General features: G+C 44.1%; 1 protein-coding gene across 1 annotated transcript; it reads left to right on the top strand.

Moving 5' to 3' along the window:
* The first annotated feature begins 42,630 nt into the window (after nt 1–42,630).
* SLC30A8 (solute carrier family 30 member 8) lies at nt 42,631–58,232 on the top strand. Its single transcript, XM_063131325.1, has 8 exons — nt 42,631–42,710; nt 44,817–45,013; nt 49,504–49,650; nt 51,876–52,029; nt 54,268–54,460; nt 55,690–55,795; nt 56,594–56,728; nt 58,087–58,232. The coding sequence occupies exons 1-8, from the start codon at nt 42,631–42,633 to the stop codon at nt 58,230–58,232; spliced, it is 1,158 nt and encodes a 385-aa protein (XP_062987395.1).
* Nucleotides 58,233–72,089: the final 13,857 nt, after the last annotated feature.

Here is a 72,089-nt window from a genome sequence, read left to right as displayed (position 1 = left end):
ACCCCAGGTGGTCCAGATTTGGTCCATGCTTCATTGCGCCCAGTACTAAATGCTGTGTTGCCACACTTTCTCTACATGAAGCAACTCTGCTGTAAGTCCCACCAGACTTTCCAACAGGAACAGCAACATCGATAAATATGGCTGCGAGTTCCCCGGGGCTTTCAGACAATAAAATAAAAAGGAGGGGGGGAAGAGCCCCGTTCCTCTCCTCCTCCTCCGTTTTATTTTTTTTTACTTTTCCAGAGCTGGAATATTCACACTTGTGTTCCTTCCCATGCAGATGCAGGGAAGGAACGCAAGTGTGGGAGCAAGGCACTTTGCGGCGCCAAAGCGCCACCATAAAGACAGGGCCACGTTTCAGTCAGAACTCTAAAGGAGCTACCCAAGCGCACCTTGCGTAGCTCCTGACTGAAAACTGGAGCGTATTCACCGCCTCACTGACCTTGGAGCCACCAGCCTGCACTGTGAGTGAAGCCTTGAATCCAGCCTCACGAAAATTAATAAGGTGACCAGAGACCTGTCCTCTTTTGCTTTGCGGGGATCCAGAAGCATTTAGAGCAGCCTTCCTCAACCTGGGGCGCTCCAGATGTGTTGGACTACAACTCCCAGAATGCCCCAGCCAGCTGGCTGGGGCATTCTGGGAGATGCAGTCCAACACATCTGGAGCGCCCCAGGTTGAGGAAGGCTGATTTAGAGCAAGAGCATCTCGCAGGCAAACCGCGCACTTGTTTTGAAACCTGTCCCGTCCCTTCCCTCTGTATATCACCCCGGCAGGCCTGTTTCTCCCACGGCATTTGCTGCCACGAATCCAGACACTCTCGACTTATCTATTTCATTTCTTTGCCCTATGAGCAAACTTGTTAATTTATGAGCAGTCAGGAGACATAAGGGCAGTGTAATTGAAATTAAGGATGTGAAAACTGCCGTTAAGTTTAATTAGGACGGAGCACGTTAATCGATTAATTGGTGCGATGAACTGATTAATAGCTCAGTGGTATATTAGAAAATACAGCCGTGATTAATTGGAACCAGCCATCTGGCCTCTTCTACTTATCACCTCGGCGACCTGAACAGACTCTGTCATTGCCTGCTGCCAACTCCAACAACCTCTCCCGTTCCTTTTTCTTTCTTCTTCTTCCTTTATTTTTCTCTTTAATTTTTGTATTTCAATTAATACATATAACATTGAAATCATTTAACCATATATATGTGTGTGTGTGTTATACCTTTCTATAACATTAAAGAATATAATAAATAATAAATATAATGAACACCAACGCTTATTTATTTATTGCATTTCTATACTGTCCAATAGCCGAAGCTCTCTGGGCGGTTCACAAAAATCAAAACCAACAAAAACAATTCACAGTATAAAACAAAGTACAATATAAAAGCTCAACCAGGATAAAACTGAGCAGCGATGCAGAGATTTATACAGATTTAAAATACAGATTTAAAACAGCAAAGTTAAAAGACTAAGGCCACAGCTAGACCTAAGGGTTATCCTGGGATCATCCAGGGTTCGCCCCTGCCTGAGCACTGGATCCCCTGTGTGTCACCTAGATGAATAGGTTTGACCCCCTGGATGATCCAGGGATAAACCTTAGGTCTAGCTATGGCCTAAGATGATAAACTGTTTAAATACTGGGAAAATAAAATAGTCTTCACCTGGCGTCTAATAGAGGATAATGTAGGTGCCAGGTGAACCTCTCTAGGGAGTTTATTTTACAGCCAGGGTGCCACAGCAGAGAAGGCTCTCCTCCTGGTAACCACCTGCCTCATTTCCTTTGTAAGGGGCTCACAGAGAAGGACCTCTAAAGATGATCTTAGGGACCAGGCAGGTACATATGGGAGGAGGTGTTCCATCAGATAATCCGGCCCCAAACTGTTTAGGGCTTTGAATGTTATACCAGCACTTTTTTTATTTATTTTTTATTTATTTAAGGATTTTTATGCCACCATTCAGCCAAAAAAGGCTCTCACGGCGGCTTACAAAAGTATTTCTTGACAGTCCCTGCCCACAGGCTTACAATCTAAAAGACATGACACAAAAGGAAAGGGGATTGGGAGGGAGGAGGAGGAGGGGGAAAAGGAAAGCAAATTCAGGCACTACAATCTTAGTTGCAAAGTTCAGCAGTTACAGTTGACAGCAGGAGGGAGGGGGCTCTCAGCTGGAGCTGGACCCAGGCACGGTGGAGAGGTGCCTGGCTGCTGCTTCCTCCCTCACTGGTGGCTTCTCCAGAGACAGTTGGTAGCAGGAGGGAGGGGGCTCTCAGCTGGAGCTGGACCCAGGCACGGTGGAGAGGTGCCTGGCTGCTGCTTCCTCTCTCACTGGTGGCCTCTGCAGTGACAGTTGACAGCAGGAGGGAGGGGGCTCTCAGCTGGAGCTGGACCCAGGCACGGTGGAGAAATGCCTGGCTGCTGCTTCCTTCCTCACTGGTGGCCTCTGCAGAGACAGTTGACAGCAGGAGGGAGGGGGCTCTCAGCTGGAGCTGGACCCAGGCACGGTGGAGAGGTGCCTGGCTGCTGCTTCCTCCCTCACTGGTGGCTTCTCCAGAGACAGTTGGTAGCAGGAGGGAGGGGGCTCTGAGCTGGAGCTGGACCCAGGCACAGTGGAGAGGTGCCTCGCTGCTGCTTCCTCCCTCACTGGTGGCCTCTGCACTTTGAATCAGGCCCAGACCTGGACAGGCAGCCAGTGAAGCTGGAAAAGGACTAGCGTGATGTGGTTGCATTGGCCAGTCCTTGTTAACAAACGGGCTGCCCTGTTTTGTACCAGCTGAAGTTTCCAGACTGTTTTCGAAGACAGCCCCATGTATAACACATTGCAGTAATCCAGATGAGAGGTTATCAAAGCATGGATAATGTAGCTAGGCTATCTCTGTCCAAATGAGGACGCAGTTGGTATATCAGCCTAAGCTGATAAAAGGTGTTCCTTGCCACTAAGTCCATTAAGTGACAGTTCTGGATCCGAGAGCACCGCCAAACTACAAACGTGATCCTTTAGCGGGAATGCAAAACCCTCCAGAACAGGTTGAACATCACCTAGCCGGACAGACGAACCACCCGCTAACAGGACCTCCTATCAACCTAACATTGCTAGGTGTCATCTGATCCCTGCAACACCAAGTAGCCTGCCAATGACTAATGCATTCACATCACCATTTTGAGAATGGGTCTAACACTACAGACCTCATGGCTGCAATATCTGGCCAGAGTTTAGGACTTCTCTGTTTCTTCCCACATCCTCCTGCTTTGTGGTACCACCTAGCCTGATGAAAAGCTCTAGAACTTCGCTTGGTGGTGGCTGCAATCCAACAGAATGACAATAGCAGCAGCAGCAATTTACATAACATGTTAGGTCACTGTGCATGCAGCAAGAACTCCCTTTGATGTTTCAACTGCAGCAGCATCTATTTCCAAACAAGCAAGCCACTGGCTACTTAAAACACCGTAAGTCATCATATCTTATCCAATATCATCACCGTCTACTAAACACTTCTGTTGAAGTAGGGTCTTGTCTCAAATCTGGCCACAATCCAAAAGAACAGCCACGCTGGATCCATCTAGTCCAAGAGCATGTCTACATGAAAGGTTTGCCCCAGGGTGGCTTCACAGTAGTGGCAGGTCATCTACATGATGCAGCCGCCATTGTGAAGCCATCTGGGGGCAAACCCCAGAAACTCCGCTGAAAAAAAGTCGGGTACTTACCCCGTTTTTTTGGGCAGCGGAGGCTGATTGGTCGCCATGGGCTAGACAGGGAAGGGGACAGAGCTCAGGAGAGCCCTGTGCCCTGTGGGGGAAAAAAAATAAAATGGGCGGAGAGGAATGGCCCTGTGCCTCTTTAAAAATTTAAAAATGGGGGGGACGAGAGGAACGGGGCCCATTCCCCCCTTTTTAATTGTTATTATTAGGGGTGTGCACGGACCCCATGCTCCGCCCCACGGACCGATCCAAAAATTTCGGATCGGCCCGCTCCGCTCCGCCCATACTCCGCTCCTCTTCGCCGCGGAGCTCCGGCTCCGAATCGGAGCTCCGCAGTGGAGGGGACTGGCGCCAGGTAAGGCTGGGAGAGGAAGGCGGGGGGGGTTACCGGGCCCTGCCACTGTCACTGCCCGTGCGGCGACGGCGGCAGAGCCCGATAAGGGACCAAGGGGGAGGGGGGCCTTACCTGCCTCTATCCACGGTCCGTCGGCTTCTTCAATTGAGCCCGCGGTTCAACCAGGAAATCTGGGCCGTAGCCCAGATTTCCTGGTTGAACCGCGGGCTCAATTGAAGAAGCTGACGGACCGTGGACGGAGGCAGGTAAGGGAGAGGAGGGGGCGTTTACCGGGCCCTGCCACTGTCGCCGCATGGGCGACAGCAACAGCGGCAGGGCCCGGTAAACCCCACTTACCTTTCCGGCGGAGCTCCGGATCGAGGCGAAGGATCCGCCTTCACCTCGATCCTCTTCGCCACACTCCGCCGGCCCCCCAATCCTCTTCACCTCCGCCTTCGCCGGTCCGATTAGAAGCGGAGCACATCCCTAGTTATTATCTGTAGCTGTGCAGCTACTTTTATGCACCTCTATCATGTTCCCCCCCACATCCCTCTGCACGTTACTCACTTTTTCCCTAAACTAAAAAGGCCCCAACGTTGTCACTTTTCCTTGCTGCAGAACAAAACGGGCCACACACAAAAAGATTTGCTCCCCCACAGCTTTGTAGAGTGAGCATTTCCAGTTAGGGTAAGCACCAGGGAGCAAATGGAAAAGAAATGGAGGTCTTCCTCATTTCCATAATTTAGATGACTTTTTATCTAGATGAAGGAGAACCTCCTACATTAAAAACCACAACATCCAACTTAATTACAATTTGGTACTAATTACAAAGGGGAGGAAGATAAAGGACAAACAATTTCAAATGTATAAAGAAACCACTAGATGTAGGTTGGTTAATGAGAAAAATAATCTAGAAAAGATTGAAGTGATGATGTATGATATTTAAGGGTAGAGCCAATAAAACGCCACTTGACTCCTATTTTGTAGAAGCCTTGTAAAATCAATTTATTACAGAGAACTAGATGTATCTAGATTATCGATTCTGGTCCTTCCTTATTAAATAAAAGTAACTGTCAGCAGACAAAAAGGAAGCACTAGTTACCACTGGCGTGGGAATTGGTTGTTACGCTTATATTTCTTACTGCTAAGAATATATATATATATCAATAGTTTTTCAGGCAGTCAAATCCTGCAATTAGTCCTTGGTTGTGATTTGCACAGGAACAGGAGGTTTCTATAACACAAGACAGCCTCTTTGTTGCTGCAATCATTAAATCTCGGTCACAGTTGTTCTTGCTTCCTTTGAAAGGAATATGATGGAACTACAGAGTTAAGATCATCTCTTCACATGATAAGAGCAGCATGCAAGGATTGCCCTCCTAATTAGCTATGTTAATAACTGCAATCATTTTAAATTCTAAGTTTCTGAGGTGTGTCAGGGAAATGAAGGGGCTGAAAAAGTGGCATCCCTGTGATCACCCCTGACGCATCCTCAACACACACACCCAGTACAATTGCCCCCAGTTTCCCCTTGTTCTACCAGCGGAACATCACTATTGGAACACATATGCCAGGGGTGAAGAGCCTCAGGCCTGGGTGCAAGGTGTGTGTGTGGGGGGGCAAACCTGGCCCTCATGCAGTCCCAGCCCAGCTCTCTGGGGTTCCCCTGGTGGCCACACACCTGTTTCCCCTAACCACTGATTGTCTAGTGGTTTCCTGGCTTTTGTTTTTCCTCATTCTGAAAAGTTGAAAGTTTTGCAAAGTTGGTGTGACTTACAGCAGAGTTGCTTTATACAGAGTCATTGTGGCAACATAGCATTTAGTATTGGAGGCAATAAACACAGGCTAGAGCCAATTTAAAATAAGATCAAATCAACTTATTTTATTAGTGCTTTCTACACATCTTCAGAGAAGGCTATCTAATACTGGTTAACTTCAAGCACCCCCTAAAGCTGGATGTGTGAGTGAGAGAAGGCATGAGATATGGTTAGTTGCTTCCTTCAGGGAGAGAACGCATGGGACTTGTTGCAGAGGCAAGAGGAGGAGGAAGAGGAAGGGGAGGGAGCTAAAATAGGGACTGCTCAAGCTACAGGACATTCTTTATCGCCCCCTAGTGTCTGGAAGCACACAGAGTTGTTCCATTTAACCAACAGTAAATTTCACCTGCTGATTTCTGAACATTATGCTTCTGTAAAAGCAGGGGTGATGAGCCACAGGACCATGGGCCAAATCTGGACCACCTGGGGTCTGAATTGGGCCCTCAATGGGATTCCTCAGTTGGCTATGCCCCATTCCCCTGGCCTCATCCTCTTCTAACCATCAATCATTTTATGGTTTCCTGACTCCTGTGTGTTTTTCCCCCCGTTGTAAAAGGTTGAAATGCCAATCCTAAGGCTTAGTTACTGGCAGTAAGAACTGGACGCTAATATATTCTGGTATTTTGGACCAGTACTTTTTGCCTTTAGTTCCACCCACCACTGAAATTTGGCCCCTGAGGGCTTCTTCAACATTGAATTCAGTTGTGGGTGGGAACAAAGGTAAAAGGGTCAGTGACAAAGTAGCCAAAAAACCCAGCCCCTTTTAGTTTAGGGACATAAGAGCCATGTTAGATCAGAGCAAGCCTCCATCTAGTCTAGCATTTTGTTCACCCAGTGGCCAACCAGTGTTGACCAGAGAACCACAAGCAACAGCATCCTGCCATCCCTGTTCCCTAGCAACTGGTGCATAGGCTCACTGACTCTGATACTGGAGGCAGCACCTAGCCATCAGGACAAGCAGCCATTGATCAGCTTCTCCTCCAGGAATTTATCCAACCCCTTTTAAAGCCATCCAAATTGGTGGCCGTCACCACATCTTGTGGTAGCAGCAAATTCCATAGTTTAACTATGTGTTGTGTGAAGAAGTTCTTCCTTTTATCTGTTCTGAATCTCCCACCAGTCAGCTTCATGGGATGACCCCACCGAATTCTGGAATTATGGGAGAGGGAGAAAAACTTCTCCGTATCCACATTCTCCACACCCTGCATACTTTTGTACACCTCTGTCATGTTTCCCCTCAGCCTCCTTTTCTTCCAAGCTAAACAATCCCAGCTGTTTTACTAGGGTGACCATATTTGGGAAACCAAAAAAGAGGACACCTAGTGTGTGTGTGGGGAAGCAGCTTTCTGAGTCCTGCAGAAAGTACGTTATTCCCCCACCACCTTAAAGAACCCGATTGGAGTGGAGGAGGGGAAAGGATTTCGTTCTGCACCACCACCATCCACTCCAATTGGGGCCTTTTCTATAATGTCCACGAATGACCCACTTTCCCCTTTAAGACCTCAATTGGAGCTCGGGGTGGGAGAATGCTGTGCCTCAAGAAAGCATGTCATTCCTCCTGCCATGCTAATGGCAGCCTTAAAGGGGAAGTTGTGTCATTCCAGGACATTATTGAAAATTATAGAAAATCCCCCCTGACACCATGGAAAGAACAAAAACCAGGACAAATCCGGGGAAATCCTGACAGTTGGTCACCCTAGTTTTACCCTTCCCACATAGGGGGGATGATCCAGCCCAATGATCATTTCAGTTGCACTTTTCTGCACTTTTTCCAGCTCTACTAGTTTGAAGCTTTTACTGCCAGTAGCTAAGCCTTTAGAAGAGGCATTTTTGTTGGATAACAGGAACAACTCTGCATACTTCTAAACGCTGTGTGTGTGTGTGTGTGTGTGTGTGTTTTCAAAATCCCAGAGGAACAAAACCTAACACTAGATTTATTCATCCCACTGAGTTCCTTTCAAGGTATGTATCGATACTAGTTTGGATGTGGAAGGCCTACTCACCTTCCTATGAGCCTACAAGTTCTGTGGCCTCTTGAGAACTGGAATGCAGCTCCTGAAAACTTCTCCAAAACAAATGATTCGCTCCAAAAGTAGTAGCAAAAGAGGTTGGGTCTTTGGGCTTTATAGCACAATTAAAGCAGGATGCATGGGAGTACTTCACAGTCAAAGCAGATTATAAACTGGAAAACTTCAGACTCCTTTGCACACAATTCGCAGTGACTGCACAGTATAACGCTGGTGTGATAAAGCTCTTTAACTCAAGTGCTGAACTCCTTGAGCTTTTCTACACTAGGCTAAATTTCCACAACTTTACTGGGGTTTCTGCTTGCAGGATTAGATCAGCTCTTTTCCACTTGGTTTCTCGGTCTCCCCCCACTTTTCTATACATTTTATTATAAAGCCACTAGATGGTGGTGTACTATTTGCGATAAACCAGAATTCTGCCTGTGTACCACAAATTTCTGGCGGGAGAAGGGAAAATGCTGGACTTTAATCATGATGAAAAACAGCAAATAAAGGTTTCAAAGAGTGGGAGGTGCCCTGGCAGGTGACGACGCCGTTTATTGGACCTGCAAACTTCTGTGAGTGTCCAATCAGAATGCATGGTAAATGCCTCGTGAAGAAATGGAGCTTATCTGGTCAAGAGAGCAAGGCTCCTGCAGTTTTAACTGTTGTATTGAAGAAGGAATTTCACCAGGTGCTGCATGCATACAAATGACACCTGCTAAGATTCCCCTTTCTACACAACTATTAAAGATACAGGAGCCCTGTCCTCCTTTCCATATGGTCACCCTAATCCCTACCCCACATACACACAAAAACACTTGCCCCTGGTCACAGCCTTCTGAATTCCTCCACCAGATAACAACAGCACCTGGCCAACACCATCCATGTAGATGGACAGTAATACCAGCCAATGACATTCACCATTGTGGTGCGCTTACTGGTGCCATCTTTCCCAACCCATTTTGACTTCAATTCCCATCATTCCCAGGCAGCATGACTGAGGTTCTGAAATGCTGGGAGTTGTGCGGAGAGGAGAAAACTACATACACTTCCTTGAGCTCTTTATAGAAATCATAGGGTATAAACGAGTACAATTATTTTCTCAGCTTTTATTTTCGTTTAGTTTTCATTTGCACATCAGAGAAACTCTGTCATCTCACCATTGCTGTTGTTTCATGCATAAGGTGAATTCTGGCTTGTGATTGATTAACATTAAGGCTAATGGAATATTTATGCAAATCTTTGTGCATCTTAATCCTCTGGAAAAAAATTAATTACACGATCTCTGTTGAATAATTAGATGCTTAAACATGACAATGACCTTGGCTATAAGATAGTCTAGGGTGCATAAACTTAAAGATAGATCTTGATCACCTCCTCCCCCTCTGTCATCGCACATAAAACAGCATTAAAACTGTTTTTGCTACCAAGTGTATATTTAACTGGGGAGCTGCAGCCAGTCCCAGCTACTGTACCATTTCAGACCACGGAGCCTGCTGAGTACAGGGGTTAGCTCATTTTAGAGTACTCCTGCACCCAGGTTCCCACAAAGACAATTAACAACCAAGGGCTCAGATCCAATAGGCAAGGTCCAGCATAACAAGGCTCAAGTTCTGGGATGGTCAGCATGGGGGAGATCCCTGAAGCAAGGCCAGACAATGCCAAGTTCTTCCTGTGGGAAAGAAGGAGGAGCTGTTGGTCTGCCCTTCCATTGGGAGATGAGAGGGGGGTGAGCAGGGCCTTCCCACCAGCCTGAACAGCCTCCTTAATTTCTTTAATGTAAGCCTGAGGGCAGGGACTGTCTTCTTTACTGATCAATTGTAAGCCGCTCCAGGAGCCTTTTTGGCTGAGGTGCAGGATAAAAATACTCTAAATAAATAAATAAATAAGTTCAGTTAATGGTTATGGAAAGCAAGGACTAGATAGCACACCAGAGGGCTCCAAGTGGGATCTGGTCAAAAGCTCAGCTTGTATGTTGCTCCAACAACAGGCAGACTCAGACTGAGCGTTAAATAGGATTTCAGCTTCCTACAGGCTGCTAACTCCTCCGACACATTGCATGTTGCCTTTTCTCTTAAAGGGGCAATGCTTGCTTTTGAAGCCTTTGGCTGCCACAGCAAGGAGACAACTGGGGGGGCAGCTTCAGACCTGGAACCTCCCAAATCTGAGTATGCTAATATAACCTCCTCCAGAAGCAGAAGGTCTAGTCCCAGGATCTCTTCTTGAGGTGTTTTTCCAGGGTCACAAACTCTTCTGAATCTGAGAGACCAATACAGGAGGCTTCTCCTGAGGACGGGGAATTGGAAACGTGGGTCATGATGCCAAGGTCAGTAGCACAAAGGTTCATTCACAGTGCAAGGTCAAATGTACAATGCTCTGGAGCTCATTGAAGATGTTTCTAACTATGGCTAGACAGATATTGCAGGGTTATATAAGCTGGACATATGGAAAGGAGGACAGGGCTCCTATATCTTTAATAGTAGTATAGAAAAGGGGATTTCAGCAGGTGTCATTGTTATGCATGCAGCACCTGGTGAAATTCCCTCTTCAGCACTACAGTTAAAGGTGCACGAGTCCTTTTCGCTTTTGTATCTGACACTCTAGTATAGCTTTTGCAGCTTTAACTGTTGTGATGAAGAGGGAATTCCACCAAGTGCTGCATGCATACAAATGACATCTGCTGAAATTCCCTTTTCTTCACAGCTGCTAAAGATACAGGAGCCCTGTCCTCCTTTCCATTTGGTCAGCCTAGGGTTATATTGCTATAGCTTCCTGAGCCTCACTCGGGGCTCAGTTGCAGTTTGTTATAGTCCTCGTTCCCAAGGAGTCCCTTTCTGTTGAGGAGTCTTTCTTTCTATCCCAGTGCTTCTCTTTAAAGAATCCCTACTGACCTGCCTCAGAGGTGCTACTGACCTTGGACTCCTGCTTCCCTCTGCTTCTTGGACTTCATATTATATCTGACTTATCTGCATTTTGATCTTGGCTGGCCTTCAGACCTCTCTTTTGCACTTCTCCCTCTTGACTGGTAAATCATAGAATAGAATCATAGAATAGCAGAGTTGGAAGGGGCCTACAAGGCCATCGAGTCCAACCCCTGCTCAATGCAGGAATCCACCCTAAAGCATCCCTGACAAATGCTTATCCAGCTGCCTCTTGAAGGCCTCTAGTGTGGGAGAGCCCACAACCTCCCTTGGTAACTGATTCCATTGTCGCACTGCTCTAACAGTCAGGAAGTTTTTCCTGATGTCCAGCTGGAATCTGGCTTCCTTTAACTTGAGCCCATTATTCCGTGTCCTGCACTCTGGGAGGATCGAGAAGAGATCCTGGCCCTCCTCTGTGTGACAACCTTTTAAGTATTTGAAGAGTGCTATCATGTCTCCCCTCAATCTTTTCTTCTCCAGGCTAAACATGCCCAGTTTTTTCAGTCTCTCTTCATAGGGCTTTGTTTCCAGACCCCTGGTCATCCTGGTTGCCCTCCTCTGAACACGCTCCAGCTTGCCTGCGTCCTTCTTGAATTATGGAGCCCAGAACTGGATGCAATACTCTAGATGAGGCCTAACCAGGGCCGAATAGAGAGGAACCAGTACCTCACGTGATTTGGAAGCTATACTTCTATTAATGCAGTCCAAAATAGCATTTGCCTTTCTTGCAGCCATATCGCACTGTTGGCTCATATTCAGCTTGCAATCTACAACAATTCCAATATCCTTCTCGTTTGTAGTATTGCTGAGCCAAGTATCCTCCATCCTGTAACTGTGCCTTTGGTTTCTATTTCCTAAATGTAGAACTTGGCATTTATCTAGGGTGACCATATGAAAAGGAGGACAGGGCTTCCGTATCTTTAACAGTTGCATAGAAAAGGGAATTTCAACAGGTGTCATTTGTATATATGGAGAAGCTGGTGAAATTCCCTCTTCATCACAATAGTTAAAGGCGCAGGCTGTACTAGAATGACCAGATTTAAAAGAGGGCAGGGCACTTGCAGCTTTAACTAATGTGATGAAGAGGGAATTTCACCAGCTTCTCCATGTATACAAATGACACCTGCTGAAATTTCCTTTTCAATACAACTGTTAAAGATACAGGACCCCTGTCCTCCTTTTCATATGGTCACCCTAATTTATCCCTATTAAATTTCATCCTGCTGTTTTCAGCCCAGCACTCCAGCCTATCAAGATCACTTTGAAGTTTGTTTCTTTCTTCCAGGGTATTAGCTGACTGGCAGTGGTTCCCCAGGTTTTCATACAGGGATCTTTCCCAGCTCTACCTATAAACAGCAGGGATTGAAACTGGGACCTCTTCCATTCAAACCATGTGCTCTAACACTGAGCTATGGTCCTTAAGTGAGAGTGCCATTAAATTCAGTGGGACTTATGTTTGAGGAAATGTGGTCAATATTTGCTGTAAATCCCAATGAACAAAGTTTAGCCTCTATTTTATGTAGATTGCTGGCTGTGAACTTGTATGTTGCAGGTTTTCTTTCAGCCCCCCCTCCCAAATCGCTACATTTTTTTCAAAGAATGAGTCAGTATTTCATTTATTGACAAATGGGCTTTAAATAGTCATAGATCCAGAGATTCCATGTGTGAACAGAAGGTGGAGGAAGAATGGGGTGGAGTAGCCTCAAAGAAAGCCTGGCTGACGGACTGGAACCCTTAACAGGAGCATTCTGTCCTGCAACTTTTGGTTGCAGCTCAGTCTTCTCCCCTAATGGTGTAAATAGAAATAATAAGTTCCTACTTAGGCAAAAACTTCACAAATTTGGATTTTCTTAGATCCTCTAGATGGCAGGCATGCTCCATATTAAAGAGGGCGGGGGGGGGGGGGGAGAATCCAAAGCTTAATTAGGCCATGTGCTTTCGAATTTTTCTGTATGCTATTAGTGGAGAAAAGGGACACTGAGTATTGACTGGTCCGATGACCTCTTCCTCCTCCAGATTTAATTGTCACTGCTGTCTCTGGATGCTTTACACCCACACAGATATTATGCGAAAACTGGTATTAAAAATAAATGAATAATGTCGCCTCTCCTGGCCATTTTGTTGCCTTTCTTTCCTGCAAAAGGATGCTGCGGATTTCCTGAAACTGCATTCGTAAAGACAGGGTTTTTCCCCCCCTTGGCACACACTGGAGCGCATGACTTTATGCAATTCTACTGAAAGCAAAGAAGGGCATTTAACTCTGGTGCTTTCTGCAGATACTTGGTTCCCGCTTGAAGCCTTTTTCAGAAGTGTGGAAGAAAACTTCCCATCTGCTGATCCAATCAGTCCTTTCATCACATCATGGAGGAGGTGGGAAAGATTGCAAGGGCCAGAATGTCTAGAAATACAATTGGGGTTGATACTCGTGTTGCTTAAGTGTTTGCGATCACAAAGTTTTACACTTCAAATGACCTGAGAAGGCAATTTCCAGGTTGTCCATGAATCTAAAGTCTGGGCAAGACACCTTCAATGGGCCTCTGTGAGTCTTGCTACACCAGCCCTGGTCTGAAGCCACTTTTTGCAGGCAATTGATTAGCAAGGTGATGCACAGAGTTCTCAGATAGGGCACTGGGAAAAGCACCCCTCGGAGAACGCTCAGGGGTGGATTAAATATCATGTGCTTTCCAGTTCCCTGACCAGTGAGAACTACCCAGATTTAGGGCTCATCTACACCAAGCAGGATATTCCACTATGAACGCAGTATGAAAGTGGTATATAAAAGGCAGGAGCCACACTACTGCTTTATACTGGTATTGAAGTGCATTGACAACTGTTGGGGCCCATTGACACATACCATATACTGCTTTCATAGTATTATATCCTGCTTGGTGTAGATGGATCATGGGCCCCAACAGTTGTCAGTGCACTTCAGCACCACCATAAAACAGTTGTGTAGATCCTGCATTAGTTATCCTTTGGAGGAGGGAGCACTGGAGATTTGCGGCGTTTTGTAATGTTTTATTCATTTACACATGTACAGGTAAGCCACGTATATGCTCCTAACAGATTTAGCATGCTCCCAGTTTCAAGGCACAGCTTTAGATAAATTCCTGGAGAAGAAGGCTATCAGTGTCTACTAGTCTTGGGCCAGATCTACACCAATATAACACTTTGAAAACGTTTTGAATACTGTATATGTAGTGTGTCCTGGGCCTAAACAGTTGTCACAAACCATTATAAAGCAGTAGTGTAGATCCTGCCTTGATGGCTTTGTGCTACCTCCAGTATCAAAGGTAGTGAGCCTACACCAATTGCTAGGGAATATAGACAGGAGGGTGCCTTTGCACTCAGAATCACAGAGTCACACAACAGTAGAGTTGGAAGGGGCCTACAAGGCCATCAAGTCTAACACCCTGCTCATTGCAGGAATCCACCTTAAGGCAGACCTGACAGATGATTGTCCAGCTGCCCCTTGAATGCCTCTAGTGTGGGAGATTCCACAACCTCCCTAGGTCATTGGTTCTGCTTGTGGGTTTCCTGTGGGCATCTGGTTGGCCGCTGTGTGAACAGAGTGCTGGACTCTTGGTCTGATACATCATGGTTCTTCTTCTGTTCTTAGTGGGCTTTGTAGTTTATAGCTAGAATTTGATCAGAAGTAGCCCAGATCAGCTCTCGGGGGATCCACTGGCAGCTCTTATGGTGATACCCCACTCAAGCCTAGCACTGGCCCTGATCATTTATTTCTCGCAAAGGAAATACAGAGCTTCATCCCATGTACCCGTTTCCCTCGAATTATCCCCATAGCGTAAAGCTGTCATTGTTGTTGTTCCATACCATACTTCTTTATTGCGATCCATAGATCCATGAAAAAACAATTGTTGTTGTTGTTGTTGTTGTTAGCTAAATCACACCCCGGGTGGTGGTGCTCCTAAGATCCTTTGCATACCAGGAAAAGGGTTTGCGGGGGCGAATGTAAAAAATCATTTAAAAAAATCAACGGATGACCCAATCTGATTCAAATTTGGTATGCTGAAAGCCCTCCTTAATATCTATTACTGTGCCAACTTTGATGTCTTTATCTTTAAAATTTACGCAGATGTAAGCATTTGTTTAATTTGCAGTTTAAAAATCATCAAATCATCCTTCTGTGCCCCCAGTGGCCGCTCAGAGAAGGACAAAAAAGTATGTTGAAATTAGCCTTGGGATTGTGGGGGAGTAAGAAGAGTCGCTCTTTCTGCTATTCTATTTTCGGCGCTTCATTTAAGGAAGCAGCGCAATCACAGCAGGACAGATTGTAGTGCTACGCCATAAGGTACACATTATAAGGTAGAAAACATCAGAGTCCTTCGTATACAATTCGCAGTGATTGCACAGCATAACGCTTGTGTGATACAGCCTACCATCAACCGCCAGTGTGACACACTGCCCACTTCCCTGAGTGTGGGGTGTTCTAGAGCTGCAGCACGTTTCTAAGTTTCGTGTCCTTTAGAAGGAGGGATCATTGGAGATTGCTGGCATTTTATAACAGTGGAGATTATGTTTACCAATAAACAAAGTGAGCAAAGGGAGAGGAGGCACAATTTAGCACTCTGACCAAGCATGTTCACTGCACTGACCTCTCGTGTGCGAGAATCAGAAAGCATCACATGATCCTGTGAGTGATCAATCAAGCGACTGGTTTTAACCGGTAGACTTTTCAGAGAGAGAGAGAGAGAGAAGAATTACATTTTTTTTCTCCTGCCTCTTTTTGTGTCTCCACAGCTTTGATTACCTTTCTTCCCCAACTGAACCCTCTTTCCTGATTTGCCAGTGACAGTTTTTCCAAAGCTTGCCGACAGCTGCTGTATTGCTCCACTCGCTGCCTTTTCCCTGTGCGTTGCGCAGCAGCAATTTATAGCGGAGAGGAAAAGATTGTCTCTTCCACCGCCGCAGAGGGCAGGGGGATGCGCTCCGGGAGCTTTCGAACAACAACAAGGACACTCAGTCCATTTCTAATTGAACATCTTGCAGGGAACAAGCGTCGCCACTTTGTGAAGAAAAAATATATAAAATTGAACCTGCCAAATGGTAAAGGCTAAATGCTGTATCTTAAAAGCGACCTTCGCTTTAAATAACTGTCTGGTTGCTGACAAGGTATTCTTCTTGGAACAAGGACACAATCCATGTCTTAATAATATTTTATTTCCTCCTATCATAAACTGATGCCCTGTGGAACAATATTTTTCCCCCTCTGCCCTTCATTTGTGATTTATGAGATAAGAGATAGGAACAGCGATTGTATTCATATGTCCCTCCACAACATACAAACTTTTATTCTCCTTCGACCTTGGTACTCCTTTGTCTTTAAGCCATTGTGTATTTCTTTCCTCCTCCTCCTCCTCCTCCTCCTCCTCCTTCTTCATTGCTAACTTGGTTGGTGAGTGTTGCCAGGATTGCAAATAAAATAAAATACGAAGAGGGAACTATCAAAATGCTTGGGAGAACTCTGTGGTTTTTATAGTGCGATATGGCTGCAAGAAAGGCAAATGCTATTTTGAGCTGCATTAATAGAAGTATAGCTTCCAAATCACACAAGGTACTGGTTCCTCTCTATTCGGCCCTGGTTAGGCCTCATCTAGAGTATTGCGTCCAGTTCTGGGCTCCACAATTCAAGAAGGATGCAGACAAGCTGGACTGTGTTCAGAGGAGGGCAACCAGGATGATCAGGGGTCAGGAAACAAAGCCCTATGAAGAGAGACTGAAAGAACTGGGCATGTTTAGCCTGGAGAAGAGAAGATTGAGGGGAGACATGAGAGCACTCTTCAAATACTTAAAAGGTTGTCACACAGAGGAGGGCCAGGATCTCTTCTCGATCCTCCCAGAGTGCAGGACACGGAATAATGGGCTCAAGTTAAAGGAAGCCAGATTCTAGCTGGACATCAGGAAAAACTTCCTGACTGTTAGAGCAGTACGACAATGGAATCAGTTACCTAGGGAGGTTGTGGGCTCTCTCACACTAGAGACATTCAAGAGGCAGCTGGACAACCATCTGTCAGGGATGCTTTAGGGTGGATTCCTGCATTGAGCAGGGGGTTGGACTCGATGGCCTTATAGGTCCCTTCCAACTCTGCTGTTCTATGATTCTATGATTCTCTATATATGGGCAATTCCACCCTGCCCCCATGAAACAGCCCAATGCAAACAAAGCATGCTCAGTAGCCACAGAACGTAGAGTGACAGTAGAAAAAGAAAAACAGAACACAGGGAAGTGGAGAAGGAATTTATTCATTAAATTTATTCACTGCCCCATAGCTGAAGCTCTCTGGGCGGTTTACAGAAGTTTAAAACCGTGAACATTAAAAAGTTTGTAAAATTTAAAACCATCAAAAATATAAAAAACAACAGTATAAAACAACAGTATCCATTTAAACAACAACAGTTCTGGGGGCCATTAAAAAACAAACTTAACATATGTTGTAAAATGCTGTTAAATGCCTGGGAGAAGAGAAAGGTCTTAACCTGGCGCCGAAAAGATAACAACGTTGGCCCTAGGCGAGCCTCATCGGGGAGATCATTCCATAATTGGGGGGGCACCACTGAAAAAGGAAAGGTTCTGATTGGAGGGGAAGGCTGACTAGGGCCATAGCTAGACCTAAAGTTTATCCCTGGATCGTCCAGGGGTCAAACCTGTTCATCTAGGTGACACACAGGGGATCCAGTGCTCAGGCAGGGGCGAACCCTGGATGATCCCAGGATAAACCTTAGGTCTAGCTGTGGCCTAGAAGACTGGACAGGAGTTCTTCTTTTAGGAGGTAAGATTTTGTTGCAGATCCCACATTTTTGTTATATTCTGCCAGGACCCAAGTATTTTGGATCAATGCTGACTTGTAACAAGGGCCTTCCTTCACACACATGCCACAATTCCATTCCATACAGACAATCTCATGAGTCAGAAACGAAAAGTTGCTACTTCAATTCTGATTTTACATTTTCTACATTTCCCAGGGAAATGGGGAGCTAGCAGAGGGATTGCATTTCCTTGGAGAGAAGGGAGAGCCAGCACTGTTGCCAACCAAAAAGAAATGTAACTAAAAAGATCTAAAACAGACATCAAGTTTCGTAGGGCTCTTCTTATAGCTGGATGTTATAGAAACAAAAATAGCAAAAAATTGGAAGGGTGTTTGAGAGCATGGTAAAAAAGTTCCAGGCCATGGTGTACATAAGGAAATAAGAAGAGCCATGGTGCATCAGACCTGGGGATGTCCATCTCTGGGAAACCCAGTTCTGTTTTGACTCGATGGAGTTCCACAACATGTATGGCTCAATTTGTCCTTGTAAGACAAACTGCACGATTTCCCTCAAACTCCAGGAACTTTGCTTTGCACATTTTATTCAGAGATTCCACAATTTGCACAAATTTCTGAGCAGTTGGAGCAAAGTTCTGAGTATTTGTGGTGAGCTATGGCCAAATTTTCACAAATTACATCTGAATTGGTGCAAATTGCTCAGAAAATTGCATGTGTTGCTGAACCTGTAGGGGAATATGAAAAATGCATGGAAAATCCACACTCACTACACATTGAGTTGGGCATTGCGGCAGGAACTGAAATGAAGTCCAGGAGGCCGAACTTAAGAAAACCCATTGAACTCCACCCAGAATGGATTTCTCAGACATCCCCAATCAGACCAAAGGCCTATGAAGTCCAGCATTCTGTTCACAAAGTGGCCAACCAACTGTCGACCAGAAACCCACAAGCAGGATGTGAGGGAAACAGCACTCTCCCAGCCATGTTCCCCAGCAACTGGTGGACATAGGCTTACTGACTCTAATACTGGAGGTAATTTATAGCCTTCACAACTAGTAGCCATTGATATACACATTTTAAAGCCAGCCAAGTTAGTGGCCATCACTACATGTGCCGGTAGAACAATCCCATGGTTTAACTATGTGCTGTGTAAAGAAGTACTTTTAAAAAAACTATCCTGAATCTCCCATCATTCAGCTTTATACTAAGTCTGGGGTGGTGGAGGAGGGTTACAACTTAGGTTGGTTGGCTTTGAAATGCAGACCAAACAAATTTCTCAAGCATCTCTACTTGGAAATAAATCCCATTGAGTACCTTTGGGCTTGGATTCAATGGGGTAAGTATGTATAAGGTTGCAGCCTTGGATAATCATTTTGACTGACTGAAGAGCAAACAGAATGGACCAAATAAGACAGTAAATCCTGGGACCAGCCCCTGAAACGGCTATTAAGCAGGGGAAGAATCTGTCTGGCAGCTGAAATTTGCTTGAATCATCTTTAAGCTGTTACAAAGGAAATATTTGACATTTCAGAACTGCACATTTCTCAAAAGTCGTCTGGCTAAATTTAACCTGCTCAGAAAAAGGAAAGGACTGGTGCCTTCTGAAAAAATAATTATATAAGCTTGTCGGGTCTAGGTGTAAGATTCATCTATGGTTTCTGTGTCATTGTTCTGTTTTATTTTTTAAAATCCTATTTAAAGTAGATGTCACCTCTATTCTCATTTGCTGTTTGAGAGGGCTAATCTCACTGACAATTTGCAGAGATGTTATCTTGTCCTCCTCATGTTGCATAGAATCCATGCATCTATTCATTTTTAGAAAATAACTCTTCTAAAAACTGATCTATGAATTAGAGGGGTGGGAAACCTTTCTTTTCCTTTTTTTTGGGGGGGTGGCTGTGGTGGCAAGGGGCACATCATCGTAGGCACTCTCTGTCAAGGTGTTGGTAGTGGGTGTGGCCAAAGCCAGCAGTGGGTGGGGCCAGACTAAAAAGTGGGCAGAGCCAGAATCAAAACTGAGGCCACAGCTAGACCTAAGGTTTATACTGGGATCATCCAGGGTTCACCCCTGCCTGAGCACTGGATCCCTTGTGTGTCACCTAGATGAACAGGTTTGACCCCTGGACGATCCAGGGATAAACCTTAGGTCTAGCTATGGCCTGAGTCTGGCTGCCTCTTTTCTCTCTCTCTCCTTCCCCACCCAGTGGATGGCCAGGAGAGGGACAGGTTGGTCTTCAGAGAGGTCTGATTGCTTGCAGAGAACTTCTGAAATTAAGCTGCAGAGCTCATGTATAGCATCTCCACCCAGCCTTCCAACACTGCTCAGATCACTACCATTGCCATCTACCAGAAAACCCACCAATAGAGGTGGTGGTGGTACCAGAGGACAATTTGCCCAGAGCCCAGGGCTGGTCCTGCCATTAGGCAGAGTAAGGCCATTGCCTCAGGCAGCAGATGGTGTGAGATGGCAGCAAGGGGTGGGAGGAGAGAGCTGTGTACAACATGGTCTGCTCTGTGCCTCCTAAGTTAGCCTGTTGCCTTCAGTTGCAGTGGAAGATACCATCCCATCCCCAATATTGAAGTCAAAATCATTTGCCAGCCCAGTCAGCTTTTCTACATGATCTTTACCTCAGCCAGCAAAATGTCTTAGGCTGGCCCTTCCAGAACCCCTTCAAACCTAGGGTGGCCATGTGTCCTACTTTATAGAAGACAATCCTCTATTTGCAGAGCTGTTTAAAGAGGAAGAATCATAAGATTAGGGGTACTAAAATTGTCCATCAACAGTTCTAAACACATATGAAGTGTGTTGACCATCACCTGACTAGCAGACTGAGCAAACAGGCACACAGGACAACTGGTCACAATCTTCCCCTCTATCATGAAACATAATATCATATTTCCATTTAAGTTACAGCAATTCTTTCTAAATTTGCATCTATATGTATCAATTAGCTCATGCAAATTTTATCTTCATCAATATTCTTGTTTGCCCTCTTTTTTTATGATGATGCATGTCGTCTTTTTTGGAGTTGTGTAAGTAGCCACCCTAAACCTAACGTTAGCCCTTTCTAAGATCATCAGTTTAAGGCTCACTGCAGGTGGAGACAGATGGTAACTCAATGGTAGAACTTATAATTTGCAAGCTGAAGATTCCATATTCAATCCCTGGCAGTGAAAAAGGACCAGGGCAGGATCTACACTACTGTTTAAAAGCACTTTAAAGCACTTTATAACAGTTTTGAGAACTGTTGGGGCCCAGGACACACTCCATATACAGTTGTCAAAACTGTTATAAAGCACTTTAAAGTGCTTTAAAGCAGTCATGTAGATCTGTCCCAGGTAGCAAATGCTGTGAAAGATTCCTGCCTGAGACCCTCCTAGCCTATTAGTCACAGTCGACAATACATAACCAATAGCCTTACCTAGTATGAGGCAGCTTCCTATGTTCCGGACAACAATATACAACCATCTCTGTGTGCAGTTGCCATGCATTGGGCAGCTAGCAAGATGGGCCGGCCCTACCAGAAGGCAGAGGGAAGCAGCTGCCTCAGGCAACGGATTCTAGGAGGCAAGATGTTGAACAGAGCTGTTTATGCCATACAGCCTTCCCAACGACCCTCTAAGCTAGCCTGTTGTCCTCAGATGGAGTACACTTCTCTGTTGCCAACACTGAAGTAAGATTCAGTTGCCAGCCTGATTAGCTTCTGTGCATTAAACTGGAAGGGCAGGGTGACATTTGGTCTTTTGCCTCAGGCAGAAAAATGTCTTTGGCTGACCCTGGCAAGATATAATAATATAAAGACGGCTTTCCAAACACTGCCACATCAAAGTGTTTGTTTGTGAGCAAATTCAAGACAATGAAACACTCAGAAACCCGTTTAGATTTACAATGTTTGATCACTAATGGGGACCAGCAGTCGAACATTTGTGTGTCTTTTTTGAAGCACTGCATTTATATCTGAAGCTATTTTATATATTAAAAAAAATCTAGAGACTTTTAGTCCCTTCTGTCTAGCTTCTTATTCCAGAACAACATAAACTAGGCCATTTCTACATCTCTCGGGGAAACATGTGCTCAGTTATTAAAAGAAATGGCAAATCTTTTCCCCAGGCAAGCAGGACTAAAAGGGTTCTTTGGATTAGTGATATAAATAGGATAAACGGGGTGGGGGGAAGAGAATGGAATTAGCATAATATTATTTCCAGTGCAAGTCTTTAATTAATTAATTAATTAATTAATTTAACATTTATTTTTATATCCTGCTTTGAAGCCCCAAGTCCGTCAAAGCAGCCTACAATAAAAATATAATACGCATCATAGAAAGACATCACAAACACATCTTCAAAAGGGTAAACTACAAAGAAAAATCCATATATCTAAGCCATAGTCTATTAATAGTAATAAAATTATTGTTTAGCTATAATTTTTTATGCTTCTTATGTTTTTAAATTCTGTATATTTGGTTTTAATGTTTACTGTTTTTAACTTTTGTAAACCGCCCAGAGAGCTTCGGCTATGGGGCAGTATATAAATGCAATAAATAAATAAATAAATAAATAAAATAAGTCATAACAGAAACAGGAGGCACATTCAGGCCTGAGCGACAAATTCAGATTTCAATTTCCTGACTGCTAGCGCAAATAAAGAAAAACATCATAGAATCATAGAATCATAGAATAGCAGAGTTGGAAGGGGCCTACAAGGCCATCGAGTCCAACCCCCTGCTCAATGCAGGAATCCACCCCAAAGCATCCCTGACAGATGGTTGTCCAGCTGCCTCTTGAATGACTCTAGTGTGGGAGAGCCCACGACCTCCCTAGGTAACTGATTCCATTGTCGTACTGCTCTAACAGTCAGGAAGTTTTTCCTGATGTCCAGCTGGAATCTGGCTTCCTTTAAATTGAGCCCATTATTCTGTGTCCTGCACTCTGGGAAGATCCTGGCCCTCCTCTGTGTGACAACCTTTTAAGTATTTGAAGAGTGCTATCATGTCTCCCCTCAATCTTCTCTTCTCCAGGCTAAACATGCCCAGTTCTTTCAGTCTCTCTTCATAGGGCTTTGTTTCTAGACCCCTGATCATCCTGGTTGCCTTCCTCTGAACACGCTCCAGCTTGTCTGCGTCCTTCTTAAAGTGCGGTGCCCAGAACTGGATGCAATACCCTAGATGAGGCCTAACCAGGGCCGAATAGAGAGGAACCAATACCTCACGTGATTTGGAAGCTATACTTCTATTAATGCAGCCCAAAGTAGCATGTAAGGTAACATTACTTTTTGTTATTAAACACAAAACATACACATTCTTTCGCTGTAGCAAAATTCTTCTTGAGCCTAAATTCATACAAATATTTTTCATGTGGGTGGATCCTTATAAAGAAGTGGCTGGGTTCACACAACATGCTAATCTAGGCTAGATCTTATTTATTTATTTATTTATTTATTACATTTTTATACCGCCCAATAGCCGAAGCTCTCTGGGCGGTTCACAAAAATTAAAACCACAGTAAAACACCCAACAGGTTAAAACACAATTACAAAATACAGTATAAAAAGCGCAACCAGGATAAAACCACACAGCAAAGTTGATATAAGATTAAAATACAGAGTTAAAACAGTAAAATTTAAATTAAAATTAAAATTAAGTGTCAAAATACTGAGTGAATAAAAAGGTCTTCAGCTGGCGACAAAAGCAGTACAGTGTAGGCGCCAGGCGGACCTCTCTGGGGAGCTCGTTCCACAACCGGGGTGCCACAGCGGAGAAAGCCCTCCTCCTAGTAGCCACCTGCCTCACTTCCTTTGGCAGGGGCTCACGGAGAAGGGCCCCTGTAGATGATCTTAAGGTCCGGGTAGGTACATATGGGAGGAGGCGTTCCTTCAGATAACCTGGCCCCAAACCGTTTAGGGCTTTAAATGTCAATACCAGCACTTTGAATTGGGCCCGGACCTGGACTGGCAGCCAATGAAGCTGGAAAAGGACTGGCGTGATGTGATCTCACCGGCCAGTCCCTGTTAATAACCTTGCTGCCCTGTTTTGCACCAGTTGAAGCTTCCGGACCGTTTTCAAAGGCAGCCCCACGTATAACGCATTGCAGTAATCCAAGCGAGAGGTTATCAGAGCATGGATAACTGTAGCTAGGCTATCTCTGTCCAGATAAGGGCGTAGTTGGTATATCAACCTAAGCTGATAAAAGGTGCTCTTTGCCACTGAGTTCACCTGTGCCTCAAGTGACAGTTCTGGATCCAAGAGCACCCCCAAACTACGGACCCGATCCTTTAGGGAGAGTGCAACCCCGTCCAGGACAGGGCAAACATCACCTCGCCGGACAGATGAACCACCCGCTAACAGTACCTCCGTCTTGTCTGGATTGAGTCTCAGTTTGTTAGCCCTCATCCAGTCCATTACCGTGCCCAGGCACTGGTTCAGAACAGTCACTGCCTCACCTGGGTTTGATGAAAAGGAAAGGTAGAGCTGGGTATCATCCGCATATTGATGACACCTCAGTCCACATCTCCGGATAACCTCCCCCAGCGGCTTCATGTAAATGTTAAACAGCATAGGGGATAAGATAGAGCCCTGCGGCACCCCATGACTTAGGAGCCACAGCACAGAGCAATAATCCCCCAGCACCACCTTCTGGAATCGGCCATCCAAGTAGGAGCGGAACCACTGCAATGCAGTACCTCCAACTCCCAGCTCAGACAACCTATCCAGAAGGATACCATGGTCGATGGTATCGAAGGCCGCTGAGAGGTCCAGGAGAACCAACAGGGTCGCACTCCCCCTGTCTCTCTCCCGACAGAGGTCATCCCACAGGGCGACCAAGGCAGTTTCCGTTCCAAAACCAGGCCTGAAACCCGATTGAAATGGATCTAGATAATCCGTTTCATTCAAGAGTGCCTGGAGTTGTCCTGCAACCACCCGCTCAAGCACCTTGCCCAGGAAAGGGATATTAGCCACCGGCCTGTAGTTGTTAACATCTTCCGGGTCCAGATTAGGCTTCTTCAGGAGTGGTCTAATTGCCGCCTCTTTTAAAGAGGCCGGCACCACTCCCTCTCTCAAGGAGGCATTTACAACCTCCTGGACCCAGCCGGCGATCCCCTCCTTATTTGATGTAATGAGCCACGAGGGGCAAGGGTCAAGCACACAGGTGGTCGACCGGACTTGGCCAAGCACCTTGTCCACATCCTCGGGCCTCAATAACTGAAACTCATCCAATAAAACTGAGCTGGACGGCGCTCTGAACGCCTCTACTAGTGGAGCTGCATTAAGTGTGGTGTCCAATTCATGACGAATCTGAGCGACTTTATCTTCAAAGTGCCATGCAAACTCGTCACAGCGTGCTACCGAGGGTTCCACCATCTCTCGCCCTGGCCCAGAGTGTAACAGGCCGCGAACCACCCGGAAAAGCTCCGCCGGACGACACTGAGAAGACGCAATGCTGGTGGAAAAGAACTGCCTCTTTGCCACCCTCACCGCCACAGAGTAGGCTCGATAGTGAGCTCTAACCCGTGTTCGATCAGACCCAGCACGAGTTTTCCTCCACCTGCGTTCTAGCCGTCTCCCCTCTTGCTTCATCGCCCTCAGCTCAGGTGTATACCAAGGAGCTGACCGGGCTCTGCTCAGAGGGAGAGGGCGCTTGGGCGCGATCGTGTCAACCGCCCGAGTCATCTCTGCATTCCATAGAGCGACCTGGGCTTCGACACTAGTGCTTTATAGCGGTATTGAAGTGCACTGATAACTGTTGGGCACAAACCACATTCCATATACTGCTTTCCTTTTTTATATATTCTTTTTTAAAATTCCATATTCGTAATGATTTGACACAAGGTGTAGATCTGGCCCTAGCTGGGTTCACATAACATATTCAACCCACACTCAGTGGTTGAGTGTGGGTTGTTGTTGAATTGAGGGTCATAGTGTTGTCTGAATGCAGTGCATTTTCTGCAGTGTGGCTTGATAACTGCACTGAACAACCCAACAGCATAAGCCACACTGCATGGTCCTCTCTCTCTCTTTCTCGTTCTCTCATTGGCCCTGTTCAGAAGACACCTTAAACCACGGCTTTAACCCGGTGGTTAAGCCAGAATGGCCTGGTTCAGACAACACGCTAAACCATGCTGCTTAGCAGCATGGCTTACCGTGTTGTCTGAACCAAGCCAATGTCAGGCCGTGTTCAGAAGACACCTTAAACCATGGCTTTAACCATGGTGAATAAGGCATTTTGCTTTAGCCACCATGGTTAAACTGTGGTTTAAGGTGTCTTCTGAACACAGCCCAGCTTTCTGGCTTAACCACCATGGTTAAAGCTGTGGTTTAAGGTGTCTTCCGAATGCAGCCTCTCTCTGCTTTGTCTGGCACTGAGTGGAGGAAGGTTTCTGAGCAGCAACAGTGCAATCAAAAGAATTGTTCCCTTAGTTGTGAAAGAACTGAGCAAGAGCAATGCTTTACATTAGGTCTGCAAAATTTGTGATTGATGGGTCCTGTGTGTCAGTCCATTAGCTATGACTGATGGGCCATGGATTTTTAAACATCCTGCTTTTTTTGCCTGCCTGGAAATGTAAAAACAGGGGAGTTTTCAAAGACTAGGCAGGCCACAATACACAACGGATAGCTTCTGTTACCTGGTTAATTAGCAGCTACACCTTACATCTGTGGAGGCTGGTGACTCTGATTCCGATGGGGCTGGAAATCCATTCTAGTTTTCAGTCAGAACCAGCCAGAACTCTAAAGGAGCTATCCAAAGTGTTGAACCCTATGCCAAAATATGTTTGGCAACTTGGCTAGCTCCCTTAGAGTTCTGGCTGGTTCTTCCTAAAACCCAGAATGTATTCACAGCCCCACCTAAATTGGAACCGCCAGCCATCGCTACTGACATGACACAAAAATAGATATAGCTCCCAAATCAAAGGAGAATATCCACAACGGGGATTTGAAACAGGGAAGATGTCCGAAGGGGCTAATCCTGAAAACTGCCTTAACTTTATTGAGAGCTGCAAACAGTGTGAAACAGATGCTGTGTCAATGTTATCAGCAAGTGGAGAGGGATGAGCAAATATTTTTTTGGCCAAGGAAAATTAATTAAAGCATGTGCCATTGATGTGGGTGGCTGACATGATTGCATCAGCCTCTGATTCAGCTGCACTTAGGGACATGATGGGAAAACAGAAACAAATGCTGCCACAGTGGAAAGAAAATAATTATTGCCCCACAGAGCGACTCCTAACAGCGTGTAAATATAGCTTGCCTTTATCGTTGCTTACTCTTTGAAGGTTAAACCAACCAAGAGGAACAATAAGGAGAGGGTCAGAAAGGATATGGTGGAGACACAATGACCTGATTCACACGAGCGTGGTTAGCAAGCCATGGCGGCTTGTTAACCCCACCACGTGCACCAGCTGCATGCTGACTGGATTTACCCAAATACCCTTGCCGGTGCAGCTTGCTGTGTCTTCCGAACCTGAGGGGCATGGTTTGTTTGGAGATTTGGGGGCAGTTTTTAAACGACCCCTGCCATGACACAGGCTCTGAACACCAGACCCGGCCGAGGCTACTCCCTGCTCAAGCCAAGCACTACTGCTTGATACGCCTGAGGCAAGGGATAAGAACCATCTTCCTCCAAACTATGTGGAGAAAGGGGTTTAAAATGGAGAGAGATTTTAATATATATAATAATGCGCTGTGAGTTATATCTGCTGAGGTGAATGATTGTCAGAGTGGGTGCTAAATGTGTAAACTTAAGATGATAAATGCCAAACAGACACGTGGGATTTTTGTGGTAGTTTAAAAACAAAACAATCAAAATTTATTTTTAAAAGTTCATAAGCTTTGTTTCAACTAACAACATTTAAAAACCTTTTTGAAACCTTTCATACAATCCTGTCACTCATTCACATACGCGCTTTCCTTTTTCTCACACAATCACTCTTGAACTTTCTTTATTCTCAGTATTGATTGATATACCTCAACTACGTGCACACCACACTCTAAAGACACCACTCACTACACTGACCCTCAAATTTCCCAGAACTTAAGTACCCTAAACAGAGAGCACTAAAGACTCTAAGAGGACCTTAAAAGTCCTCCACAATCCCTTCAGTCATTCCCTTATATATCACTCCTCCCCCCTCCCAAGACATTCTAACTCCGCCCACTCAAGCCAACATTCTAAAAACCACAGACTTACAAACTTCAGACATACCTTTGGAATCTGACTTGTGGGGTGTAACACCACATAGCTTGCTGTGTCTTCCGAACCTGAGGGGCATGGCTTGTTTGGAGATTTGCGGGCAGTTTTTAAACGACCCCAGCCACCCACTCTCACTGGGTTCAGATGTCACAATGTGACATGAATCCAAGCCCTCCCGCTGAGATGTGTGACAATAAAGAGGTCTGCCGTGCAATCCACAAAGCTTTATTCAGTAAATAGGCTTCTCTTCAAACCTGAAGGGAGTGTGAATTCTAGGAGATATCCTCTATGCTTAGTTAGCCTAAAAAAGCAAGGCAGTTGCCTATCAACTAAATGGACATTTTCCCACAGAGCCCAACAGGCTTTATTTTTATTTTATTTTTTACTGAATCCAACCTTCAGGGAGGGTCTTCAAGTTGAAATCACTGATGAGTGGCTAACCTAGCAGACTACCAACCACCTTCTCTCAACTCTGCCCACCTGTGGCAGACTCTAGGATCTGTCAACTCTGATGATCCCTCCCACTCTGACAAAGACTGAGTTCCCAGGGGCAGGGAGGAGGAGGATCTCAGCCTGGTCGTCCTGACTGATAAGCTCCTGAGAAAATTCCTCCTAGACTCCTGGACAGTGTTGGAAAATTTCCTCCCCTGCTTCCTGTCTTAGCTGGTGACCTCTCCTTCTTCTTTAGCCTCCAAGAACGATTCAGGTTCCAAAACCCAGTCGCCCACACTAGGGAGAACAGGCCAGATCCTGCCACAACGACCCACACCCTGCGAGAGTAATTTTGCTAATCAAAATTGTGACTGGCATACATGTGGAGGGAAAATAGGCCAATGGGCCTGTTCAGACAAGACTCTAAGCCATGGTTAGGTTGCTTAGCCTTTTGCAGCAAATAGTGAGTGTATTTAAACCATGGTTGTGTATTCATCATGGTTAGGAATGGTTCACATGACATGCTAAGCCATAATGTTTAGTTCAAAGTGCTTAACCACAATGGCTTAGTGTGTCATGTAAACAGCGTCAATGTGGCTTATTTTCCCTCTGTGGTGGTGCAAACCTGTTGTCAGGTCTATGTTTCAGGAAGTTGAAGTTAGATTTATTAGAACTAGTTTGGAATCACTCAGATTGCAGCAGCATCTTGGTGTGCTGAGCAGTGCCACCCTGTTTGCACACAGGCATGATTTACAGGCCAGAGCCCTGTCTGTCATGTGGTTTTGAACAGGCCTACGCCTACCTTTATAAGCTGGAGGAAAAGCGAGGAGCCTTTGCTAGGATCATCTTTTGACTCATGGCCTGAAATCCCTCCCTGTTTGGATCCATCATTGTTTGGGACTTTGAAAGCACATGGACTGTTCTATTTAGACTTTGGATTTCTAAGGACTGTGCCATGAAAAATACTGTGAGGCTTTTCATAGACTTGAACTCGCATTTGATGTGGATTGTGTGTTTGAGCTCAGCTCAGAGTACCAGCAGGCTGGGATTGACAGTTGGACTTTTCCTCTACCGACTCATGTGTCGAGAAGATTCCTGGGCTGAAGTACAAGCACAGGACTCCTTGTGGCTGGGGTTTTACCTTCCCTGTGAATGTGTGTGTTATCAACCGCTCAGTAGACTGGGGTTGATTTTTTATTGTTGGCCTTTTTCTCTGCAGACTCAGGGGGCAGGGAGTTCCCGGTGCTAAAGTACAAGCACGGGAGTTCTTACTCATCCTGTGATCTTGTTTAGGCTTTAAGCCATGTTTCCTGAGTTACAAACGTGTGGCTGCATTTGGATTAGCTCCCTAGGGATGGTTTGTTAAGCCTTTCAAGAATTCCCCATTGTGATTGCCTGAAGGATTGTATCGGAATCTTTCCCCATCCTTGGTCAGGTTTGCAACCCATTTTTGGAATCATTAAGATGGCTACTGGGAAACCAGGTGGTTATTGTAGTGAGTAGCATTTTGACTGTACGTTATCTTGCAGCCTAAAACTTTCTGACCATCTATCAGCTTTAAGTATTTTTGAAGTGTGTCATCATTAAGCTTTTCACCGTGAGATTCCCTGAGTAAAAGAATTCTCACTGATTGGGTATTCCATGTCAGTTTGCTAGCACGTGTGAATGCTGGGGGGGGGGGAATGAAGAACCCACGACATCTGTCCATTCTGTCATGGACTGACCCCCTCATATGGCTACCTATGGCTACCAAGAAAATATGGATTGCAAAACTGCAGGCAACAAAACCCGATACTAATACCACCTAACCACAAATGAAGGGGTCTGTGTGGAAAATCCCTTAATATCTTTAGAAGTTTTTAATATCATTTGAATCCTACCTTTCTTCCATGATAGAACTCAAGGTGGCACACATGGCATTCTCAAATGATTTCCCATCCTGTCACTCACCAGATCCAAACCTGCTGAAGAGCTTTACAACACGAGGCTGTTAATCCTCTCTGTATCTACTTTTGATTTCATTGCAGAATTGAATTCTGAGTATGACATAAAGAGCATTTCCTTTTCTGCTTTTTCCTGTTTCACAACCTCTAATCAGCACTGTGGTATAGCAGAACAGTGCAAACTAATACACAACTAGTAACTGTACTTTCTTTCACTTTCACAATTAAATGCTGCATTTTCCCTGCTCTTAAAAAACTAACAAAAAAACTCCCAGAAATAGCTGGTTAGACACAGAAGCAAAACTGGAGGGTCATTATGTCATCTAAACAGCCAGTAAATAACCACAAATAGGGAATGATGAACGCATGATAAAATACCTCATGTAGAAAAGCCCTAGGTTTCAGCAACGTTGCTGTTTCATATACCTTCAAGCCACCCCTGTCACATAATTCTTAGGTAATGGATTATATTTTAGCTTCTGGTAATATTATGTATTCTTAGATTGTATTTTTATCATTATGATGTTTTTAAATTATTTTTGCCATAAACTGTTCATGGTTTTATAAGAAGCAGTAATCAATGCTATGTATTAAAGGGGGCATTTATTCTGCTATCAAGGAAATGGATAGAATGGAAATTAATCCATTGCCAGGATAGACTTTGAACACAAAAGCTATTTTATCTTTCTATGCTTTTAAAATCTGATCTGTTTTATTTCTGTGAATTGCTTTCACAATGTGTTGTGTTTGTTTTATTTCTATGAATTGGTTTCATGGTGCACTTTACTACTGCAATATTTTAAAGTTTGGATTTTAATCTGTTTTTAATGCAATTGTAAATTTTCTGCGAGCAACTCTAGGAACTTATGGAAGGAGGGGAGGTTACAACAGCTGCGATTGTTTAGCTTGGGAAAAAATGGAGGGTACGGAGTAAATTACGCATGCTGTGAAGAATACGGAAAGGAATAATTTTTCCTTCCTCTCCCATAATACTAGAACCCAGGGTCATCCCATGAAGCTGATTGGTGGGAATTTCAATTCAAATAAAAGGAAGGACTTCTTCACACAGCACATAGTCAAACTATGGAATTCACTACCACAAGATGTAGCGATGGCCACCAATTTGGATGGCTTTAAAAGGGGGTTGGATAAATTCCTGAAGGAGAAGGCTATCAATGGCTTCTCATCCTGATGGCAATGTACTACCTCCAGGATTAGAGCAATAAGCCTATGCACCAGTTGCTGGGGAACAGGGGTGACAGGGTGCTGTTGCTTGTGGTTCCCTGGTCAACAGCTGGTTGGCCACTGGGTGAACAGAATGCTAGACTAGATGGACCATTGCTCTGATCTAACATGGCTCTTCTTATGTTCTTAAGGACAGGGTATAAATTCCTAAAATAAATAGATGGATAGATAAATTGGGAACATGGGTGGGAGGGTGCTATTGTGCCATGTCCTGCTTGTGGGTCCCTGGTCAACAGCTGGTTGCCCCCTGTGTAAACAGAGTGCCAGATTAGATGGACCATTGGTCTGATCCAGCATGGCTCTTCTTATGTTCTTAAGGACAGGGTATAAATTCCTAAAATAAATAGATGGATAGATAAATTGAGATTATGAATGTTGATGCATTTTGCTACCCTCCAACATATGCCATAACTGTATCATAACTGGCTACAATGCAAAAGATGCAGCACACCTAAAGAGTGAATGCTGTACATGTGTGGCCACTTTCTTCAGAGGAACTCTGTTGAAACCTGCTTCCAAGTAAACATGCATATGTTTGGGTTATAGCACTATAAGGGTGCAATCCTATGGGATGCACCCTGGCTATTAGTAAGCCTCTAAATCTGGATGCTTACGAGTACCCTATTTTTGCTAGATGGGCGATTTTGCCCATCTAGCGGAGGCTTCAGGGAGGGGGGAAGGAGGCTGAGGATGGCTGGGATAGCTTGATGTCCCCAGTCCCCTCCCCTTCCTCCCTGATGTCCCCAGCAATGCCTCCTTTCCCCCATCTCTAAGCTCCATTTTGCAAATGCCCAGAGGTAGCCAGCACAGTCCATGCCAGCTATTAAAAGGAAGGGGAGAGGGTGGGGAGTGCCATTTCTTGGCTCTCACCACAGAGCCATGTCTGTGAGCTCAGAGCCAGGAAACTGAACAATCCTGTGCCCCTCCCACCCCCAATCGCTGTCTATAGGATTGCTCCCTCCAGGGATGGCAAAATATATGGCAGGTGCAGCCACATTAATTACTGCTCTAACATTTGTACATGAGATACTGACAGAAGGTGAGGAGAAGAAGCATCATCTCCATACAGTTGTTTTTATCTTTGCTTACCTGTAGTAGACAATGAATGACTGATCTGTATCATACAGTCAGAGTGTCCTATGATAAAAAATGAGGTATTGATTCGGAGAGATTTTAATTTAGATTAGTTTGTGTAAATTGAGTAATAAATTGAAAAGGCCTTGGCATGGCTCACATTCGGAATGACTTATCATAGCACCGAAGTGAAAATCCTGGCAAGCCATGATTCTGGCTGCAGCCTTGACCCAACTCCCCATTTTAAATTATCAGATCTATACAAATAATTTGGACCTGCATGAGAGTGATGGTATATCAGATGGGACATGAGCTTTAGATGAAGGGAGAAAAGGAATTGTGTGTATGGGGAGGGGGGGTTTTGGAGGAGGGGGGAGAAATAAACCTACCACAAAGGATAAATTAGGAGGGACACATTAGTAAGGAGCGTTTAATATAGGATGGGCTACCATATACAACATGTTTCATGGATCAATTAACTGATACACAGGATGCTCAGTAGCTGGGTTAGATAGTTTACTAGTCATAGATCATAAAAGGCAGATTTACATCAGATTGTAAACACACACATACACATACATATAGCGTCTTGTGTTGTGTGGTCTCTTGCATACAATATTGGCCATAGACAGGGGTAGGAGAAATATTCGGCTATGATGAAACTCACTTTCTTGACTTGGATCAGTTCTACACTATCATAGGCCCTTTCTAAACTGTTCTGGTGTAGAGGGAAGGAGGGGGGAGGATCTCACGATATTCTGATCATGAGATACTCCCCTTAGTCCACATGTGGGTGCAACATCCGAGGAGGAAGGAGGGTGTCGCACCCGCCATTAAAAATAAATAAATAAAGGAGATGAGCGCATGTATGCTCCAACTAAAACATAAGGCATTTTTTTTTAAAAAAAAAGCCTGACCCCGCCACCACCCACCCTAGATTCCTCCCAGCCTGGTTCCTTCCCTCTACTGATCCCTGCTACTCGCAGGAAAGAGGGAAGAAGCCAGGACGGGTAGCCACACATCCCACGGTCTTGGGATGAAAATCGCAGGAAGAATTGGATTTTCCCAGGGAGTACTTATCCCTGGGAAAACCCATTCTCATCCCTCCATCCTCCTGGGAGTCCCTGTGCGTCATTTGGATGCACTGGGAGTCAGCCGTGACCAGCCTGGATTTTCAAGCTGTTGTAGAAACGGTCATACTGACCTCCCTCACAAGGTTATTGCGAAGATAAAATAACATGTGTGTGGGGTGGGTGGGGTGTATACTACCCTGAGCAACTTGGAAGAAGTTAAAAATAAAAATGTACTAAATAAAAGGTATTAGATGTTGATTGCATTGTTAAAAGAACTCTGTGTTTTTGTTTAGTATTTCCTGAGTCAGGTGGAAGCCAGTGGCTACTATTTCTATTGGGCTGCGAATCCATTCTGAGTTTCAGTCAGAACCAGTGAAGCCCATCTCTCCTTTCTTATGCTTTTTATCTTTAAACCGGACTTGGACAGGACAGCCCGTAAACAGAAGGCGTCTTCAGACAAAAGACAGTTCTCTGACAGCCCTTCAAATAGAGGACTGTCCTCTGTAAAGCAGGACAGATGGTCATCTTTCCCCCCTACAAAATGGCTTTTACATAAGAACTGAATGTAGACATTCACACCTGGTTTACCAATTTCCCTCTTTAGTCTTGGATTTATTTTCTACATCTCTTAAATTGGGGATGCACATTTCTGAAACAGATAATAGAACAGAACAATCCTCCTTCTACCATGATAACGGCTCACTGTTTAATCTCTTCCTTCAGATTTATTTATTGGTGTTCCTATGCTGCAACAGAGACTCTTTGTGAAAGGCTTAGCTAGCTAGATATCCTGGGGATAATTTGTAGCATATTAGCTTAAAGAGTTGTCTTCCTCTGCTCTCAAGTGAATATGTAGTGCTTATACAAGATAACTTCTTAAGCCTCCAGTTCCATCACATAAGGAAAATGTCCATTGAATGTAGACACCTGGGACTGGTTTTTCATAGTAAGCCATGCTTATGTTTGGCTTCTTCGTACTGCAGAAAACATTTGGTTTTGTTTGCATTTTGTTATGCTACAGAAAATTAGTCACTAATATTATCAGGAGGAGAATGACAAGACAGGAGTTGCACCTGAGTTCAGATCTGCTCTTGCATGTCTCTCTATGTCCTTAGCTAGACCTAAGGTTTATCCTGGGATCGTCCCGGGGTCATCCCTGTTCATGTAAATGACACACAGGGGATCCAGGGAGCAGGCAGGGGCGACCCTGGGATAAACCTTAGGTCTAGCTAAGGCCTTTGTCTCAAGAGGTATTCTTTGCAGAGCGTGCTCCTGGTCCTTCCTCCATGCCCACGGGTGTTGGGATCAGCAGGTAGGACATGCACAACAAGCCAAGTTCCCACCATTAATGGGGAGCGATGAATGGTGGGGGCGAGCAGGCTGGCAGCAAAGCAAGAAAGGCTGGTAAAGAACGGGGTTACAGCCACAGCAGCAGCACAGAACCACCACCAGCATCTCCTTCCCAGGAGGGGACTGCTAAGACAAAGAGGTGGACCCAGCAGAGTAAGATCTCATAAGGACATCAGAAGTGCCGTGCTGGATCAGACCAAGGGTCCATCTAGTCCAGCACTCTGTTCACACAGTGGCCAACCAGCCATCGGCCAGGGATGAACAAGCAGGACATGGTGCAACAGCACCCTCCCTCCCACCCATGTTCCCCAGCAACTGGTGCACTGGAGATAGCACACAACCTTCAGGGCTAGTAGCCATTGATAGACTTTGCCTCCAGGAATTTATCCAACCCCCTTTTAAAGCCATCCAAATTGGTGGCCATCACTACATCTTGTGGTAGTGAGTTCTATAATTTAACTATGCGCTGTCTGAAGAAGTTCAACTTGAGGCTTCCGAAGGCAAACCTCCCGTGTATCTCCATAATTGCAGTTGCTGACTTCCCCGAGAGATCACTGAGCTCGCAAAAGAGCTCCAGAAGATGGGCTTGACAAGAAGCATGTCCTCCTCACCTGCCCACAAAGCAGGAGCAGGAAAAAGATCTCAAGGCCAAGCGGGGAAGAGCAGCTCTGCCCCCAACACCATCAAGACAAGGAGTCACCTTCTTGCAGGAAGAGCAGTGGAAGAAGTGCAAACTTGCCTATTTGCTGTGAGGTATGGAGATCAGGGGGCAGGGGAGGGTGGTGGTCCTGGGGGGGAAAGGTAAACCAGAGTGGTGGTGGTGGAGGAGGTGGTGGTCGTAAGGAGAAAGGTATCTGGAGGGGATGAGGCTGCTAGGGCAGCAAAAGTCCATGAGTTTCTGCCCATCGCCCTGCTGAGGAAGCAACATGCTACTCGCCCCTACCACGTGCATCAATTTGGCCATCGCTAGTGAATAAGACAAGTGAACAGAAACCTGTGTCCAGCCACTTAACATGCAGGTGGCACAGGCCGCCAAAGCCAGAATAATTGGTGCAGTTGCTGAGTTACGAGGTTCATCTCCACATTTCTTATACCAGGCAAGAAAAGCAGCAGCCGACTCTAAAAGTGAATCATTTTTGTCAAAGAGATGGATTGTTATATCCACATTAGCTTACTATTAAATAAAAATATGACTGTCATTCTTGCCCCAACCACATCCATTTGAAATGCTAAGGTGAGCTTTCTCCAACCTGTTGACCTCCAGAAGTTATGGACTACAACTCCTACTTTTTCTGGCCATTGCCCATGTCGGCTGGGGCTTGTGGGACACAACCTTCAGGGCTAGTAGCCATTGAAAGACTTTGCCTCCAGGAATTTATCCAACCCCCTTTTAAAGCCGTCCAAATTGGTGGCCATAATTTAACTATGCGCTGTGTGAAGAAGTTCAACTTGAGGCTCATCAGGATGATACCAAGGGTAGTAGCCAATGTTAGTCTTACTTACAGTAGACCCATGGAAATGAATGGGAGTTAAGTTAGTCATGACTAACAATTGGTGGAATTCATTTCAATGGGTCTCCCTAAGTAGGACTAACATTGGATTCTACCCCACATTGGGCAAGACTGACTTACAGGATGTGTATCGGGCACTCCGAGGGGCGGGGTTATCTGCTGGTATCACAGCTGCCTCATGTGGTGAACCACTGAACTGCAGGAGGCATCTTCTCTGCAAAGTGCCTTGGATTGGCTCCACCTACTTAGACTGGCTATTGAATGCTTTGGGGCAGGAAGAAGTATAAAAGGGATTCCTGTCCCAGATGGGCCTTTCTCAAGCAGCAATGTCTTTCTAAGCTCTGACTTCAGGATTGCTCCTAGACCAGGGTGGAGGCTGGTGGTTCCAATATCAATGGGGGCAGTGAATCGGGTCTGGGTTACAACCAGAACCTTTGCACCTTAGAGTTCTGAATGGGTCTGAATGAAACTCAGGGTGGGTTCATCACCCCATTGACATCAGAACCATCAGCCTCCACTGTAGACCAGGGTTGGAGAACCTCAGCCTGGAGAAGGGGAATCCACCCTCCTCCCAATCCAGTCCCCTTGGAGTCCCCATATGGCCATGCCCTTTCCCCCTGACCCAACCTTCTCCCCCACCCCCACCCCATGGATTGTTTGGTGGCTTCCCCAGCTTTTGTGCAGTTTTTCCACCATTCTAAAAGGTTGAAATCCCTCCCCTAAGCTGTAGTTTCTAGCACTAAGAGCTTTAAGCTAGAAGATGCTGGTATCTTTTGTAACTTTCACCCTCCCCATCACTGGAATGTGACTCTGGAGAGCTTCTTCAAAATTGAATTTTTTTGTCCTTGGCCTGAAAAATGTCCTGCCTTCTAGTTTTTCCTTTGGTTCACGCTTTCTCTTTGGTCCTGACTACAGGCTTAACCCATGGCTTCTGGTTCTTAGCATGTGGCTCACCTCAGACCACGGCCCACAGCCCAGCCATGACAAGTGGGCTGTACCTTAGTGGTAGCACCCCCCCCCCCAAAAAAAACCCACATTAGAACATAATTGCCCTTCTGGATCAGAGCAAGGGTCCATCTAGTCCAGCATTCTATTCACACGGTGGCCAACCAGAGGCCCATGGAAAACCCACAAGCAGGACGTGAGTGCAACAGACCCTTTCTCCCATGTTTCCTTACACAGTTTATACCTTACACAGACCACAACTGTTTGAATCCTGACTATTACCCATAACTAACTGGCCTCTTGCCAATAGGACTTATGAGATGTTTGAAAGTCAATGGAAAAAAATGTCCTTGGAAAACAAACAGTGTGGCATGTACAGAGAGGTCCAAAATGGACATGGATTGAGTGTCCACTTCAGCAGGGCACCCGGTTGCTGAGAAATCTCCGAGTGTGATGCTCCTTGCCTTCATTTTCACCAAGCTGCTTTCTCCTTTCCAAATCTGGACGACACTTATGAGAATGATAAAATGTAAAATAAATATTTGTGCAGTAGCTGGGAAAAGTCCATTTGTTCTGTACTGGTTAAGAAATAATGCAAAGCTGGGTGATAGGTTTTTTTTGTTGCTATTAACAAGTTGATCCCCAGCACTTATTGAAAAAAGGATAAAAATGCTACCCAAAAGTAGGAAGAGGGCGGAATGTCTCTTGTATATTGTAACAGAATAAAAAGAACACCATCGGTACTTTTCCATGAGTTTATTAGAAGCTGGAAATGAAACAAGGTCCCTTCCCAGCCATAATTTATCTACTAAAGATTGTCTTTGTCTTTTTCTGATGCCAGAATGTGTGCATTTGTGCTAACAAGCTCCCATCCCCAAAGAAACAGAAACTGCATCAAAGAGATACTTGTTAGTAATGCAATTACAGGCTTAATTCCTCAGTTGACTCTAAATACTAAAAAACAAAAACAAATGAGGGGAAATCTAATATAGCCACAATGCAAAAATAAAAAGAGCAACTAAGTTTTAATTTTATTGGGTAGATTTTGTTGTTGTTGTTGTTTTAATGGAAAACTGCTGTCTTTTTCCTAACAGCATTTGCAAAAGAGCCTTTCCAGTATTAGTTACTAGAGCAGTGTCACAAGTTGGTCTATTTCATTTGTGAAGTGTTAGGGGGAGGGGGAGAGGAGGACTTTTGGGGGAACCAAAATGGTTTCCAACCTCCTGCTCTTTTTGTTTGAGGTCTGTTTGCTGCCCAGTTTACTGGTGGGGGGTTGTTAAGCGCAACACTTCGACTTGTGCTTGAAAATGGAGCAGAAGCCAGTGGAGCCTTTTAAATACTGGCAAGATGTGCATGCAACTAATTTGAACTAATTGAAGTTTCCAGCCAGTCTTCAAAAGCAGCTCCAGGTACAACATATTGCAGTAGCATAACCTGTACCCAGCCCAAGCTCTTTCCATCTAGGAAGGTTTTGTGATGCTGAGGCCACATGGGCACAGAAATGAGCACACCAAGGGTATGAATCTGATTCTGTAGTGGGGGTGAAACCACTTTCAGAACATGTCGAACGTCACCTTCCTTGATGGTAGCAAAAGCAGATGTTAGGCCTTAGCTAGACCTAAGGTTTATCCTGGGATTGTCCCGGGGTCATCCCTCTTCATGTAAATGACACACAGGATATCCCGGGAGCAGGCAGGGATGACCCCGGATTAAACCTTAGGTCTAGCTAAGGCCTCAGAGAGGTTACTAATGTGCACTGGTTGGTACTTGCTGGGTGTGGATAAAGTAGTCCGTGTTCTTATTTTAAAAAGTTTAGACAAACTCATGGGGGATAGGTGTTAGGGTGGCCACGTGTCCTCTTTTACAGAGGATTATCCTGTCTTTGAAGGGTTGCCAAAGGACTATTCTGTATTTTGAAGGCATCTCCTGTTTGAAGGGTTGCCCAGTCCAAGGCCAATTTAAAGGCTAAAGAAGCATCAGAAGGGAGAGCCGGGCCTTGAAGTAGCTCATCCACAGCAGACTGAGCAAGGCACACCGGCCATTTGGTCACAGTCTTCCACACTATGGCGAGATGTACTGGATTCCTTTTTAAACTATAGTAATTATTTCTACATTTGCATCTGTAATATAAATTAGCATGTGCAAAGTTTATGCAAACCATTGCCCTCCTTTTCTGGATGATGGTAGTTGTAGTTGAGCAGCATCAGAAATGACACACCCCTGTTCCAGCACATGGTGGGAAATGAAAATAATGGCTAGTCTAAGGGCATGTCTACACCAGCCATTTATCCTGGGATCGCCCGGGAACATCCCTGCGCATGCAAATGACACACAGGGGATCCCGGGAACGCGCAGGGATGATCCCTCTATTTTCCTGGGATAATTCTTAGGTGTAGAAAGGGCCTAAGTCAGCCGGTGCTGCTCATAGCACTGCTGCCTGCTGCCACTAGGTAAGCTGTGGATGGGGGTATGGGGCACTGGCAAAGGATGAAGCCCACCATAGGTCATTTTGCTCTGCCCCTCCCCCCACCCACAAACCTGGAGCCAGCCCTGCATGGGGGCAATATGCTTGACTTGGGAGCAATATGCTTGACTTCATTTAAAAAAAATCTGGCTTGCACTAAACATCACTGGGTGGCTGCATTGACCTTCCATATTAATTTCCCACAATGCCCCTGAGGTAGCGTCACTTTGAGTCTAGGTGGTTTGAGTCACCTGGTGATGCTCATAGTGCCTCTCAGAGCACTCCTGCCTGTTGCCACCAGGGCCGGATCTACACTACTGCTTTAAAGCGCTTTATAACAGTTTTATAGTGCTTTAAAGCAGTTAAAGCGCTTTATAACTGTTATAAAGCGCTTTAAAGCAGTAGTGTAGATCCTGCCCAGGTAAGTCCAGTGGGCACAATGACAGGTAAGAGTGGCAAGAGATGATCCTTCAGGTAACTTGGCCCCAAGCCATTTAGGGCTTTGAATGTTAATACCACCATTTTGAATCAAGCCCAGAAATGGATTGTCAGCAAGGGCAGATGGGAAAGTAATGGCATAATATGATCATGTTGGCCATCTAAAGCCCCATCACATCTAGGTAGAAACGCGTGGCTCCCGTTGCCCCGATGTCGCTTCCTGAAAACAGGAAGTAACGAGGCCCATTCAGTCCGGCAGGAGAGAGCAGCAACCAGACTTTTTCTGGTGGGTAGGTGGGTGGGTTGCGGCGCATGGAAGGTCAGAAGGGGTGGAAGACGCACAAGAGGCAGACGACATCATGTCAGCAACCCAGAGCATGCAGTAAAACACTCATCAGAAGGAGCTTTTCCTGTTAACAATAAACTTCATCCCACGTACCTGCTTCCCTCGGATTATCCCCGTAGTGCTAAATTTCGCGGTTGTTGTTGGTTTTGCTACCAGGCGACAGCAATCCTTTGCATACCAGGAAGTGAGTTTAAGGGGGGAAATGTAAAAAAAATCATAAAAAATCAATGGATGCCCAATTCAATTCAAATTTGGTATGCTTAAAGCTCTCCCTAATATCTATTACTGTGCCAATTTTCATGTCTTTATCTTTAAAGCTTACGCAGATGTAAGCATTTCTTTAAAATCCTGCTCCAACGCCCCAGTGGCGTCTCGGAAGATACGCTCAAAAGGTAGGGGCTAAATACAGCGAATCTTTTTGCTTTATTGCACAATTAAGGCAGGATACATGGGAGTACTTCACAATAAAAGCAGATTATAAGATGGAAAACTTCTGAGTCCTTTGTATGCAATTCGCAGTGATTGCACAGCATAATGCTGGTGTGATAAAGCTCAATCTCGCTGCCCTGTTTTGGACCAGCTGAAGTTTCCAGACCATTTTCAAAGGCAGCCCCACATATAATGCATTGCAGTATTCCAGATGAGAGGTTATCACTTGTGTTCTTCTTTAGAATCATAGAATAGTAGAGTTGGAAGGGACCTATAAGGCCATCAAGTCCAACCCCCTGCTCAATGCAGGAATCCACCTTAAAGCATACCGGACAGATGATTGTCCAGCTGCCTCTTGAATGCCTCTAGTGTGGGAGAGCCCACAACCTCCCTAGGTAACTGGTTCCATTGTCATACTTCTCTAACAGTCAGCAAGTTTTTCCTGATGTCCAGCCAGAATCTGGCGTTTTGTAACTTGAGCCCATTATTCCATTTCCTACACTCTTAAAGCTCCATCTGACAAGCGTTTTATTGCACGCTCGTTACTGGGTACTCACGGAGTTTGCTCAGGTCCCTCACATGACATTGTATGCCTCCTGCACCCCTTCCACCCCTTCTGGCCTTCTTTGAGTGACCAAAAAAACCCCACCCCTCATTAAGTCTGATTTTTTTTTAAACTCGGAATTGCTGCTCTCTCTTGCTGTGTGCAGGAGAAGCAGTGCCATTAGAGCAGCAGGCTCAATGGGCCTCATACTTGTTCTGTACTTCCTCTTTTGAAAGCGGAAGTAACTGAGGAATGAAAACATGGGTGGAGAAGCGAAGGTACAGAGTGTGTTAACCCAGGGGGGATCTACACTACTGCTTTAAAGCACTTTAAAGCGCTTTATAACAGTTTTGACAACTGTTGGGGACCAGGACACACTGCATATACAGGTTTCAAAACATTTTCAAAGTGCTTTAAAAGCAGTAGTGTAGATCCTTCCCCCATGTATGATGGAGCTCTTAGTTGCCAAGAAGATCCATTTCAACACACACACACACACACGAAACTGCTCCTTTTAGCTGTAAAAATGATTAGAGGCATTAAACACATGGAGCCCTTACTGGGAATAACAAAGGCATCTTTGCAGAGGGAAAATCCAAAAGTGTGAGAGAAATCTGTTAAGAAGCCTCCCTTCGGCTTAAACAGCTTTGCGTCCCTTCAGGTCAAAGAACTGGGTCTATGCTAAAGCTGTGAGAGGTGAACAGTAGTTCAGTTGTTTCAAAGAAATTGAGCTTGTTCTCTAACCACCTGTTGCATGTGTGTGACCATGCCTGAGAGCCTGAGTCAGCAAATAGCGCACAAAGGTATCGCTGCAGACTCTTCTCATGTTCTGTGAGGGGGGAAAGAGCTCCCATTGTGTCACTTGGGGGCAGACAGAAAGGAGGGATCCATTAAGCTACAGAGACCTTCCAACAGATCATATTCAACCTCTGTGTAAGTTACAGATGCCCTCTAACCAACTGCACTGGTATTGGGTCTCTTGAGAAGATTTGAGACAGAATTTATCTCAGAAACGTGGGCAGTGGTTTTTTAACTCTTCTTCAGCATCCAAAAAGTGACATCTTTGGGAGAAAGGTGACCATCATGGCAACCAAGAAAGGCCTTGAAAAGGCTTGCCTTGTGAATGGTAGAATTGGCAAGAAGTACTCCTTGACTCTCCACAGGTAATCAACAATGTACCTATTTTGTGCTATCAGTTTATGTTTGGAAGAATACTGAAACAAGCAAGTTCATTATTGCTTTAAAACAAATCTCAGTTCTAGGATTGCTGTGAGCTGTAACGTTGCTTACTTCAAAAGTCTCATTAACATGGGATAAGTAAATTATGGATTACAGATTAAATGTTTTTATTATATTTTCCCATCCTATATAATTTTAAGCCACTTAACTTAAATATTGAATTTAATGTATTTAAAACTTTAGTTCCTTTTTACTTAAACTTGGTTCCCACTCCCTTTTCCTATGATAGGTTTCCTTCCAAATATTTCTAAGGACAGAATCCTATTGGTGTTTAGACAGACAAAATAATAATAATCCTACAACTCCCAGCATTCCCCAGTCTGTCAATGAACTAATTTGGAACTTATTGTACTTTGAACAAAATGGGAGTTATTTCTGGGTAAAAGAAAAAATGCATTGGATCAGGATGGTCTTACTTTCATATATTGGAGAACCTGAGGAAACGAAACACCCTGGCAAGTTCTAAAGCCTTGGTAGGCACTCAGCTTGGAGCATATAGAGACTACAAAGCCAGCTCTATGAGTAGTCAAGAGCTGTCCGTCTCTCCTCTTGCTTATCACTCTGTCCTTCAAAATGGATTCCTCCAAAGAGGGAAGAAAACAAAGCGTCCCTTGACTTTAAACTGTTCAAGTGCCTCATGAATGCTCAAAGCCAGTGTGGTGTAGTGGTTAGAGTGTTGGACTGGGAGTCAGGAAATCTGGGTTCTAGTCCCCACTTGGCCATGGAAGTCCACTGGGGCAAGATCTACATTACCACTTTAAAATGGTTTGGTGTAGATCTAGCCTGGGTGACTTTAGGCATTCAAGAGGCAGTAGATAGCCATCTGTCAGGTATGCTTTAAGGTGGATTCCTGCATTGAGCAGGGAGTTGGACTCAATGGCCTTATAGGCCCCTTCCAAGATCAGGACAATTGTAGAACAGGTAGAGTGGCCACTTAGGTATCACCAAAAAAGAGGACAAAAAATGATATAGTTTTGCATAGCACTTGCATATGAGTGTGTGTGTGTGTGTGTGTGTGTGTGTGTGTGAAAATGTAGAGATAATTACTGCATTTTAAATACGAATACAATACACGTGACCATAGTGGGGAAGGCAATGACTAGATGACGTGTTTGTTGCCCAGGTGCTAACAGTTGATGGAAAAAATGAAGCCACAATGTGGGAAAGGGTTTGAGTGGGTCACACCTGAGGTAATGAAATGAAGCGGGGGAGGCACAAACTATCATTGATAAATGTACCCTGTAAGTCTATACATATGTGAATATCTGCATTTATCATCAAATTTATAACCATCATACTCATTTTTGTTATTTATCACAGTCACATCAAAGGAATATTGACACACACACTCATCCATGCCTCACTTCAGATTGATGGATTTTATATACCTCCATCTGAGTCACACTGTAATGATATCAATGGTTCATCGACCCCAGTCAAGGGCAGACAGAAACAGTTCTGTGCTTAGCAAATTTATTGTAGCATAGGAAGCCCAATTAATTGTAAAAAGATTTTGGAGAGCATTATTGGCACGTAATTGATTCAAGGTCCCTCTGAATAGTGGTTCATAAAACAAGCAGGCCAATAAATTAATGAAATAGAACTACACAAACAGCACAGGCTTCGAAGGGTTCGGACATATATACACCACAGGCTCAAAGTATTTTTAATGGGTGTTTGATTTTTAAAGAAACATAAATTCATTTCCAGTTTGACATATAACCTGCATCTTAAGGATCTCAGATGTCTTTGCTTTGATTAAAAGAAGCCAGGCTCTAGTCCTTGTAGCTACACAGATGAGCATGAATGTATGTGGTCAATGTCGGATAAAAGCCTAGATGCCAGAGGTAGGCAGACAGAGCTTGCAGGGTTGGGGGCTTATATTTTATTCATCTTAGACTGTAAGGCTTACAGAATGTTACTTTCTTTGGCACAGAATTGGGGAAGGAGGCTAGTACAGGGAGAATACGCAGCCCTACTTACAAATAACGGGGGTAAATTTCAGCTTTCTTTTCCTCTACCTCACATAGCAGTGATCTGCTGCAGAATAATTCAAATACCACAAACCACCACGAGGAAGCAGAAGATCCTGGGTCTTGTTCAGTGCGTCACTGCCATACCTACTCAAAGGCCCATGAGAGCAGAAAAAGAGAGCAATGCAAGGCCAGGCGAAAGCTTTGTGCAGCATCAGTTGTCTGCATCATCTTCATGACTGCTGAAATCATAGGTGAAAATTTACTATTGTTGTCTGTCATGTGTGTGTCTGTGTGTCCAGATCTACACCAAGCAGGATATAATGCTTTGAAAACGGTTTGAAAACGGTATATGGAATGTGTCAATGGGCCCTAACAGTTGTCAGTGCACTTCAATACCATTATAAAGCAGTAGTGTAGCTCCTGCTACAGTGCACATGTGTCTATTGAAGAAACAATTGAAGAAATCTTAATCACTATATCAGTGAGAGGCTGCAATCCCATACACATTTAGATTGGAGTAAAGCCCATTGGACATACTCAAAAAGTAAGCCACATTGGATTCAATACTCCCAAGTAAACGTGTATAGGATTGCAGCTGTATTCATTTCTCCCTTTTTTGCAAAGGTAGTCTGCAGGGCTAGAACTGGAGGGTGGAAAATTTCCAAAATCCATGCTGCCTTCATACCTTTATTAGACCAACCAAAAAAATCACAGAAAACATTTGTGAACTTTGGGTTGGCCTAAGAAAGGTATTACAGCAATATGGAAGCTCTATTCAATTAAGCAGGTCCTGGGGGCTTTGGGAAATATAGGATCTCTCCATCTCCCCGTCATAATGGCTGTGTCCAAACATAATAATAGTCCATGATGGGTTAATAAGCTACTCCCAGTAGCTTATCTTCTAAATAGCTCACAATCCCCTGGTATGCAAATGAGCCAATAAGCTACTGTGAGTAGCTTCTTAAGCTACTGTGTGTAATTTGAATCACCCCTCTGCCCCCTGTTCGCTTCTGTCCTCCAACCCGAGCAATGGCACTGTTTTACCTCCGAACCGCTGGAAGTTTGCAGGATTGGGACAAAACTTCTTACACAGTGTCCCCCAGGCAAGAGCCTCTCAATCTGCCACCAAACCCATGCGCAATAATGTAATTCGATGTCTCTTGTTGAGGATGTGACTGAGGGGCGGTCCAGTCTTCTCCTCACATGATTCTCACTGTGATTCGATGAACGTCTACACAGGGCTGTAGCTTGAATCTGTTGTGCAGTTATGCGTGTCATTCATTTGGCTCCAGGTGACGATCCTTTCGGGGTATTGCTGCGTGCTTCTTAACTCCAGTTAGTCATTTGTTGAAGCGGCGCAAGGTGAACAACCTCATATAAACAGCAGGCTGAAGCCTGGAAGGTGTTTGAGTGGCCAGATGATTTGTTAACAGCAGAAGGCTTTCTTTTTTCTTTTGTGCAGCATTTCAGTTCTGGCAATGACAACCTAAGCAGCAAACAGGAGAGTTAAACTCTGTTAAACCAGTCATCCCATGCTGGTAGAGACAGCAGTCTCTGGGAACTATGGCAATGAATGAGCCATATTTTAATTTTTTTAGAAAAAAAATCAGTCTAGACTGCCCTTGCTGGATGATTGACGACTGACTGACTGACAATTCCTACTGCTGTGTTTGTGGGCAAAGCAATAAACAGTTGCTGTGAGTATCACTCAATCACAAGTGCCATTAGCTGGGAGCTTCATTACAAAACAATGAAAGAAGTTGCTATTCTGCACGAAGCATTTATCTTTAAAGTAAGGAGAGAAAACGTTATCTTTCCATCCCATTCTTAAGAGCAAGTGCAAGCGATAGTGTCTCAGGTCCCCTTCTTACATGACATTGTTGGCATGGGAAAGAGGCACGTTAATGGGCTCTTGTAGCTTCTTATGTTATCCTAGGGGCTTTCTACGAAAGGTTGTTAAACCGCTCTATCTACTTTCCCAGAATTGAGCTCCAAGTGCTACACAAAGAGTGTTTTCTTTCCTGCTTTTCTGCTACATAACCTCTAGGTGGCACTGTGGTGTAGCAGAATAGCACAAATATGCACATTCACTCTTGTCTAAAACAAACAAACAAACTCTTTAAAAACAAAAGCAAAGGAGGGTCATGATGTCATCATCTAAAGAACCTCTGAACAACCATGAGTAGGGAGTGACAAGTGCGCAATAAAAACCTTGCGCAGAAAAGCTCCTAGTGGAGGGTTGTTTGAACCTTAGGCTTGGGAGCAAATGTGGTCCTCCTGGGTCCTTACTTGGCCCTCTAGGTTTCTTTTCTCCAACCACCAATAATTTCATGGTTCCCTTGCTTTCATGTGCCTCCTCCCAATTATTAAGGTTTGAAATGCTTCTCCTAAGGCTGGTATTTTGTGTCCTTTCCTTTGTGCCCTTGTTCCTATCTCCTTTTGCAGTGTCCTTCTGCACAAGTTCTCCAAAATGGAATTTAACCTTTGGGCTGAAAGAGGTTCTGCAGCCCTGTCCTAGTGGCACAGGAAGGAGACATTCTGCAGTATCTACCATGCTGCCCTAATAATGCAAGAAGGGGCTCTATGAATGTGAACTTTAGGATGGAAAGATTCTGGTTCAAAGATAATCTCAGTCATGAATGGTCTCTCCCACTCCCAAAAGTACTAACTGAACAGGCCAACATCAGGGATGGGCATTGTAGGCACCTGCAGAGATGCCTCCACACCAGAAAGGGGCCCACTTCCAGTCCCTAGTGCCTCCAGGTAAGGAGAAGGTGCAGTAACCTCCAAAGTAACCTCCAAGAGAGCCAGTGTAGTGTAGTGGTTAGAGTGTTGCACCAGGACTCTGGAGATCCAGGTTCTAGTGTAGGGTGACCAACTGTCAGGATTTCCACGGATTTGTCCTGGTTTTTGTTCTTTCCATAGTGTCAGGGAGGATTTTCTATAATTTTCAATAATATCCTGGAATGACACACCTTCCCCTTTAAGGCTGCCATTAGCATGGCAGGAGGGAATGACATGCTTTCTTGAGGCACATCATTCCCCCACCCCGAGCTCCAATTGAGGTCTTAAAGAGGAAAGTGGGTCATTCGTGGACTTTATAGAAAAGGCCCCAATTGGAGTGGATGGTGGTGGTGCAGAATGAAATCCTTTCCCCTCCTCCACTCCAATCGGGTTCTTTAAGGTGGCGGGGGAATAACGTACTTTCTGCAGGACTCAGAAAGCTGCTTCCCGACACACACACTATGTGTCCTCTTTTTTGGTTTCCCAAATATGGTCACCCTATTCTAGTGCCTACTTGGCTATGAAGCTCACTCTGGTGACTTTAGGCCAGTTCCTGACTCTCAACCTAACCTACCTCGTGGGGTCATTCATTCATTCATTCATTATTACATTTATATCCCACCTTTTCCCCTCTTGCAATGAACCCAAGGCAGCTTTTATGGTCCTCTTCATCCTCTCCATTTTATCTCCACAACAACCCTGTGAGTTAGCCTGAGAGTCAGTGACCCACCCAAAGTCACCCAGTGAGCTTCATGGCTCTGGTTTTTGTTTTGAGGATAATATGGAGAGGAGGAGGCCTATGTGAGCCACTTTGGGTTCCTTGTGAAATAAAAAAAAGCAGGATATAAATGTAATAATAAAATAATAATAATAAAAATGCCTTGCCACCTATATTTCCTCCTCTGGGAGCTGGTGCCAGTTGATCAAGCAAGTGGCTGTGGCAACAGCAGTGAGGAGGAAGTGAACCCACTCAGGCCAAGGGGCCCACTGAGAGGACGTTGCCCCAAGAAAGCACACCCAGACCTGCACTGCAGTCTTGTCTTTCTCTCTTTCCATTCCCTTCCATCACTTCATTCCTTGCCAAAAACCCATTTTTAAAACAGCAACAAATATTTGAACAATAAGAGCTTTTCTACACAAAACTGTTAACCCGCTGTATCTACTTTTGGTTTTGTCACAGAACTGAAATCTGAGCACTACACCAAGACCATTTTCTTTCCTGCTTTTCCACTACATAACCTCTAGGTGGCACTGTGGTATAGCAGAATAGTGCAATTCTGCAAATGGAAAATGCAGTTTCTTTCACTTTTACAGTTAAATATCCCATTTTCCCTGCTCTAAAAGAACTCGCCGAAAATGCTGTGTAAAAACAGAAGTGAAACTGGAGGGATACAGCATCATCTAAACAACTCATAAACAAGTAGGGAATGAGAAACACATTATAAATACCTTGTGTAGAAAAGTTCAAAATTGTACAGAACAAAGAGCAGTTCTTTATCTGATATAGTAGCAAAGTGTGCATTTTTGGCACAATATTTGTGTGAGAGAGTATGTGTGTAGGATGTATGTAGCTCTGGCCTGGGAATATAGCTCTTGCAGTTAGAAGTGAAAAGAATATTCAGATATGATCGCAAGAGCCCAAGCAAATGCATTATACTCGGAAGAACCAGCATCCATTGTAACATTCCTCAAGGCATGGGTCAGTTACCACTGCAAGGGAAACATATGTTATTCTTCCCCAACCTGATGCCCTTCAGATGTGTTGGACTACTATCCCATCATCCCCAGCCAGCATGGCCAAAGGCCAACATCTGGATGACAACAGGTTGGAGGAAGGCTGACATATAGTTTCAAGTGGTGGAAAATCTACCCCTCTTCTGTGTCCTTTGTGCGATTCTTTAAAAAAGCTATTTTGTTTGCTTGGGGTCAGAAATCAACATGGTTTGCTTTGACCCAGGTGGCCACATCGCAGGGAGCCTCGCAATCATCACGGATGCTGCCCACATTTTGGTTGACTTGATGAGCTTCTTGATCAGCATCTTCTCTCTGTGGCTGTCTTCTAAACCTCCCAGTAAGAGATTAACATACGGATGGCACAGAGCAGGTAGGCACTAAATGTCATGAAGTATGACCATGCAAGATAGGAAAAGTTCCTCCTGTTACCAATCAATAGGATGAAGAGATCAAACACCAATTGTTGCTCACTCAGCATCTAGTTTTTCTGGTGAGCCCCACTGAGAAGAGGGGGGAAACAGATGTGGCCACCATCTGCTGGGTAGCCTGTCATCTGGGTTACAAGTCCTGTTACTACAGTTGCCATTTTGCTAACATCTCTTTTACCTTTAAGTTACCAACTTGGGGCAGGGACAGGCAGGGGACTGGATTTGAACTTGGGGCCTCTCGGCTGTTGACTGCTCGTAAAGACCCTGGCAAAAGATATGTGATTAATATTTGGGGAAGCACTTCTAAAGTAATTCAATTTTCTAAGGGATATTTTTCCCTCTCACAACCAGTTATGTGCATGCCATCTGTGGTGGTATCCCAATGTGGAATGCCATCCCCAGAGATGCTCACCTGGCACTTAAAAAGTGGCCCCGTTCAGAAGACACCTTAAACCATGGCCTCATTCACCGTGGTTAAAGCCATGGTTTAAGGTGTCTTCTGAACACAGCCTGGCTTTCTGGCTTAACCACCATGGTTAAAACTGTGGTTTAAGGTGCTTCTGAACAGAGCCAGTGACAGATAGATAGATAGATAGATAGATAGATAGATAGATAGGTTTTTTTAGTGTCAAGGGAAGACCTCTTTATTTTCCCAGGTGTTTTAAGATCATTTTAAGTTCTTCAGCATTTTTAGCTCTGCTGTGCTAATGTAACATTTTGCTGTTGCTGGTTTTATTTAGTTTTGTACTGTGGGTATTGCTGTTTATTTTTCCATTTGGTTTTCTTGTTCATTACTTTTTATGGTTTTTAACTTTACATGCTGACCGTCCAGAGGGCATTGTTAATTGTATGGCATACAAATGATGTAAATACATTTTATTTATTTTATTTATTTATTTAAAACATTTCTTGGCTGTCTTTCAGGGCAGATGCTCTCCCAAGGTAGCTTACAGCAATAAAATTCATAAAAACAATTTAAATATTAAAAGCAATAAAATATAAACACAATAAAATAACAATAAAAGCAGTAAACGCCAACAATAAAAACCAGCAGCAACAATAGCAGCAACAGCAGCAGTCATATCATAAGAAGGCCATGGTAAAAATATTTCAAGGCCTTCTTAAAAACCTGCAATGACAGAGCATGGCAGACCTCCAATGGCAGGTTGTTATAAAGGTGTGGGGCCACTGCAGAGAAGGCTCTCAAATAAATAAATGTGTTGTGGCACTTTAACTGTCATGGCTTCCCTAACGAAATTCTGGGAAAATGGAGTTTGGTGAGAAAGCTGAGAATTTTATTTATTTATTTATTTATTTATTACATTTTTATACCGCCCAATAGCTGAAGCTCTCTGGGCGGTTCACAAAAATTAAAACCACAATAAAACACCCAACAGGTTAAAACACAATTACGAAATACAGTATAAAAAGCGCAACCAGGATAAAACCACACAGCAAAGTTGATATAAGATTAAAATACAGAGTTAAAACAGTAAAATTTAAATTTAAGTTAAAATTAAGTGTTAAAATACTGAGTGAATAAAAAGGTCTTCAGCTGGCGACGAAAGCAGTACAGTGTAGGCGCCAAGCGGACCTCTCTGGGGAGCTCGTTCCACAGCCGGGGTGCCACAGCGGAGAAAGCCCTCCTCCTAGTAGCCACCTGCCTCACTTCCTTTGGCAGGGGCTCACGGAGAAGGGCCCCTGTAGATGATCTTAAGGTCCGGGTAGGTACATATGGGAGGAGGCGTTCCTTCAGATAACCTGGCCCCAAACCGTTTAGGGCTTTAAATGTCAATACCAGCACTCTGAATTGGGCCCGGACCTGGACTGGCAGCCAATGAAGCTGGAAAAGGACTGGCATAATGTGATCTCACCGGCCAGTCCCTGTTAATAACCTTGCTGCCCTATTTTGTACCAGCTGAAGCTTCCGGACCGTTTTCAAAGGCAGCCCCACGTATAACGCATTGCAGTAATCCAAGCGAGAGGTTATCAGAGCATGGATAACTATAGCTAGGCTACAGAATTGAGATTCTTACACAGTACTACACTACCCATGGGTGCCTGGTGCAATGGAATGACCATCAAAATAATCGAATAGTAACAGCTTTTCATTGACTTGACCACATATTTTAGGGAAATTATTCTTAATGGTTATTTGAACTACTAGAAATTCTTGGAGCTTTCCTGTCAATGATCGTCATTTGGGTGGTGACCGGTGTGTTGACATATTTAGCCATCCTGAGGCTGCTGCACCCACATTATGAAATTGAAGCTACAGTGATGCTCATTACATCCGGCTGTGCCATATTAGCCAACATAATGTAAGTTCTGCTTTTATAATGATGATGATGATGATGATTACAAACGAACATCGCCATGTCAATAAAATGTGATTTCGTAACAGACAGCCACCTTTTATAATAATTTATTTTATGAGGCTGTGCATATGTACCTTGGCATATCCCTCAAAGAAATGGAGCTCTCCTAAACTGGAATCAGATGGGTGAATGCTTTGTAAACTTTGGATAGTTACTCAGGGCCAATTCAGATAATGCAAATCCAGTGACTGGGTTCACACAAGATGCTATCCCACACTCAGTGGTTGAGTGTGGGTTGTTGTTGTACCATGGGTTATGGTGTTGTCTGACTGCAGCCAGGGTGGCTTGTTAACCATGATGTGTGGCTTATTTTTCTCAAACAAACCACCTTGAGAACCCAGGGTTTGTTGTTGGGTGATTTGGAGTGGTTAGCAAGTCCCATTGCATGCTTAACAAGCCACCCTATGGAAAGCATGCTACAGAAGCACCTTGGCCAGCTCCTTTAGACTTCTGGCTGGCTCTGACTGAAACCTGACATGGATTCATTGCCCCACTGACATCGGAGCCACCAGCCTCCACTGCTAGATGGTGCTTGATAAATTTAAGAAATGTAGAACAGTAGAGTAGATTGTAAACTCTTCGTGGCTAGTACATTTGACAATTGGGAAGACAACAGGAGATCAGAAGAGAAGAGGGAGAAAGAAGTGCAGCAAGGTAGGAGTGCTTTATACATACTTAAGCATCACTGCAGTTGGGCACAAGATATAAGGTTTCAGCAGTCCAGTGGGAGGGAGGGAGGGAGAGAGAGAGATTTATCACACCAGCATTATACTCTGCATACACATCGAATTCAATGCAAAGGATTCCTATGACGCTTACCCTATAATCTGCAACCATGACAGATTGCAGGCAAAGTACTCTGATGTGCCCCGCTAGGATTATGCTCCCCCCCGCCCGCAAAAAAGTGACAAGAATAGGATCGCTGAAAGTGCGATTCTTCTTATACTCCGAGCGGACACTGGGGCACGTGGAAGGAAGCTAGTGCTGAGGAGAGGGACGGAGGGAGGGTGAGTGGCGGTGGCAGTGAGCCATTGTATGGTATACCAGCCTTACTTTGGAATAACCCCCTGGTATGCAGTGGGGTTTACTTCTGAGTAAATGCGCCTGGGATGATATCCGCGTGTTGGTTGGGCTCTTTGGACAACAACAACAACAGGGATCGGTGGGAGGGTCAGGTGTCAGAGACAACAATGAGGAAATCCTGTCTCGGTTTTCTTGAGGGGGAGAAAGAAAAAGGAGGGCAAGAGAAATCTGGTCCCGCCTGCTGGGGAGGGAGATGAAAAGTTAGTGTTCTTCCAGTAAGCAGGTTCAGTCTCTCTGTCTACACAAATCCTCCTTAGAGAGCTGCAGGTGTATGGTTTTAACTTTCATCTCAATAAACTAAAAAACGAAACAAAAATCCCTCCCGGGGCACGCGCCGCTGAGTAGGAGCAAGAAGAGGCACGGAGGCGACAAGGCACCTGAGCCCCGGGGCACCTGCAGAAGCAGCCCCCTGGTACACAGTGGGGGTTACTTCTGAGCTAACATGCCTATGGTAACTGTGTTTATACTGACAACAACCACAGGAAGTTTTCCTACGCTGTGGAAACAAAGTGGGATAATTCAAGGGAAATGGGTAGGTGGGATGAAGCTCAGAGAGAGAGAGAGAGAGAGAGAGAGAGAGAGAGAGAGAGGGAGGGATTGCCCTGCCTGCCAAAGCCCTTCCCTTTAACCCTTCCAACTAGGATGTGCAAACAATGCCTGTGATTACCTTTGACCTATGTTCAAGAAATAAGAGAGGGAATCACTGACATAGGGTTTACTATGGCATGACTCATGTTACAGTACACAGAAATTGTATGTTTTATGCTTATTTTAAGGGTTTTATGCTTATTTTAAGGATTTGTTTCTGCACTTGTGTGTGTAGCTGTGCAAAGGAAGTGTTGTGTCTTCCTTGTAATTTTGATTGACCTATAAAACGTATGTACCATTTCCAAAGCTGCCTTCACAACTAAAGCACAGGTTGAAACAATACAAAAAACAGTGCAACAGCAATGGGAAAAATAACAACACCTCCAGCAAATAAGTAAATGCAGCAAAATAGATTAATAGATCGATTGCAACCTGATTTTGACAGCCTTATCAATGACTTGCTGCAAATGCAAAAGGGCAAAAGAGGAATGATCTCACTGATTCTTGCAGACTGAGCCTGACGCTACACCAGACGGGACACGGAAACTTTCCCGGTGCCCATCAGGCCTGTGACCACAGATCAGCTCCTGAACGAATGTTGGCCTCAACCAATGCCAGTGTACAAGCTGCTTTTGTTCATGCCATTGGAGATCTGTTTCAGAGCATTAGCGTGCTAATTAGCGCACTCGTAATCTTCTTTAAGGTCGGTTTTATTGAGTTTCCTCACCTTCATTGCAATTAAGGATGCAGCTATTTTCATTACAGAGTAACCATTAGATGTAGTTGGCTCTGCCTTCAGGACACATGTTGCAATTTTTAGGTGATGACAGTTCCGCTCATTTCTAGAAATAGAAGTAGCTGCTGAAAGCACAACAGATTTTTCATGTCAGCATTAACTTTGTAAGGAGGATAGTGTGTCTCTCTTCACTCTTCCTTTCCTCACGTTGTCTTTTCTTGTTTACTTTCTTTCTCTTCTTTAACTGTAGTAGCTTAAGGCCTCTATACTAGGGCTGGCCTGGCCCAATGGACAATTCGGAAATGTTTCACAAATGTCAATCTTTTTTGTTTGAATTCTCCTTTCTTTTCTCTGGGAGTGGTGGTGGTGGTGGATGCAAATTTATTTCAGGAGTGTAGAATCGGATCGCCAATGCAATCAGTGGCCACCTTTCTTTTCTTCATTGAATGCCTAGTTTGGAGGCACCATTTGGGAAAATCAAAATGGCTGTGATTATCAAAATGGTGGATGCATTTTGCCACTCTGAAGGGCAGGGCACCATTATACTGGACAGCAGTTGAATCACAAACTTGCCCAACAATGTTTGTCATGCCAAAGACAATTATTGGGGGAGAGGCAGCTGTTTCCTGCAGGACTATGATTTATTTATTTATTTATTACATTTTTATACCACCCAATAGCCGAAGCTCTCTGGGCGGTTCACAAAATTTTAAACAGAATTACGAGAATCCTCCCCTCCCCCCTTTTTTTCTTCAAATCATACAATCTTCAGGATCTTTGAGAGTCAGGTTATACGTTTGAGAAATAATAATGACAAACTGGGATTATAGGTTGGTGCGAGGAGATCTCCTTTCTGAAGCCGTTACTTCATGCTTGTTTATATGTCTGACATATTTTCCTTCATGGCAAGTTGTCAGGACCTAGTGGGTCTAGAACTGTGAACCTTCGGTTGTGTGGGCTGGTGCCCCATGTGATAAGTTATGGAACCACATGCTAGAGCAGCTTCCTGGTTGTGAAGTATCCTCATGCCCTGGTCTGGCCATTGACACCCCCGCCCCCTTGAGCAGGAGTTACTATAAAAGGGCTTTCACTTCGTGTTAGGCCTTGCCAGAGCAATAATGTTCTCCTTGCTCAGATGTACATTCCTTGTATTGCTCTTTGGTTGTGATATCAATGTTTATCTTCTTTTTTTCTAGCCAGAATACAAAATGGCTGACCCAATCTGCACATTTGTATTTTCCATATTTATTCTGGGAACCACCATCACTATTTTATGGGACATTTTGCTTGTGCTGATGGAAGGTAAAGTTTTGTGTGTGTGTGTGGAGACAATGGTTTCCTACAGAATCAAATTTCACAGAATTGAATTTCTTTCTTTTTTTGTATGATGAATATTAAGGTGGGATGTGAGATGTTATTCCACACATGTTGCCATTTATCTGCCCACATGGAATATCGAAGAAAGCTTAAAAAATATCAAAGAAAAAACCAACATAAATAAATAAGTATAAAATACAACAATAAAACACATAATAAAAGTGATTGTATCCACAATTCTAAAACATTGTGTCACGAATGCTTGCCTAATAAGGTTTTCAGTTTCTTGCATGAATGTACAACACTAGTTACACCCTATGAAGGGTGGTAACTTCAGTTTTGGTAGGTCTGTGAATCCATTCTAGGTTTCTGTCAGAACCAGCCAGAACTGTGAAGGAGCTATCCAAGGTGCTGATTCCTACTGCCAAAATATGTTCAGCATGTTCCTTTAGAGTTCTGGCTGGTTCTGGCTCCTTTAGGGTTCTGAGTGGTTCTGAATGAAACTTGGCATTGAAGTATTTAGCATTGATGCCTCTTTCTAGAAAGGTAGTTAAGCAGAGAAAAAGAAAAGGCAGAAGAGAACCACATGGTAGGCTACTGAGATCCTGTGCTCAAAATTCCCAGGAACTAACTAATTGCAACACTGCCTCATTCCAGTAATTTGCAGAAGATATTGCAATATTCCCAACAGAATTAATGTAGTTTCAGAAAAGCCTTTAACTAGAGGAAACCAATGCTCTTTTGCGGGAAGAAAGAGAAAAACATTTACCCCCTGTTCTGCAGGGACACCAAAGGGACTAAGCTACGATGCTGTAAAAGAGAGAATTCTAGCGATGGACAAAGTGGAGTCTGTCCACAGTTTTCATCTTTGGTCTCTGACGATGAACCAGACAGTCCTATCAGCTCACATTGTCACAGGTCAGTACATTTCTGATGAAAAGAGAATCAGTCAGAGAATTTCTTGTGAAGCTTGTATATGTTGATGTAGACACACTATTTATCTGTCCCCATTATTTGTTTATTTTAAAAGGCTGCACAGGAAAATAATTTTTAAAATCTTATTGACATGGATCTTAAAAGTTGCAACCTCAATCTTTTTTCCTTTTTACTGCAAGTACATTCCAGCAGTGGAGGCTGGTGGCTCCAAGGTCAGTGGGATAGCGAATCTGCTCTGGGTTTCAGTCAGAACTGGTCATAACTCTAATTGATGGTGCTATATAAATAAATAAATTAATAATAATAATAATAATAATAATAATAATAATAATAATAATAATAATAATAAGTAGGGTGACCATATGAAAAGGAGGACAGGGCTCCTGTATCTTTAACAGTTGTATTGAAAAGGGAATTTCTACAGGTGCCATTTGTATATATGGAGAACCTGGTGAAATTTCCTCTTCATCACACCAGTTAAAGCTGCAGGTGTCCTGCCCTCTTTTAAAATGGTCACTCTAGTATAGCTCCTGCAGCTTTAATTGTTGTGATGAAGAGGAAACTTCACCAGGTTCTCCATACATACAAATGACACCTGCTGAAATTCCCTTTTCAATACAACTGTTAAAGATACAGGAGCCCTGTCCTCTTTGTATGGTCACCCTATCTAAAGGAGTTACTTTAGAATTGTGTCTGGTTCTGACTGAAACTCAGAACGGATTTGCTAACCCACTAACATTAGAGCAACCAGCCTCCACTACTTCTCAGTGAAGTCCAAGGGAGTTACTTCTGAGACCTAGGCCTCATCTACACCAGGCAGGGTATTGCACTATGAATGCGGTATGAAAGTGGTGCGTAAAAGGCAGGCGCCACACTGCTGCTTTATAGCAGTATTGAAGTGCACTGACAACTGTTGGGGCCCATTGACACAGACCATATACCGCTATACTCTGCTTGGTATGGCTCCTGCCTTTTATATACTGTTTTCATAGTGCAGTATCCTGCTTGGTATAGATTAGGCCCCAGTGTAAAATAATAATGAGTGTGGGCTGAGTTCAAATCTCAGCTGCAAGGTGGCCTTGCCTATTATAGTAGCCACAGTTCTCTGATCATCCGCCCCTTCAACCCTTCCATCTGCAATATGGATAACAATACTGATCTAGAAAAGGAAATGGAAGCATATACTTAAAATTTAAAGGATCAGTTATGCTTGAAGTATTCATTTCTTGAAAATAAGGTTGTTTTTTTCATTTTCCAACAAGCTATAATTCCATGGGGAAATTGTTTGTCTTAGAACTGTACAATGTACACAATGAATTCTTTATGTCTGTCTCCTGCAGTGGATGCTGCAGACAAACAGCAGGTTTTGAATGAAGTTACTGAAGTCCTCTTTGGAACTTACAATTTTCACGCAGTCACCCTTCAAATTGAACCCAAAGCACACCAGAAACCAGACTGTATCTTCTGTCAAGACCCAAGTGACTGAGGTTATCAGGTTGCACTAATAATCAGCCCTCTGATGGGCTAATTGCTTCTACATGTGCTGGATGAATCGAGATTCTTGAACCCAAAACCAAGTGGAATGGAAATCCAGGAAGCCTTAAGTAGATTGCAGTATGATGATTTTATTTGTTTACCGCTGACATTAGAGTTGGGATGAGAAAATCAGTCTATTTCTGATCTGTGTCACTTCCACTTGTTTTTACCCATATGTCCGTTAAATTCTGTTCTCACATTTATCTGATTTATATAAGTATGAAAATTCAGATATAAATAAGTATTTAAACACATGTATTAAAATATATTTTCTCTCAAAATATGCAATTCAAATATATCTAGATTCCCTTTTCTATTTTGAGCCAAGAATTGCACTGGAAAGTTTAGAAAGACTGAAAGTCAATAAATAAGTTCCAACCCACACATTACTTTAGTAGATGCTGTACCATAATTTGCAAAAATCAAATTCCTCAAGCATCCTTTGGTACAATGAAGGGAAGGAGAGGATTCAACAATTATGCACCCATCAACAGGTACCAACATTGTGAATTCAGAGCCTACATGACTTAGACTTAGCCAATGTGGTACCCATGGGCATCCTCTAGGCCTGCAGGTTACAGAGTAAATCTGGCTGCCATCTTTATTCCCCTGTATCCGTGTGAACCTCATGTGGACTCAGAGTCATTTTTAGAAAGTAAAGATGTTGGGTGGAGAAATACCAGCATTTCACTTTGAAGCCCAGTTTCCTGCTGCCTGCCCCCCCAAAAGGGGGGAAGAGACAGACCCTAATGCTGCTGCTTGATAAGAGGTGAGGGTTTGAGTGGGGGGCAGCAGAGAAACTAGGGAGGTGACCCATTGGCCATGACGCAAGGGAGAACTGGGGGTGACTCAAAGGAGAGGGAGGAGGAAATAGGGAGATGGGCATTGGATAGGGTGTCCATATAGGCACTGCCCCCCCAAAAAGAGGGCAAGCGAGGATACAGATTTGCATAAAATTTTCTAATTGACATGTGTAGATGATTTTTTTTAAAAAAATAAATTACTATAATTCAATTGAAATACAAAAAATCTCACCCTGTGACTAGGGTCAGATCTACACCAAGCAGGATATAACACTTTGAAAGTGGTTTGAAAATGGTATGTGTCATGTGCCCCAACAATTGTCAGTGCACTTCAATGCCATTATAAAGCAGTAGTGTAGATCCTGCCTAGGTGACCTGTGTTCCTGCTAAGTCTGCTGTCCAGGGGCCAACTGTTGATGGGCAACTTCAAGATTCCTGCTCTCCCTTCTGATGTTTCTTTACTTTTGAAGTGAACCGGACATCCCTTCAGATAGAGGATGCTTTCAAACAGAGGATTGTCCTCTGTAAAGGAGACAGATTGCCACCCTAGGGCTGAAAGGCCTGTGGAGAGCAGCAGGAGGGGTTAGGGACCCCCCAAAAGGCAAACCAAGAAGTGACCTATTTATTTATTTAAATTGGCATCTCTATATTTAATGTTGAGATGGTTTTCGTGTTTTGTTAAGTTCCCAAGTGACGTGGAGTTAGCAGCATTATATAAATTAATAAATAGAATCATAGAATAGTAGAGTTGGAAGGGGCCTAAAAGGCCATCGAGTCCAACCCCCTGCTCAATGCAGGAATCTACCCTACAACGTACTTGACAGATGGTTGTCCAGCTGCCTCTTAAATGCCAATACCAATATGGACACTGGTATACATTTGAAGTGTAAGCCTTGGTTTTGTGTCATGTTTGTGACTGGAGTTGTCAACTTTCCTATCATCTCCTGCCCCTGTGCCTTTAGCATAAGATTAATCTATTCCTTGGTTCCTTGGCAATTGAGCTATGGTGTTCTCCATGGTACTATCTTGTCCCCAAAGTTGTTTAACAACTATATGAAGTGCTGGGATTTGTAGCAAATCAGTACACAGAGGACACACAGGTCTATCTCCCTGTAACATCTGAGTCAGGCGAGATTGTGCAAGCCATGGACCAGTGTCTGGACTCAGTGACAGGCCAAATGAGGACCAACAAACTGAAGTTCAATCCTGGGAAAATGGAGGCCTTGTGGGTGAGTAGTAGATAGACTATCCAGTAGATAGACATAGTGCCTGTTCAGAAAGGAAAGTCTCATCCCACCCCCAAACGCTCTCCTCATGCAGGGCAGTGGGATTTCAGCATGAAAACAAGGGCTGTGTCATGTTCAGCTGCCTTAATATGCATTAAATGTAAATATATACAAAGTTATTGGTTATATTAGGCATAAAGTTCCAGGAAGTAACCCAATGTACTTACAATTTGTATTCACAGGTTGGGTATGCAAGGGGGTGGGTGGGTTTGAATGCCTGAATGCTGATTGGATGGTGGAGGGGGAGTGCTTGGATTGGCTGGCTGTGTGAGAGTGGGAGGAGCTGAAGAAATGTAGCTCTTTATATAGAGAGTCTGAGCTGACAGGAAGACAGTTATGTTAAGGCAGCCTTTCTCAACCTGGGGCGCTCCAGATGTGTTGGACTACAACTCCCAGAATGCCCCAGCCAGCTCTGGCTGGGGCATTCTGGGAGATGCAGTCCAACACATCTGGAGCGCCCCAGGTTGAGAAAGGCTGAGTTAAGGGGTATGAATATATGAGAGAAGTATATGATCAGTAAGATATGGGATTCTGAGAAGAGAAGTGAGAAAGTGAAGTGTATGATTCTGTGAGAGGCAGATACTGAATAGGAAGGTTTGGCGTATATAGATAGTAGAATTATATAGTGGAACCTTTTAAGAAATAACTGATAGAAACCAATATGCTTTGAAGCCTTGTAACTGTACGCATTTCAACTGAGGAAACCCATAAGCTTATGTACATGCACTTACTTATGTTAATAAATTCTAATTGCTTTCAAACAACTGGTGTGGACTGTGGAGGAGTGACTGAGGAGAAAGCAATTAATGGTGGCAGCAGAATGGGAAACTGAGGGCTGGGCTGTGGGGCGTAAAGAATAAAGGTGAGACAGGAGCAGGAGCAGTAGGCCTCAACCCTCACACACGTCATCAGCACAGGGGGGATTGAAGTGGTCCTGAGTGCTAGTGGCATGGATAATCTTGTCAGGTAGCTTGTGGGCGTCACAGGTGAAGGCAGGATGTCTCAGGGGGAAAGCTTAAATCTCAAATCTTCATGGTCCCAAATTGGAGCCATACATGCTTACCCAGAGGTAAGTCAATCACACATATACGCATAGGTGTTCAAGGAAGAGGAATATTGTTAATCTATGGCTGAGAGAAGTAACCAAGTCTTAAAGAGAGAGAGAGGGGGGAAAAACTCTCAGCCATGTCATCCTAAAAACTGAGGTAAGCTGCCCTGCTCCACTCCAAAGATATGGCATATATATGCCAAAGCAGGTGCTTTGCAAGGGAATAAAGGGGTGGGTGGGAATTTCATCACAGCAAGAGTATAGAGGAGTTGTACTGCAAAGCCCGCTGGGATATGTGCTGGGAGCAGGTGGGAGGACAAAGATAAAAACAAGCCATGGCAAACTGGTGAGTGCCTGATCATCTGTCAGCAGCAGCATGGTTTAGTAAGTGATTAATGAACCCACCATGGTTTGTTTTCAATGTGGCTTATCACGATATGCTAACTGGCCCACTGTTTCTGGCCTGAGGTTTGTTTGGGAAGCAGAGTCCATTTGATTCTATAAAGTACTATCCACCAACCTTGAAACACACTCCCACCTTCCCGGTATATAAATTAAAAAGTACTCTTTAAGCCCATGCAGCCAAATACAACACGCAAGACTCTCATTTACAATACCGACGCAATTTCAATACGTAATAAAATATTGAACAGAACATTTAAAAAGAAGTCAGTGGAATCATTAACTACTGAAAATGAGCAAAACAAGAAGATGTTTCTTTAATTGCCTCTCCCCTCACCCCGCCACAATCCTCTAACACAAACAAACCCAATTTATGGAACAAGACTCTTTTGTGAGACAAGAAAATAATCAATGCTGAGTGGTTGTTCTAGTGAGCTATGCAACAATTTAATGGCAAAACAGACTAAAGAGCCTGGAAAAGCCAATGCAGCCTTAAATTAGTGTGCTAGAATTCTCACCTGACTACCACCCCCAAAAAGACTAGTCATCGGAGGAACACAAACCAGGAAAATGTCGAGTAAAATGCACAATAACACTGCTGTCATGGGCCAGATCTACACCAAGCAGGATATGCCACTCTGAAAAAAGTTTGAAAACTGTATAGGGAGTGTGTCCTGGGCCCCAACAGTTGTCACTACTGTTATAAACCATTTTAAAGCAGTAGTGTAGATCTTGCCCATGGATGTAGTTATTCATCGGAGATGTGTTATGAGTTGGACTAACTTATAATCAGGTTGTGGCCAACAAATACCACGGCCAGCCCTAATGTTAGGGTGACCAACGCTCTGGTTTTGCCTGGGTATGTCCGGGTTTTTGCGCCCTCAGGGGAATCTGGGGGGAATTTTAATTTTTAAAAAAATGTCCAGGAAAGGCGCACCGGGGAGGGGGGAGCTGGGAGCACATTTTCTGGGCCTCCGGAAAGTGCACAGATCAGCCACACCATCATCATAGCTGGGAGGATATCTGTGTTCATGCATAATTTACATTAGCAGTATGTTACATTGAATACTGCCCAGAGTGTCAAGTGCCATCTACAATCAATCACATAAAAATATATAGCTAAATCTAGAAAACCTATTATCATTATCATTATCATTATCATTAAGGGTTCTAGACTGTCCCTTGCTGGAAAGGTGCAAAGTTTGGAGATGGCTGAACAGAGCAGACTAGACTCGCCTCCAAGGGAATAGTCTGAAGGGAACTCAAGAGACAGAGTGGCAACATGGCTTCTGATTTGAAGGAGCCACAAGGTAAAGCAATCCACCATTTCAAGTACGTTTTCCTATGCATGAGCATAGGAAAACATTAACATCAAAATGGTTCCTAACATTAAGAAAGCAGAAGAATGACTGTACAGGATCAGGAAACTTAATTTTGAACTAAGGAAGTCTTTGGCCTCTCAGAGGAGTCTTCTCTGGCAAAGCAACTGACCTGTTTAATGTCAAGTCCATGATAAAAACTAAGATTTAGTACAGGGCAGGGAGATGTAATTCTTTTAAAGTCCTGCCAGTGCGGCTGTGGGAGTCATGGTGTGTAATCATTTCTATGTTACTAGCAGCTTGGCATTTTCAAATTGAAGTCCAGATCCAATTGTGTTGGATAAAGATTCATAAAGGAAGAGAGAGTGCTCCAAGCTGTCCAAGGAGCACTTGCCTGGTGTAGCACACTTTAGGGGGAAAACCATAAAAATATATACTTAAGACAGAAGGAAGGGAAATCACTACAAAGATTCTAAAATAAGCTAACAGCCTGATCGTATCATTAGCCACCTGCTGCATCAGAGCCAGGGTAAGGGGTGAGTATCTTTTGGCAACCGCTTATAATCACTTCCTAGAGGCTGTGCCAAAGGATGAGATGGGAGGGCATGAGCCTGAGGGCTTTTCTAGATGAGGCTTTTAACTTTACTGTGACTTCTGCTTACAGATTCTTTGTAGGATTAAAATCAGATTCTCTACACACGTTTTTCCCTCTCTGCCTTTCTATGTGTTCCACTACATATCCTCTAGGTGGTGCTGTGGTGTAGCAAGATTCCACAACTACTTCTAGGTGCTGCTGCTGTAGTCTAGTGAGATTGCACAACTATATTAGCATATCATTCCGCCATCCCCCCCCCCCCCCAAATGCTGGACTTTTCCCAATAACCCCACCCATAAAATGTTGGGAAATCACAGGAAAGGGCCCTGAAAAACAATGACGATGCCTAAAGCACCCACAAACTACTGTGAATGAGGAGTCATGACCACAATGGGGCCACAATGAATGCCTCATCTAGAAAAGTTTTGAGGCTTGCACGTAGAATAATATGCCTGCTTCCTGCTGTGAGGCACACACACCCCTCAGAGGAATAGAGCAGACAAACCTGACCCTCAGGGTCTACATGGGTGCACAATGGCACGGACTGTGCCTAGGAGTGGCAGCAGTCATGGCTTTCCTCAGTTGGGCCAGGCACAGCATTTGTCTTTAAAGTAAGGAGAGAAAACGCTACTTTTCTATCCCATTCTTAAGAGCAAATGCCACCGATATGGCGTAATATAGTGCCTCAGGTCTCCTTCTTACATGATATTGGTGGCCTGTGATGGAGGCACACTGTGGGCTCCTCTCGTATGTCTGGTAACTTCTTACGTTATCCTAGGACTTTGCAAGGTTTTAATCAGTGTATCTGCTTTTGGTTTTGTTCCAGAATTGAAATCAGAGTTGTACAGAAAAAGCTTTTCCTTTCCTGCTTTTCTGCTACATAACCTCTAGGTGAAGTTGTACTATTGTGAAATAGCATAAATACGCAAGGAGGAAAACACCTTTTTTTTTCACTTTCAGAAATAATACCCCATTTCCTCATTCTAAAAACAAACAAACAAGAAAGTGCTCTGAAAAAACAGAAGCAAAACTGGTAGATGACAACACTGTTGAAAAAAACCCATAAACAACTGTGAGTAAGGAACCACAAATGCACAATAAATGTAGACAAGCTCGATGTGTCCAACTCTGACAGGTGTAAGTGTGCTTGAAGGCTTTGTGGTATCAAACTAAGGACTATTCCAACCATTGCAAAGCTGGCTCCATTCCCTAATTTGTAAATAAAGCAAATATTACAAAGATGCCCTTATGTCTCCAGTCCTCCCTCCCTCTCTCTCTCCCCACCCTCTCTCTTCCCCATCCAAAGAAAAGCAATCCAGGGTAGCATCACCCCAGGAACTTCTTATCTTTTGGGGAAGGTCAATAGCTCAGTGATAGAGCACATGCAAACGATCCTAGGTTCAATTCTCGGCATCTCCCGGTTGGGCTCGGAAAGACCATGGTCTACAATGCTCAGTATAGTCCAGCCTTCCCCAGTGCCTTCCAGTTCTTTTGGACTACAGCTCTCACATCATTTCCAGGCAGCATATCCATAGCTATAGAAGGTACCAGGCTATGGATGGCCAGTGTAAGACACTACTGAGCTAGACGAGCAACAATCTGACTGGGGCCATAGCTAGACCTAAGGTTTATCCCTGGATCGTCCAGGGGTCAAACCTGTTCACCTAGGTGACACACAGGAGATCCAGTGCTCAGGCAGAAGCGAACCCTGGATGATCCCAGGAGAAACCTTAGGTCTAGCTGTGGCCTCAGTGTGTTTAGAATGCAGAATGCGGCAGCCAGGTTGCTGAGTGGCGTACCTGGCAGTGCACATATTTCACCAGTGTAGAAGCCACTGCACTGGCTGCCTATGAGCCACTGGGCTTAGTTCAAGGTTTTGTTGTTGGGCTATAAAGCTCTGAAGAACCCGGGAGATAGGAATGTAGAAAGCTGCCGTATACTGAGTCAGACCATTGGTCCATCTAGTCCAGTATTGTCAGCATTAACAGGCTGTGGCTTCCCAGGGTTTCAGGCAGGGGTTTCTTAGCCCTTCTTAGAGATGCCAGGGATTGATCCTGAGACCTTCTGCATGCAAAGCAGGTGCTCTGCCACTGAGCTACAGCCCCCTCCCTCAGCTGTGCACCCCCTGACCAGGTTATCCGGCAAATCTCCTTTGCTGATATGGACCCAATTGATCATTAAGATCAGAGGGCAAGGCCTTGCTAGTTGTAGTGTCATCTGCAGATTGGCATCTGGCAGCAACCCAGAAGTGGGCTTTCTCCATGGCGGCACCCAATTTGTGGAATGCTCTCCCCCTTGGTATGTGTGAGGTGCCAAATCTGGACTGTTTTAGGCACCAGTTAAAGACCAACCTTTTCATCCAGACCTTCCCTGACTGATTGTGCTGCCCAGTTTGTTGAGAGATAATTATCTGATTTGGGGCTTTTCTACACAAGGCATTTATCATGCACTCATCATTCCCTACTCACAATTGTTTACGGGCACTTTATATGAAATTGTGACCCTCCAGTTTCACTTCTGTGTTTAACCAGCACTTTCCACAAGTTCTTTTAGAGCAGGGAAAATGCAACATTTAATTGTGAAAGTGAAAAAAGTGCAATTTCTTCTTGTATATATGTGCTATTTTACTATACCAGAGTGCCACCTGGAGGTTATGTAGCGGAAAAGTGGGAAAGGAAACACTCTTTGCGTAGTGCTTGGATCTCAGTTCTTCAGCGAAACCAAAAGTAGATAGAGCGAGGTAACAGCCTTGTGTAGAAAGGCCTTAGGATAACATAAGAAGCTACAAGACATGTGGGAGGAGCCAACAGTGTGTCTCCTTCTCATGCCACCAATGCCATGTAAGAAGGGAACCTTAGGCACTATATTATGCTGTATTGGTTGCATAATGGAAAAGCAGGCAAGCAAATGCTCCTTATGTAGTGTTCAGATCGCAATTCAGCGACAAAACTGAAAGTAGATACAACAGATTAACAGCCTCATGTAGAAAAGCTCCTTAAATGTTTTAATTGAGGATGTTTCTCATTGGATTTTAAACATTTTTAAATGAGTCGTTTTGTATTTTTCTGTGTTTAAATGTTTCCACCGTGCAGGTAGTGGATTTTAATTTTTTAGGTTGTAAACCACTTCAAGATGTCTCTTCAGATATAGTCAAGAATTCTGTAAATTATTAAATAAATAGTTAAATAAGTGGGAAGCATGCAGCAGTATATTTTCACGATGATGTATAGCCCATAATTTTAAAATACTGAACATAATGAAAAATATTATGGCTCAAAGAAAGTCTATTGTAAGAGGGTTGACTTGACTGCCAGTTTTCATATACTGTTATGCCAAACTGTCCTTCTTTGTACTTGCTTTCTTTTTCTTCATCTCTGGGCACCTTTTATACAGCTCACACACCCAGCATCTGGAAATTAAATAGCACTCTCCACAACAGCCCCGTTGTGATTAGGACCTAGTAATGTAAATTTATGCTATGAGATTGCTTCTTTTTTTAAAAGAACAAAAAACTTTTAAATATCGCCAAATTAGATGGAGACCCTGAATGCTGATTTCATTACATGAAATTTCTAGATAGCTCCCAAGTTAGTCATCGCTATTCATAATAATTTATTCTAACATGGTCATGATGACTATACCTGGGTCCCTAAGCACTCCGATCAGTTCTGGAGAGCACAAAATTGCTAAAAAAAAAACCCAAAATCTGCCTAGCTGAAAGCCAGAAAGCTCTGAAGCTGGAGGGAAAGATGGTGGAGGTAAGATGCAGATTGATTTCAACCACTAGCCCTGGGTTCTCATCGTGGTGCCTTGGGCACCAATTTGCCCATGGATACCTCTCTTGGTGCCCCCCTCCATTCCTCCTGGTTTTTTATTTTAAAATTAAAACTATTTTTTAACTGGGAGGCAGGCATGCTGCAAAGCAGAGGGCTTCCCTAAAGCACCATCTTTAATTAGGTTTAAAAGAGGGGTTTTGTGTTTTGAAGCTCAGACCCCACCTCTGCCTTGTTGTTACTAAATTCTTGGGCAAGTTACTTTTCCTTTAGTTTCACCAGTTTGGTTTCTGGGAAATGAGTGTTCTATGACTAGCCACGCCCACCATGGCAGCCATTTTATGAATGGATAAGGCGCTCCACGGCAGCCATTTTAGGGCACGCTCTCAAAATTCCTGATGTGCCCACTGACCCCTAATCTCTTTCTATTCTTTTTGTTCTTTTCTCTTCGCCTTCACATGGCAAAGGCAGATCCCTTTCAAGTCTTTTTTTAAAGGGCCCACACGTTCCCCTGGAGGGAAGCTACATAGCCAGTATGACTACTGCCCCATGAATTGTACTGCCCCACATGGATGGTGCTCTGTGCACTAGAGCCAGTCTTAGATACATTTGGCAAACCACTTGTGTGCTGTTCAACTGAAGACCACATACCTGTTCCCCAGATGTAGCCCTGCCATGAGACAAGGGCAGGCAAAAGCATTCTTGCACAGGGCTTCCTAGTGGATCATGCCTTCTGCTAATTAACAGCAGGGAGTTCTTATTTGGATAAGCTTATATATACCAGTTGCTGAGGAACATGGGTGGGAAGGTGCCATTTCACTGTGTCCTGCTTGTCCCTGGTCAACAGCAAATCGTCCACCATGTGAACAGAGTGCTGGACTAGATGGACCCTTGGTCTGATCTAGGAAGGTTCTTCTTATGCTCTTATGATTTTAGGCCAGTAGGAAAACATCTGCTTGAGTACATGTCTTTTGCTCACAACTAGCAACAAGTTTCCAATATCAAGTGGAGACACAGTAAAATAGACACATTGTGTAATAGTGTAAATCAGACTTTCCGCCAATCAGTTGCCCTCTAGATGTTTGAGACTACAACTCTCAGCATTCCTGAGCATTGGCCATGCTGGCGGGGGTTGATGGGAGTAGATGTTCACAATATCTGGAGTGAACCAGGCTGGGGAAAATCATATTATAAAGAGTAAGAAAAACAACCCTGCTATGATCTTGATGCACATTTGGAAATTAAAATAACCGCTGCGCTTTAAAACCAGCGCTAATAGGGAAAAAATGGCATTTTACAGCTATTTCTCCTAATGCCAGCTCTGATGTAGTTTTCACACTGTAACTTATAAACTTTCGAGCGCAGTAGAAGATGATTTATCTAATCTATATGGTACAGTTAGAATGTTCTCCCGTAAAAATATGAGCTATTGATCTCAGGAGATTCCAATTTAGATTGGCTTCTGGCGGGATGGGTGTGTGTGTAAAGAGTAATAAACTGAAACTCTCTTTGCAGAGATCACATTCTGAATGACTTATCAAGAAGTTTAAAAGAGTCTCAGTCAGCACTAATTTTTACCCCAGCAGTTGTTTCAATGCCACCGTCTTCCAGAGCTGATCTTTACACATAATTCAAGGTAGGAGATTTTATTTTATTTATAGATTTGTATCCTGCCTTTCTTCCATCAATGAAATCAAGGCCACCTACACAAGAGTTTCTTAGACAGTTCAGTGAAAAGGAGTGTGAATTAATTAATTAATTAATTAATTAGAGGAATTTCTGTCCTGCCCTTCAAATACATTCCCAGGGCAGCTTGTGCTACACAATCAATAAAAATATCTAGCACTGCTATGGAGCTCTATAGGGGACAATTTCTGTCCTCTATAATGAAAGAGAGGACAGAAATGTGATAAGCAGAGAGGCAGGCTGGACAGAGGAGAAAATCTACACACTGAACTACCCTCTGCCTTGAAATGGATGGAGCAGCTTGCCTGCATATAGTGGGACACTGATACACTGCACATCAAAGCACATTTGGTGCTCCAGATCAGGGTGCATGAAAACAATGGTTCTCTGGGTGCTGTCTATATGTGGGGAAAGTCCCACGGTGGCTGCGGATCTGTGCTGCATCAGCTAGATGACGCAGGTGCAGCTTCGCAGCCATCGTGCGGCTTTCCCACGAACCTGCGGATTGAAAAAGTCGGGGTAAATCAGAGCGATGTCAGTTCGGCACTTCTGCCATCTGCCCTCACTCTAGGGCCAATCCAGGGTCAATCTGGGGGCGGGGGCCTGTTGGAAGGCGACTGGAGATTATCCAATGCCACTCCAGGAGAGGGAAAGCATAGAGTTTCAGAGGGAGGAGTTGCCAACCTGACACCATGAAGACAGCCCCCTGGAGGAATCCCCATGTCACTGCAAGTGGAGAACCACAGTTACTTCACTTACATATCCATCTGACAAGTTGAGTTCCTGCTGCAACCCAATGGATGGATTTTTTTTAAAGTGCTCAGAGACCAACCATAAAGTGTTGGGGGCATGAACAGTTACAAAATGTTAAGGCTGTCCCCTACTCTGCATAAGTTTTTTCCCCTTCACACATGCACAGAGAACAGAGACACAGAGAGAGGGACAGGGTGCTTCCGACTGAGACTGATGGCACCATTGCACTGCCTCATTCATGGAATTTTATGGGAGGGTCCAGATATCAAACTTTTCTACATGAGGCATTTATTGTGCACTCATGAAATCTAATGGCTGTTTATGGGTTCTTTAAATGACGTTGTGATCCTCCTGTTTTGCTTTTCTTCCTTTTTAAAAGAGCAATTTCCTGGGTCTTTTTTTTTTTTTTAGTAGAGCAGGGAAAATAAAGTATTATTTCTGAAAGCAAAATAAAAGGTATTTTCCTACTGGCGTAATTGTGAAATTCCACTATACCATAGTGCCACCTAGAGGTTATGTGATGGAAAAGCAGGAAAGGAAAAGCTCTTTGTGTAGAGCTCAGTTCTCAATTCTGCAATAAACCAAAAACTAGAGAGAATGATTAACAGCCTTGTGTAGAAAAGCTCATTATCTTCTGCTCATAGCCCTCCCATATTTCCCCACCACTTCCTTACTGTAGTAAATCCATTAAGATAAAAACCAAAACAGAATTACTGCACAATGCTTTCTGATTGCTAGAGCTAGGAGTCCTCTGTCTGAAAGTACCCAAAGGGGAAGAAACACAGAGAGGAAAGAAAGAAATAACCAGCACAGACACAGAGAAAGAAGAGAGAGATAAAGGAGGGAAGGAAGGAAGAAAAACACAGAGAAAGAGAGAGAGATAAGAAAGAAACACATGCAGGAAAGCACAGGGAGGGGCAAATGAAGCACAACAATGGAAGGGAAAGGAAAGCCAAGTTCGGGAGGAAGGAAGGAAGGGGACAGTCTAAGTCTAGCAATGGAAATAAGAATAGAAAACCCAGGAAGGCTGTACATTGCAGTAATTATCTTTGTTGCTTCTCTGCGTTTCTCTGCCCAACACAGGAAGTGGAAGTGAAGAAGTCACCACACTGTGTATTCTCTGGGCAGAAACGAACTGGGAATTACACCTCCTGCTGATTCGCTTCTGCCCCACCAATTGTGGGAATTTTTATAGGAGGCTTTTATTGTGCACTTGTGATTGCTCACTCATAGTAGTCTGAGGGTCCTTTACATGATGTTGTCATCCTCAAGAATCTCTCCCATTCTTTGCAACCATTATCACTGGTTTTTGTGGTTTTTTTTTTTTACATAAGAAGGAAAGTCTGGTATTTTCTCTGAATCACCCTATAGAAGCCTTGTGTAAATGTGCAATTTTGCTATACCCCAGCATCATCTAGTGGTTGTATAATAAAACAAGGAGAAAGACAGAGAAAAATAAATCCTAGGGGGAAAGCACCTATAAAGGAGCCAGTCTTTATCCTGCAAAGAATCCGGACGAAGGAGCCCCAGTAAAGGTGCAGGATAAAAGCCTCGTGCAGAAATGCCCTGTGTTGCACAAGTGGCCCCCTCTGCTTGTACAATGGCGATTTAGCACTTCTGGGGCAACTGAAAGTGAGCAGAAACACTTGACCTTTATCCAAGATCGACAACACGTCTAATTTTCAAATGGGGTCATGCAAGCTTTTTGATGCTGCGTTATCCCATTCCTTGCTCCCTTTCCCTCTCATGGAATTTAGTGCATATACATACGTCACACACTCAGACACGCAAACACCTTTAAAGATACTGTTTAAAGAACTACGACTCTCTCAGATCTTTACCCAAGATTAACATCACATCCAATTTTAAAATGGGGTCATGCAAGCTTTTTGATGCTGCGTTATCTCATTTCTTGCTCCCTTTCCAAAATAACTTTATTCCATTTTCTAATAGTACTGCCTGTGCATCAAGGTGAATGGAAGGGTGCCTCCAGAAGAAGGTTTGGGGATTCTATAACTGCTGCAGGCACACTGATTCAATACTCCCCCACCCCCGCAAGACTAGAGTTGTCAGGCAGCCAATGTTTTGCTAGATAAAGCAGTACTGGGTCTACCAGATAGCATCCATGATCATTAATGTATA

The sequence above is a fragment of the Elgaria multicarinata genome, chromosome 7 (assembly GCF_023053635.1).
Source record: "Elgaria multicarinata webbii isolate HBS135686 ecotype San Diego chromosome 7, rElgMul1.1.pri, whole genome shotgun sequence".
Lineage (NCBI taxonomy): Eukaryota > Metazoa > Chordata > Lepidosauria > Squamata > Anguidae > Elgaria > Elgaria multicarinata.
Note: the sequence above shows the minus strand (reverse complement) of the source record. Positions and strands in the feature narration are given on the sequence as shown.

Excerpts from the sequence above, each read along its gene's own strand:
- SLC30A8 (XM_063131325.1), top strand. The coding sequence starts at position 42,631 with ATGGCAACCAAGAAAGGCCTTGAAAAGGCTTGCCTTGTGAATGGTAGA. Across the intron at positions 45,014-49,503 it reads CATGACTGCTGAAATCATAG|GTGGCCACATCGCAGGGAGC; the intron begins GTGAAAATTTAC and ends GCTTTGACCCAG. Across the intron at positions 54,461-55,689 it reads CACTCGTAATCTTCTTTAAG|CCAGAATACAAAATGGCTGA; the intron begins GTCGGTTTTATT and ends CTTTTTTTCTAG.